The sequence below is a fragment of the Camellia sinensis genome, chromosome 5 (genome assembly GCF_055761805.1).
Source record: "Camellia sinensis isolate YWXY chromosome 5, ASM5576180v1, whole genome shotgun sequence".
Lineage (NCBI taxonomy): Eukaryota > Viridiplantae > Streptophyta > Magnoliopsida > Ericales > Theaceae > Camellia > Camellia sinensis.
Window position 1 is genome coordinate 18,084,244 of NC_138965.1, and position 72,089 is coordinate 18,156,332.

Genomic DNA, 72,089 nt, shown 5'->3' on the forward strand with positions numbered 1-72,089 from the left:
TACGGGACCTCTCCCTTCCCTCAGGAAAAGAAACCGAGAAAATCGAGCCTGGTTCGCAAACCGAGGCAAGGTACAAAAGAGGGTTCGGAAGTCCGGAGGCAGGGCTCACGGCCGCGACTCTGAACTTCTGAACGAGCACATTATGCAACATCACCAAGCGCTCAATCAGTGACATCTGAGTCTTAAGGTCGGTCAAAAATGGGGTGTCTACAGTTGCCCCTCTTTGACAGAACTCGAAAGTCACAAGTGACGGGAGTGAATGTCAAAGCCCAGAAACGACCCATTTTTGACAAGGCCGAAGACTTAGACAAACGTACAAGATAAACAGAGATGTGCCCGCAGGCATGCCCGCAGGCAGGGGCAAAATGCAAATGATATGCAAGAAGCCGAACATAACTCAATGATCATGCAAATGCAGCAAGCTGTAATGAAGCAAGTATTCGCAAATAGATGCAACAGTTTTAAGCAAGAATGCAAAGCAACAACTACATTTCATGCAGTTAAGAATGCGGAGGATTATTCCATCCCCGCCACGTCTCACACGGAGAAGATACGATACCTGCGCGATTCGTCTGGTCGCACCAGCCTCAATTGAACCGTACATACAATATCGTGCCTGCAAAAGAGAGAAATTGTAGCAAGTACAGTATGCTACCAACATATATTCATTGTGATTCTGGAAGTTTGACACACGCAGTGACGGTGAGTGAATGCATCGCAATGCAAGAGTGGAACATGCGTGACAACGCATGCTCAAGCATAGAGGTATGCCAATATCAAGAAATGTGCATAAAAATGTGAGTATGCTCATGAGAATGCAAGTTATGTGCATGATAGTGCAAAGCGAGCATAAGTCAACGTGCCCGTTTGTCATGAAATAACGAGTACGGAAACGCGTGTTTCGGCGAAGGCAACTTGATCACGGCCTCCGATCCGTTTCCCGGAAAGGCTGCAACTCATTCAAAAAAGATACACTTCGATTTCGATGAATGATGATGAGACATATGTCAGAACTTGAAGCTGAAGTTCCGGCGGAGCAATTTCGCGACAGAAAGTGCACTTTTCTTGAACTTTTTCAGGTCCCGGGAACTCCAATCTTCCTCAAAATTTGCAGAGAGCTAGGTGGGCATGTGGGGGACATGGCCGGCCGGTTTTATGGGAACGGAGAGGTGGCCAACCGGTTTTCCAAAAATCAAATGGCTGGCCGGCCGGTTTTCCAAAAAGGGAATGGCTGGCCGGCTAGAAAAGGTGGCCGGCCGGCCATATGCCCAAATCCGAGGGCATTTTGGTCTTTTCACCTCCCTTCTTTATGCTCCTTCATCCCATGACTTGGAGCCTATATAATGCAGCCGAGATCTTCTCCTCTCTTGCCTCCTACAACACTTTCTTCTCCAGATCTGAGTTCCATACGCGTTTTCCAACGCCCCACGCAAATTGTTTTCGCAAAAATATTCAGTTTCAAGCACTTTGAAGTGATTAAATTTCAGTTTCGGAGCTTCTTTTCTCATTTTCACCACTTGAGGTAAGTTTGTCTCAATATTTGGAAGATTTTCTCGGGAGTTGACTTTTGTTGACTTTTCATTTCCCGAGAGTTGACTTTTGTTGACTTTTTCCAATTTTGGCTCATTTTCGCTCGTTTTTGCTCCTTTTGCAGATTCTTTGAAAATGGCGGGTAATTCTCCCCACGGCGGAGGCTTTCCGGGTGCCGGGGACGATTTTGATCCCATGACCCTACCCCCGAGGACCCGACCTTTTATTCCTGGGAGGTACAATCCTCCAGCACATGTCCTTCCGCGTGCCGTTTTCCGTCACTTCACTAGCTTTGACGAGCGAGCACCTGGGGATCTGCTTCTTCAAGAGCCGGAGCATCACCTCTCTCATGAGGCCCGAGAGGTATTTACTTCATTTTCTGCATTTTTTTTTCGTACATTTCGCACCTTTGCCATGCTTGAACACGCAGTTTACCTTATGACATAGTACTTTGCTTGCATCCTGAACATGTAGTTTAAACACTCGAATTTCTGAACACTTGGCTCATTAATTAATTGCGAACACACAGCCCACATTAGTTAAGAGGTGAACACACGGTTCAAACACCGCTTTGTCGAACACACGGCCCGAATTCGAAAGTGAACACACAGCCCACACTTTAAATTTTCTAAACACACAGCCCAGATTAGAATAGTGAACACGTAGCCCACACTGATTGAAAGTTGAACACGCAGCCCAAACTTTAAATTTTCTGAACACGCAGCCCAGATTAGAATGGTGAACACGCAGCCCACACTGATTGAAAGTTGAACACGCAGCCCAAACTTTAAATTTTCTGAACACGCAGCCCAGATTAGAATAGTGAACACGCAGCCCACACTGATTGAAATTTGAACACGCAGCCCAAACTTTAAATTTTCTGAACACGCAGCCCAGATTAGAATGGTGAACACGCAGCCCACACTGATTGAAAGTTGAACACGCAGCCCAAACTTTAAATTTTCTGAACACGCAGCCCAGATTAGAATAGTGAACACGCAGCCCACACTTTAAATTTTCTGAACACGCAGCCCAGATTAGAATAGTGAACACGCAGCCCACACTTTAAATTTTCTGAACACGTAGCCCAAACTTTAAATTTTCTGAACACGCAGCCCAGATTAGAATAGTGAACACGCAGCCCACACTGATTGAAAATTGAACACGCAGCCCAGATTAGAATGGTGAACACGCAGCCCACACTGATTGAAAGTTGAACACGCAGCCCAAACTTTAAATTTTCTGAACACACAGCCCAGATTAGAATAGTGAACACGCAGCCCACACTGATTGAAAGTTGAACACGTAGCCCAAACTTTAAATTTTCTGAACACGCAGCCCAGATTAGAATAGTGAACACGCAGCCCACACTGATTGAAAGTTGAACACGCAGCCCAAACTTTAAATTTTCTGAACACGCAGCCCAGATTAGAATAGTGAACACGCAGCCCACACTTTAAATTTTCTGAACATGCAGCCTAGATTAGAATAGTGAACACGCAGCCCACACTGATTGAAAGTTGCTTATACTGAACACACAGTTCGTACACTTCACTTCTGAACACACGGCTACTTCATTTTATTTGCATACAGCTTATTTCACTTCATCGGCACGCAGCCCAGTTCATTTCATTGGCACGCAGCCCATTTCATTTCATTGGCACACAGCCCATTCATTTCATTATTGACACATGTATTCATTCTGAATGCAAGTTGGTTCTCGCAGTGTGCGGGGGTATGGCTTCACCGCCGCGCGGGACTGGTACGCTGAGCTCCCGGAGGGTGTCCGGGATTTAGTAGACTTGGCAGGGTTCGGGGCTTTCTGCGTTGGGTTGTCACGTTGTTCCGCCAGGAGGACACTGATGGCAGCCTTGGTAGAGAGATGGTGGGACACCACCAACTCCTTTCATTTCTCTGCCACTGGAGACATGACCATGACGCCTCTAGATTTTGCCGTACTGACCGGCCTAGACATAGGAGGCTGGCCCATCCCCTATGATGAGGACATGGGTGAGTGGGAGGCTGCTTGGACATATCTATTGGGGGCTCGCCCGCCTATTGACAGGGTTTCTGGGAGAGTCCGATACACTTGGTTCTCTTCCCACTTCCAGCGGGCGGAGATGGTGCCCGAGACTCCTGAGGAGACGGAGCAGTACGCCCGTGGTTTCCTTATGTTCCTCTTCGGGACTACCCTGTTCGCCGATAGAGGGAACACAGTTGGGTTATATCTGCTGAGCACTCTGGTTGACCTATCACAGGTCAGTAGATATGACTGGGGTGGCGCCGGCCTGGCTACCCTTTACTTTTATATGAGCGCGACACCCCGCGGGTGGGGCAATTTACTTGGCGGCTACTGGAGAGCCTGGGAGGTACTTTTCTGTCCCCTTGATTTACATTTCTGCTTTTCATTACTTGTACATTGCACACACAGCGCACTTTTACAGTCTGTATTTTGCTCTCAACATTTCGTACTTACATTCTGCACTGCTTTTCTCAGCTATGGGTCTATGTATACTTCCCAGCATTAGCCCCAGAGTTGGAGGTGGCAGGGCTTCCCATGACCCCATATTCACTGGTGTTCGAGGGCCCGCACCGGCCGAGACCTTGAGAGACTCTCATCTACCTGCGACAGTACTTTGACACTGTGCGGCATTCGGAGGTACTTCAGAACTTTCAGTTCCTTTCATTTTCATCTTTGACTTGCTCTGTATATTCCCGATTTCTGATTGGTTTATGCATTCATCATCCGCAGATCTCATGGCAGCCTTGGGCGCCCCTGGGTGATGGTCTCCGACTTCAGTATACCGGAGGGTCAGACACCTCCCAGTATAGGGTCCTGCTTGAAGGGCCGGTTGGCAGGGCATGGTTCCTGGGGGAACGCTTTCTGCATCAGGTATGGGGGTATCTTTCTCAGGATCCTCCTGCAGTACCCCCAGTCAGTATGCGGACTGCTGACAGGCTCTCTTTCTCGGAGGTAGTCGGTGCCATGTTGGGTAGTGATGCTTTACTATATCTTGAGGAGGGGGACTATGCCACTTACCGTCACGTATATTTGATGCCTCCATTGACGGGAGCTCGTACCCCGATGACGAGGCCTGCTGGTATGTCATCCTCAGGCCAGGCTCGGGCTCGGGCTGCAGACGCCCCTTCCGCCAGCGGGGCTGGTGCATCTAGAGGTGGGGGTAGACCGGTTCCTCCGATTCCGTCGACCTATCCTTATCCTGGATAGCCAGATATGCCCACTGAGTTGATGGCGTGGCAGTATGGGGCTATTTTCCCGACTCCGATCCCGCTAGAGCCTCCGATGCCCAGTGATCGATATGCCATTGATCCTGACTCACCGCTGGTATGCTCCACTGTTTTTCATTCATCATTCAGATGTTTAGACATTCTTTTATTCACTGATGATCATGAACTCATTTTTGCAGCCACCGTGAGGGTACATGGAGGAGGTGGTTGGACTGGTGGCCACACTCGAGGGCATGGTCCTGCGGAGGGAGGCACAGTTGTCTGTCGCGGGCATTCAGGTACCCTTCAGTTTTCTGGCATTTATCATACTTCTGATGACATGCTGATTTCTACTGCATCAATAGACTACTTGTGTAGAGCACATCTGACACACACCCCACTTGTACACTGTATTTACATGCACCCACTTCACGTAGCCTTTGCTTGTATCTGCATCTGATGTATATATTTGGACTGATGTATTTGAATTGAACTCTTTGTTTTCAGATGCCGTCATGGTCCGGTCAGCTGCAGGCTAGGCCACCCGGGCCTCCTTGGGGAGCTGGGCTATCTGGGCCTTTTCATGGAGTTGGGTCATCTGGGCCTTTTCAGGGGGCTGGGCCATCCCGACCTTCCCGAGGAGCCGGGCCATCTAGGCCTTTTCGAGGAGCTCGAGGAGGGCCTGTCCGCAGACACAGGGCTCACGTTGTAGAGGTGGAGCCTGATGAGGAGGAGGAGGAGGATGATGAGGGGGAGGAGGAGGCTACCGACCGTCAGTCAGAGACATCTGCTGAGGAGGGGGGCTCCGGTCTTGGTTCGGGGAATAGAGGCGAGGCTGAGGGGGATCCTGAGGATGACAGCTCTGACCCAGATGATGATGATGGTGCAGAGGTTGTCCCGCAGAAGAGGATGAGGAGTGCTTCTCATTCCCACTCCCGAGGACATTGATGCTGCTGTTTCCTGCTTTATTTTTCTTTTTGCTAGTAGTTTGTAGCACTTTGCACATTGTTAGGTAGTTTTATTTTTTGTAAAACTTGTACCTTTGTTCGTTGTAAAGCATGATTGAATGAAATAGCTTTTGAAAAGGTGTTTGTATTTTAAACTTTTAGCATCGTATCGCATCATTTTATTTCGCACAAAAAAGAATTTGAATGGGAATGTGCATTGTGTAATCACCAAGTCAGGTAGTGAACCGACGCAACAAACTAAGCAACTCAACCTACTAAGATATAACAGAACCTTAGGAAGTTTACAACTCGATAAGCAAAATGCAACAACGTTGACAACGCAAATAAACAAGACTTTAAACAAAGATTGTTTAAACAGAGAACAATGACTCGAAAACACGAAACACGTCCGCTCGATAAACAACTCGATAAGCAAAACAACAACTCGATAATCAAAACAACAACTCGATAAACAAAACTCAGCAATAACAGAGTGTACTTCGGACGATCTGGGCACCGGAACGCATCCGAAACGGAGGGAGATGAAGGCCTTTGACTCTCCCGTTGCATGGAAATGCTTGAAACTTTCCCTCGAAGAGTAAAACAGGGCCAAGGAGATACACTGCAGCATTGCCGGCCACCTTTGGGAGCCGGCCGGCCAATTTTGTGGAGAGAGACAGCTGACCGGCCAGTTTTGTAAAAAGTAAATGGCTGGCCAGCCAGAAAAGGTGGCCGGCCAGCCACTTATTCCTGCAGCCACCTGGTTTTTGACACGTGTCCCCGTGAAGAGTGTTTTTCCCTCTATAAAAGCCTCAACTTCGGAACATTCATTTCATCTTAGTTTTACACAAAGATGGAGGCGTTTCTCGCGAAAAATCTCACATCTTGGATCTCTTCTCTAGATGGCTCGGAAAAGCTGAACTTCCGGGGTTTCGACTTGAATGCACTATTCACGCTGAGCCGTACTCCGCTACAGCTCCCTTTTCTCCATGCCGCGGTAAGGTTCTGGAACCCAGTGACGCACGTTTTTAGCTTCGGCGGCCAAGAGGTATGTCCCACTTTCGAAGATTTTCAGGTTTTGATGGAGTCAAAATGTTCTGAAGTGATCTTGCCCCAGCTCCGTTTTGGCCATGCCCAGGCTTTAGGGCGGATGTGTGGGCTCATGGCGCATGACGCTCGATCTCTGATCTACAGTGGGGAACTGGACATCCTCGGCTTGATCCATCGTTTTTCCGACGCCGGTGACCGCAACAACCATTATTGGCAGGGTTTCCGGCAACATGCCCTCTGCTTATGTTTGTTGTCTCACTTTCTGCTTTCCTCGGGCTTCGGCGGGGCTAGCATTCGCCTGATTGAAGTCGCCCAAGGCTTGAGAGAAGGAAAGAGCTGTATTGCCATGACCTTGGCCGAGACACTGATGGGCTTAGATTCTGTCTATCGCCGGGACGCGACTAGGTTTGCTGGAAGTCCACTGCTGCTGCAGGTAATGTTTCCCACCCGACCTCACATATATATTTGCTCACATCACTCGACCCTCAGGCTCGATTTTTCTCACAAAACCCTTGTCTTACTTTTCTCTCATCGTACATCTCTCTGTTCTTTATTCTCTCATTTTCCATCCCTCCCCTAGGTATGGTTAATGGACAAGTTGCAGGTTGTGGACTCTTGCCCGGCCTATTCAGCTCGAGGCTATTTCTTTCGGCAGCGCCTAGTCAATGCTCTTGACGAAAAGTGGTGGTTCGATTGGATGTGCAATTTGTCCGCAGACCACATCGCTTGGCGTTGTCCTTAGCTCAACCTCCCGGCAATGAGCTATAGTATGTCTCGGCTGATTGGGATCCAATTGATTGGTCTAACCCACTGCGTATTTTATTTTCCGTTCCGGTTCCTGCGTCAGTTTGGTCATGATCAGACCTGCCCACCGGAGGGGATTGAGTACCCAGCCGCTTTCCCGGTCCGGGGTGCACAGCTTGCCCGATATGCCACAACATGGAGGACTAGAGAGCTCCTGGCCCCTGCTTCTACTTTCAGTTGCACTTTGTCCGATGAGTGCTTGGATTGGCTCAATGAGGAGGCACAGGTTGGGCCTAGCTTGGCATCAGATGCTTCGTCCAGCTCTGGGAGGGGACGTAGAGATACTTGATTCAACTATGCCCCAAATTTATTGCTTTATTAGTATTTTCAAGTTTTCTTTATGAATGTACTAAAAAGCAACCTCGATTGTATGCAAGAGCAGGAGAACTCTATTTTGAAATCAATGAAATTGAAGGTTGTGGTACTGAAAATTTTCCGCTTTGGTCCAAAAATGGTCTTAGTTGTAAAAAGATTAATTTGAACAAAGTCGACTTTTATCAAAACTTTTCAAAACTATTTTCGATGTGGATCAGAACTGGACACGCCGAAGATCTATCACTGAGATGCACAACCCCAGATCCCTGCAACTGGAAAGTTGCCCCTAGTCTGAAGAACAATGCGGCACTGTCGCGGCAACGGAAAGTTGCCCCTAGTTTGAACAGCACTATACCGGAGATCGCGATGAATGCTGATGGATAAAGATGACTGAGATGATCGAAATGGACAGAGTTGATCGGGGAAAAGTTTATGGCTGAACTTCAAGGTGAAGTTGCCTACGTATCCCAAAGATGGGAATCAAGCCTTACGTAGTTCAGGCCAAGGTTCACTCGAGTATTTTCACTCTCCTTTTGCGCTCTAACTTTTGCCAAAGCCGCCCTTTGCGGGTTTTCAACCTTGCGAGCTCAGTTTTTATATTTTCTAATTTTTTGTGCTCTGACTTTTGCCTAGGTCGCCCTTTCGGGTTTTCGGCCTAGCGAGCCTCTCAAGGATAGTATTTCTTCAACTTGTCCATATTGATCGGTTGTGAGAACTCCAAGCCATCTAGATCCATCAGAACCACAGCTCCACCTGACCAGATAGCTTTGATGATGTAAGGACCAGTCCAATTGGGTTTGAACTTGCCCCTTGGGTCGTGGATGAGAGCTCGGTTGTCTTTGAGCACCAAATCTCCTTCTTTCAGATTCCTGGACTTAACCTTCTTGTTGAAAGCCCGGGCAATTCTGCGTTGATAGCCTTGGATGCGGTACAGTGCTTTCAGTCTTCTTTCATCAAAGAGCATGAGTTCTTCGAATCTGCCTTGCTGCCAATCTGCTTCGGCTATTTGGCACTCAGCCAATACTCGTAACGACGGAACCTCAATCTCGATGGGTAGAACAGCCTCCATTCCATAGACCAATGAATATGGAGTCGCCCCAGTAGAAGTTCTGATTGAAGTCCTGTAGCCCCACAGAGCAAATGGCAGCTTGTCTGGCCAATCCCGATAGGTTCCCACCATCTTCTGCAGTATATGCTTGATATTCTTGTTGGCGGCCTCAACCGCTCCGTTGGTTTGCGGCCGGTATGTAGATGACTTATGGAAAGCCACATTGTATTTTTCCAACAAGTCTATCACTTCTTTCTTGAAGTGGGAACCATTATCTGAAATTATCTCATTTGGCACCCCGTAGTGACTGATGATGTTGTTTCTGATGAACTTTGCGACGTGCGACGCCTTCAACACCGCGTATGATTGGGCCTCGACCCACTTTGTAAAATAATCTATCGCTACCAGGATAAACTCATGCCCGTTTGACCCTTTCAGGGTAATAGCTCCGATCACATCAATTCCCCAAACCGAAAAAGGCCATGGTGAAGTCATGTTGTACAGCTTTGACGGCAGGATGTTCATGCGATTTGCATGAATTTGACACTTGTGGCATCGCCGAACAAAACTAATACAATCCTCCTCCATGGTTGACCAGTAGTAGCCCTGTCTGAGGATCTTTCTGGCCAGCATTACTCCATTCATGTGTGCACCGCACTCTCCCCCATGGATGGCCTCCATCAGGCGCTTTGACTCTTCAGCTTCTACACAGAGCTTATGCATTCCCAGATGACCCCTTTTGTACAGCTTACCCCCGCAGATGATAAACTGAGCAGCCATTCTTCTGATGGCCCTCTTATCCTTAGCATTTGCCCCTAGTGGATAGGTCTCCTTTTCCAAGAAGTTCCAGATGTCGTAATACCAAGGGTTGCCGTCTTGAACCTCATCTATGGCGGAAATCGACTCGTATGCTGGCACAAACTTCTGATCAATAATGACTGGACGCATCCGGACTCCGGACGGGATGTCTATCATAGAAGATAGAGTTGCTAATGAATCTGCGAACCTGTTGTTCTCTCTTATGAGGTGGGTGAAATTTAGCTTCTCAAACCGAGGAATTAACAAATCCAAGGTTTGGTGGTAAATTATCATCCTTTCCTCCTTGACTTTCCAATCTCCTTTTGCTTGAGATACAACTAGGTTTGAGTCCCCAATGACGTCCAACTGTCTTGCCCCTAGTTCTAGGGCTGCTTCCAGGCCAGCAATACATGCCTCATACTCTGCCTCATTGTTCGAGACTTTGAACCGGAGCTTGAATGCTAAAGGGATACGGGAATCGTCAGGCGCTATCAGCAACACCCCTATCCCATACCCATACTGGTTTGGCGCCCCGTCAAAGTACATCGTCCAAGTTTCATCTTCGACGTGCAGAATGGCATCATCTGGGAATAGATACTCAACCGCTTCATCCCCCTCAACCGGGTGGTCGGCAAGGAACTCCGCTACCGCTCTCCCTTTTACTGACTTGCGCATTACATACTTCAAATCAAATTCGGAGAGCAACAGCAGCCAACGAGCTAGCCTACCCGTAAGTGCTGGTTTCTCGAAAAGATATTTGATGGGATCCAAACGCGAAACCAACATTACAGAGTGAGCTAACAGGTAGTGTCGCAGCTTCCTGGTAGCCCATACCAAGGCCAAACAAGCCTTCTCCAGCGGTGTATAGCGGGTCTCGTAATCCAGCATCTTTTTGCTCAGATAGTAAATGGCTCTTTCCACTTTGTCTTCTGACTCCTGCGCGAGCATGCAGCCCATGGTAGTCTCAGTTACCGAAAGGTACAATATCAACGGTCTCCCCGGCTCTGGTGGTGACAACACGGGTGGGTTCTGTAGATACTCTTTGATCTGTTCGAAAGCTGCTTGACATCGGCCGTCCCATTGGAATTTCTTTCCTTTCTTCAGGAGACCAAAAAGTGGTTCACAAGTCAAGGTTAATTTAGAAATAAACCGTCTTATGAATTGCACTTTACCCAGAAAGCCTCGCACCTCCTTTTCAGTCCTTGGTGGTGGCATTTCTAAGATGGCCTTGATTTTGGAAGGGTCGACCTCGATGCCCCTTTGTGTAATCAGAAACCCTAGCATCTTTCCTGCTGTAACACCAAACGTGCACTTCTGGGGATTCAATCGCAGCCGAAACTCTTTGATCCTTTGAAAGAATTTCTGTAAGGCGGTGTAGTGGCCCTCTCTATCTTTGGACTTGACAATCATGTCGTCCATATACACCTCGACCTCTTTATGGATCATATCATGCAATATTGTAGTTGCTGCCCGTTGATACGTAGCTCCAGCATTTTTCAACCCGAATGACATCACTCTATAACAATATGTACCCCACGGGGTAGTGAACGCAGTCTTCTCCCGGTCTTCGAGTGCCATTACTATCTGATTATAGCCTGAGAAACCATCCATAAATGAAAGCAAAGCGTGTCCTGCCGTGAAATCCACCAATTCATCAATGTGTGGCAAGGGAAAGTCGTCCTTCGGACTAGCCCTGTTCAAATCTCTGAAGTCTACACAGACCCGAATTCTGCCATCCTTCTTTGGCACCGGAACAATGTTGGCCAACCAAGTTGGGTATTCAGATACCAGCAGGAACCCTGCGTCAATTTGCTTGGTGACCTCTTCCTTAATTTTGAGAGCCCAGTCCGGGCGGATCCTTCTGAGTTTTTGTTTGACAGGTCGGGCCTCGGGGTCAAGAGGGATCCGGTGCTGTACTATCTCAGGATCGATTCCAGGCATGTCTTCGTAGGACCACGCGAAAACATCTTTGAAATCTTTTAATAAAGCGACTAAGCGCTCGCGCTCCTCCGAAGACAACGTGGACCCGATCTGGACCAGCCGCGGGTCCTTCTCAGTACCAACATTCACAGTAGTGATTTCATCCATTAAAGGTTTAACAAATCTTTCCTGCTCTTGATCAATTAACCGTTGCAAAACTGGGGGAATTTCTCCCTCGTTGTTTTCATCAAAATTTTGAAAATCCTGATTTAAGCAATAAATAAAAGGCACAGAAAAATACTCAGAAACCACATCCACATCATTCTCATTAAATATTTCCAAGCCGTCAGATTCCTCTGTTACAACAGACTCAAAAGAAAATGAAAAAGACGACCTAGACAGGACTGTGGCATCCGGGTTATCACCCCCAGGAATACCGGACTCAGACTCAGTCGAGCTGGAATCTGATTCCGACGCACAAGATTCGGTGGAATCAGATTCCGGCTCACTACCTGACCCGGAGCTGCTAGATAAAAAGCCTTCTTCATATTGCCAGATGAGAGAAGGTGCGATAGATGCATCCAAGATCGACGCTGGAAAGCCCGCAGCTATTTCATCACCAATCATAGAAACCGAAGAGTTATCCCCCAAGCACTCTTGGCCGATCGGAGGATCTGATAGTAGACACGCCAGTGCTACCCCCATTTCAAGCTCTGTGCTCTCAGGATCCACTGCTTCACACTGCTCAATCTCAGTTGGTGGGTCTGTCTGCGCTTCGGCAACGTCATCCCCAGATAGTTGTATGTCGAAGAAGATTTCAAAGCCAGGCACGCGCTTCCTCTCCGCGTTCAGCCATGGCTCCGGGAAGCCGCAGAATGGAAAATCTTCCCCTCCCGGACGAAGCGTCCGTTTAGGGTACCCCATATGGGCCTATGCATTAACTCAAATGGCTTCCCGGCTTTCTTTGCCCTGGCTCTTCCGGCCATTTCCTTTCCTTTCCTCACCCAGTCCTCTTTGGTGGGTAGATAACCCAGTCCAAAGGTGTGAGGGTTGTGTGGCACTTCGGCCAACACTGAGACGCCCTTCCGGCCGCTTCTCCCTAATCCCATCCCGGGGGTATGTTTTAGCTTGTTCATGAGGTAGATAGATTGAGCACTAACGTACATACCCTCATTCACAGCCATGACATTCTGCACCACTTGAGCCTCGGCCAAAGTGAACCCCGACAAAAACACATCCTCCGTGCCGTGCTCGATCTCCAAGACAGGTGTGGACACTTCCGGCGGCGGATGGATGGATGAATTCCCAAAAACGATCGCTACCTCTTTCCCGTGAGGGTACTTTAGCATCTGATGTAGAGTGGAAGAGACTACCTTGACCTGGTGCAACCACGGTCGCCCCAAAAGTAGATTAAAGGTTGCGGGAACGTCCAAGATGTGAAATTCAATGTTGTGTTGTCCTGGACCAACCTTGGTTTGAATTTTAACAGTCCCCATCACTTCTCTGCTGGTATTGTCGTATGCTCTGATTACCTGAGTGGTCGGGACAAAGTCTGCAGGTTTCAAACCGATTGCATACGTCGTTCTGGTCGGGTAGACATTAATAGCAGACCCGGTATCAACAAGTACCACCGGTATCCACTTATCTCTACATTCCACAGAAATATAGAGAGGTTTGTTATGGCTTGTGCCCTCAGGCGGTAGCTCCTTGTCCGAAAAGGTTAATACCGGGGAACCTCCTCCCGGAAAAACCAGCCCAACCAGCTGTTCAGGCGTGGTGTCTATGGAGAGTTTGGACTTGTCCATAGCAGAGAAGACAGCTTCCCTATGTACTCGTGATGCCATTAGCAGTCCCCAGATGGAGATGTCTGCCTGTATCTTTTTTAACTGTTTCAGCACAGCTTCCTCTTCAATCTGCTTCTCCTTCTGTTTCTCCGCTTCTCTATCCTTCCCGGATGCCTCGGGTTGGTCCAGGTGTGGGGGTTTGAAGTACCGTCCACTTCTCGTCATATGGTCAACCTCATCGAGGTACCAAGTGTCATCTGGTTGATTATTTCCCCAGTCTTCATCCGTGTGGGCAAGACATAAGTCATCGTCTTCCCACCACATTCCATCGGCAGCCAACAGACACCTGTCTGGCTCCGGTTTAGTTGCACTCGCAGTACTCCCTGTCCACATGCTCACAGCATTCTCTATCTTCGTGCACACAGCACTTTCAGTCCCCTCAGGGCCTTTAGCTTTCCTAATTCTCTCAGCCTCCTCAAACTTTTCTCGTTCCAGCTGCATTAGTATAGCTGTTTGTTCAACAATTCCCGTATCCATAATGCCCAAGTCTCGAGCGGAATTCTTAGCACCGGCGCTCTCCGGCGATACAACTTGACTTTCGGCCATCCCGGCCACAGCTGATATCTCTGCCCCTGCCGGGCTCTGTTCTGGTTGGGCTTCCCCCACTATATCTGGTTGATCCTTGAGCCATCCAGTGGCCTCTGCCGATTCCTCATGGTCGAACCAGTTGATTGACGCATCCCCCGGTTCCTGGTCATCGAAAAATTGCAGGTTGGCAAAGTCCTCCTCTACGGCTGTCAGATCATCTGCCCATAGCCCAGATCTATCCCCTCGGATCATGCATAGCTCTCTTGTCTCTGGCAATTCTATACCTAGCCCAATCCGGCTCGTTGATAGGATATACTCGCTTGGATCATAGGCTCCCCCAGCAAAACTCTGTCCAGTCCCAGATTCAACAATCTCATTCTCTTCCAAAATCTGCCCTGCCCTATCTTCGACGGTCACCACCATCGGTTCTGGTTGGGTTTTGGAGATGTCCACCATGCACAAGAAGTCAGTGCAGTCGGGGAGGAACACCTCCGGCTTGGGTAGGTGGGTGGGCGTAATATAGATGCTAGGATCGTAAGATGCGACCCCAGTCTGGATAAAATTGATTCTATTGGGGGGAGGAGCTTGGTTATGTGGTGGGAGAGGGTTGGTTGTGACATTGGGTTTATCGGGAGGCGCGATCACCTGTTTGTCGATAAGATCTTGGATCTCATGACGCAATCTGAAACAACGGTCTGTGTCGTGACCGTGTTGTTGGTGATACGCGCAGTACTTTGACGGGTCATGAGAGGGAGGGAGTGGATTTGGTAGTGGCTTTGACTCCAGAGGTTTCAAATGCTTCTTTCTGATCAATACCCCTAGAGCCTTGGTCAGGGGCATGTATAGTGGGGTAAAGGTTCTTTGGCCTCGTGGTTGGAATCTGTTGGTTTGTGTGTTGCTTCCGGACGCGCCGGAGAAGGGTGTGGCAGCCATGGGCCTTAGAGGGGGAGGGGGAGTGGTGGTGACCATACTGACTTCCGAGGCTCTTGTATTTGCAGCGCCACTCGGGCCCGCATTGTTATTACGGTTGAAAGTCCTCCTCGGTTGTTCCCTGTCGTGGTCAAACAGACCTTGTTTCATTGCGTCTTCGATTTGCACCCCCATCTCGTGTAAATCTGCGAAAGTAGGAAAGGGGACTACAATCATTCTCTGCATCAACTTTGGGTGGAGATTGCGCACAATCATCCGGATTTGATCTTTGTCCGTGGGCCTTAAAGTCATCATTGACGCCTTTGCCCTCCATCGGATTACAAAGTCCGAGAAAGTTTCCTTGGGCTCTTGCCTTGTCGTTTCGAGATCACGAGTTGTAATCTCGATCTGAGTGTTGTACGAATATTGCGTGACAAAGGCCTCAGCCATTTCATCCCAATTCTTCTTCACTTCATCTTGTAACTTTGCGTACCAGTGGGCGGCCACACCCGACAGGGTTCGACCGAATAGTGAAAGCTTCTGTGGTCGTGTTAGGCCCATTGGCCGCAAGATGTCTGCAAACAGTCGGAGATGGACCATGGGGTCGCCGGTCCCGTCAAAGCGGTCGATTTGTGGCATTTTGAACCTATCGGGGAGTGTTACGGCCTCCTCGGTATATCCGTCTTCGATATCCGGCATAGCCTTGACCCCTTGGGATTTCTTGAAGAGTTTCTCAAGTTTGCTCAATTTCAGAGCTGTATGATCAACCTCGAACTCGAAGGGAGAGTCGGGGCGATTGGGTGCATGGACCTTGGACAGTTGTGGTGGAAGCGGGGGCGGAGCTGGCCCCGTTGGAAGACTCGTGTCCTCTTGTAAGTTTTGGATATTTGGCAGGGTATTCTGGGCATTTGGTGGGGCGTTCTGAACAGTAGGTGCCTGCTCAAGTAATGGAGCCCCTGCTGGAGGAGGGATTTGTTGTGAAGCAGACGCTGTATTCTGTTGTTGCAGTCTGGTAATCAGCTCAGCCTGCTGGGTCATAATCTCGGATTGTTGCTTGGCGAGTTCATCCCAGCGAACGGCATCCTGTTGCATGGCCCGCATGGTTTCTTGCATTTGGCGCATCATCTCCTCAACTCCTGTTGGTGCCGTCATACTGTTTCGATTTGTCTGAACTACTGGCAGATCTGTCTCAATGGGGATCTCAATCCGACTGTCCACTGGTGGGGGAAACCACTGTTCTGGTGATCTCTGTTCAGATACACTGCGCTTTTTCTGCTTTCTTCTGGTAACAGGGGGTAGAGAATGGAACACTGGCTGTCCGTCGATTAGATCCTCAGATCAATGGAGTCGACGACCTCGTGTCCAAAGTGCTTGGGGAATGCCTGCTGGGTTGGAAGCAATTGTGCTAGAACTGACCTAGCAAAAGATAAATAAAGCGAAAAGGAAATAAATAAACAGATAAACGGACAGCATAACAGCTTAAAAAATAAAATGCATGACACACAGCCGGGCATAACAACAGTTGATAAGCTGAATACACACCGTCCTCAAACACTGATTATTATCCCTGTATTGCTGTCCCCTAAAATAGAATCTGATACCCGCAGATAACCAATTCTCAAATACTGGCTGATGCCCGTAGGCCTGATACCCATAATACTGAACTGACGCCCGCAGGCCTGATGCCCAAACTCATGTACTGAACTGATGCCCGCAGGCCTGATATTGACAATACTGAACTGATGCCCGCAGGCCTGATGCCCAAACTCATATACTGATACATGCATTCCTGTAGAGACGCACTCTAAAGCACATAACAGATAAGTGAGAGCCAAAACACCCCTATGTTGGGGTAGGGTTTCCCTGTCCTATTTTGTCAGGAACTAGGGTTTCACTACGCACACAGCGGTTTCAAACAACCTATAAACGGGTAAGCAACCTGTCCTAATTTGGAATGGTCACTATGGATCCGAATATGCACTAGGTCGAAAGGTCAAAGAGGTTGCCCCGGTAAAACCGGGGTTTGTGTTCCCATACTGGCAGAGCCCACAACCGGTCAGCCTTATGGTCATGCCTTGACAAGACAAGCCTCCGGCAAACCGTTCAGGAATAGCAGATGGCAAACACGGTGTCCTAGGCGCACCAATGCAAATACAATGCAAAGAAACACACAAGTGTAGTCAAAAACAGATATCATGAGTTCGAGTCAAGTTCTCTAAATCCCCAACAGAGTCGCCAGAAACTGTAACAAGCCCGCGGGGGGACCTCGCTACAGCTCGGACTCGATTTCGTAGTCACGGTTCTAAGTCTGAACCAAAGAGTCCAAATCCGGCAAATCGTTTTGAGAAAACAGATTTTTTGAAAGAAGTGCCAAACATGGACTGCTTTGCCAGATACAGAGTCGCCACCTAAATATTTTATTTTGGGAAATTTAGGAAACCCTGACTCGGTGCCAAAAGGCCACGTGTCCGTCATCACCAAAGTTGACTCGGCTCGGGAACTTGGGTACGATTGGGGAAGGTCACTTCGTGAGCACCCCCGCTCGCCCAATCAAAGATCGGCCTCTACTAACCATGATATCTATTTTTGAAAACATTGTGAGTTCTTATTCCGGTTATTAGCCTAGGTTACTATGTGATGCGCACAGCATACAAGTATAGACTGGATCGCCTGAATTGGAACAAAATATTTCATGTTCGCTTTTTGAAAATGGTTTGCTACTCGCAGGTAGGCTTGAAGCATTTGATAATTTATTCCAATTTAAGTAACCCAACCTTCACCCACAGGCATTCAGGCAGTTATATCACATAAGCACATAGCCTCATGGTAAGCATGCTATTATGGCAGTCACTCACACGCATGCAAGGATGCTAAAGCATAAAGCTTACCGAGTACTCCAAGCCAAAACAAAAACTGTATTAGAAATCATGCATGATCCTAGGTATACAGAAATGCCTAATGCAACACATGCAAAGATGCAACTATAGCAGGCTCGGCTATTCTAAACATGGCGTATGGAATGCTACAGCTAACATGTATTCAATTTGGAATTGAAAATACAATGCAGTTAGTATGGTGCGCCGAGCCCGGTGCATGCAAGACGGATGAATGATGCAAACATGCTGTCATACTGTATGCTAATTGAAATATGCCCTAATCTAACCATCAAAAGCGGATAAATAAAAGGGAGAAAGACGTGGGGTTGGAAGACATACAACACACTCACGCACACTTATTACAGTTGTGCCCTCGCGCAGAGGGTCCGAATAAATATACAGTCCCAAATGAAAGAATATTACAGTCCAAATATTACAATCCAAATAATATACAAATTCCTAATTAATTAACAAATTAACTAAGAAAGCTGTAAAACTGGCGTGCAAGCCAGGGACCGCCTTGCTTCTGATGGATGATGCATGTCCGGGTTGCCTTGCGCGGAAATCCACCGGGATGCCCCAATTAGCCTCTGTTTAGCAGTTATTCTTGGAAAGCGTGCCGAGCTCCGAAAAGTTGCTGATTCTTCATTTTGCTGCAACAGAGAGCAGGAAAGGGGCATAGCAATGTATTTCACAAATATATGCATGCCTCGATCCTCGTGCCACCAATCACGCATACCGAGGCATGATGGCCGAGGAGTCGAAATGCACAACTCAATATAGAATGAATGCACGTATAAACCCAATAAAATCTAACTCCATCATGGATAATCCGGAGTGTCGGTGATTGGGGAATTGAGATACATTCCGTCACTCGGAGTACGAAATGCACCTCGTTTCCCGTGCCCGGGCTAACTCCTATCCCGGACACGATGCAATATGTATGAATATGCATGAATGCAACTAGGATACAGCCTAGCATGCACAATCTGTAAAAATGAGATGCCTCGAAATGCATGCACACATGCACGCAAACCGAGAAAACGACAGAATGCGATCTAAGATACAACCTAGCATGCACAATGCTGTAAAAATGAGATGCCTCGAAATGCGTGCACACGGGCACGCAAACCGAGAAAATGACAGAATGCGATCTAAGATACAACCTAGCATGCACTATGCTGTAAAAAAGAGATGCCTCGAAATGCGTGAACACGGGCACGCAAACTGAGGAAATGACAGAATGCGATCTAAGATACAACCTAGTATGCACTATGCTGTAAAAATGAGATGCCTCGAAATGCGTGCACACGGGCACGCAAACCGAGAAAATGATATACGCAATGCAAATGACATGGAAATGTAACACGGACTTATACTAACATGAGAGAGCCTCAGCCACACTCACATAAGAAGCCGATGGATGAAAAAGAAGTGCCTCGAAATGCGTGCACACGGGCACGCAAACTGAGGCAACGGTATACGCAATGCAATGGCATGGAAATGGCATATAGAATGCAACATGGACTTATACTAACATGAGTGAGCCTCAGCCACACTCACATAAGAGGCCGATGGATGAAAAAGAAGTGCCTCGAAATACGTGCACACGGGCACGCAAACCGAGGCAACGGTATATGCAATGCAAATGACATAGAAATGGCATATAGAATGCAACATGGACTTATACTAACATGATAGAGCCTCAGCCACACTCACATAAGAGGCCGATGGATGAAAATGAAGTGCCTCGAAATGCGTGCACACGGGCACACAAACCGAGGCGACGACATACGCAATGCAAATGACATGAAAACATGATATGGGCTTATACCAACATGAGTGAGCCTCAGCCACACTCACATAGGATGCCGGCGGACGAAAATGAAGTGCCTCGAAATGCGTGCACGCGGTCACGCAAACCGAGGCGATGACATACGCAATGCAAATGACATGAAAACATGATATGGGCTTATACCAACATGAGTGAGCCTCAGCCACACTCACGCAAATGACATGAAAACATGATATGGGCTTATAGCAACATGAGTGAGCCTCAGCCACACTCACACAGGATGCCGGCGGATAAAAATAAAGTGCCTCGAAATGCGTGCACACGGGCACGCAAACCGAGGCGATGACATACACAATGCAAATGACATGAAAACATGATATGGGCTTATACCAACATGAGTGAGCCTCAGCCACACTCACACAGGATGCCGGCGGATGAAAATGAAGTGTCTCGAAATGCGTGCACACGGGCACGCAAACCGAGGCGATGACATACGCAATGCAAATGACATGAAAAAATGATATGGGCTTATACCAACATAAGTGAGCCTCAGCCACACTCACACAGGATGCCGGCGGATGAAAATGAAGTGCCTCGAAATGCGTGCACACGGGCACGCAAACCGAGGCGATGACATACGCAATGCAAATGACATGAAAACATGATATGGGCTTATACCAACATGAGTGAGCCTCAGCCACACTCACACAGGATGCCGGCGGATGAAAATGAAGTGCCTCGAAATGCGTGCACACGGGCACGCAAACCGAGGCGATGACAGAATGCGATGCAATGACATAGAAATGGAAAGCAATCATTCTAATGGAATTTCAGCACTAAAATATGGGGGAGAACAGTCCCGAAATGAGGCGAAATGACACCAAATCCATGAAATAGTTCCGAAATGCGAATTTAGGCACCCGAAATGGCCTATAGCTATGCAATGCGTGCACAATATGGACATGTAATGCAAAGAAAGAAGCTAGGAAGTCCCAAAAAATGCACTTTCACAGTTATAAACATGGCCAAACAGCAAGCATAGGTATGGCAAAAATGGCATGCAAGAGTAGGGGCCAAGAGAGGGGTAATGAAGCAAGTGATATAAGCAAAATCCAAACTGAAAAATTTCCTTCTACAACATTTAAGAGGGACCAAAAATATGAATGTTTACAGTATATGGAAAGCCTCAAATCAATATACAAACATGCTAAAAAAACGGCACAAGATTGAGGCTCAAAAGGTGCTATAACATGAAGTATACAAAATAATCACCAAACAGAAAAAAGATGTTAATGAAACATGAAGTATAGGCCAAAATAAGGCCACTTTCAGTTCTGTGGAAAAGCCAAAAACAGAAGCAAAGGGAGCTGCCAATTTATGCAAAAATGGGGCCAAATAAGGGATATAACTACAAGTGGCACATGGAGGCATCAAATGGTGAGGAGCCCTTCAACAATGTTGAAGAAGGGCCCAAAATAAGCATATTCACAGATTACATCATGCTCAAAAACAGATTAATCATGGGCCAAAAATAGCATGCAAGATTATGACATATAAGAGGATCAATGAAGCAAGTGCATCATGGAGGGCTCAAACAGGGTTGAGCCCTTAATGAAAAGTGAAAATGAGCTCAAAATAAGGCCACTTTCAGTTAGGGCCGGAGCTTGAAACAAAAAGCATATAGGGCTTACAAATGGATCAAGAAAAAGGGTCAAAAGAGGAGAAATGTCACTCACCCTTGAAGACTAAAGCTTTTGTTGCTTCTTGGACCAATTTGCAGCTCCTTTAGCCTTTGAGAAGCCCTCCTTGTTTCTGGAAATGAAGTGGTGATGGTAGAGCTTGGTGGTGATGAAGAAAACAAGGTGTAGGACTTAAGGATTTTTAGGAAAATGAGAAGGATGGAGGGAGATATGGATCTTGAGGCTTCAAGACAATTTTTCTCACCCCTAAAATGTGATAAGGCTTGCTGGTTATATGGCTCAAAAAGGGGGTGTAAAGGTGGGGGAAAAGGAGGCCAACTTTCCCCCACAAAATATCCCCCGGATATTGATATTTTCTGGAGGATAAAGCCATACAGTTGTAAAGTGAACAGTGTAAGGATCTCGGCCAGCCAGTTATTTTGGTTGCAGGTGGCCGGCCGGCCACACCCCCTAGCCGGCCGGCTAGGGGTCAAAAGGGTCAAGCTGATTTAGTGGCCGGCCACCACATGATGGTGTCCTCCCATGTGTGTACATCCCAAATATGTGGTTGAAAGTTCAAGAATGTGACCCTAAGGTGTTCAACATTAGCCCGGAAGGAGGGGTTCAAAAGGGTCAGGTGGAATTACTGACCGGCCACCAACTTTTAGGATCCTCCCAAGTGTGTACATCACAAATATGTGGTTAAAAGTTCAAGAATGTGACCCCAAGGTGTTCAACATTAGCCTGGAAGGAGGGGTTCAAAAGGGTCAGGTGGAATTACTGGCCGGCCACCAACTTTTAGGATCCTCCCAAGTGTGTACATCACAAATATGTGGTTCAAAGTTCAAGAATGTGACCCCAAGGTGTTCAACATTAGCCCGGAAGTGTGAAAAACGGGCGCCGGAGGGCGTCGGAGGATGTATAACTGGTTGCTGCGACAATTACAGGCCTCTCACCCTTCAGTGACCTCCCCGGTGATAAAACAGAGGTACCTGCCAAAAATGAACGAAAACCGTTGCAAAACGAATGTTCGGGGGCCAAAACACGCAGTTCGAGGTCCCGAAAATGGGTTGTTAAGCACCGAAAGTGGCATTCGGCCACGAAGTGGGTTTCTCAGCCCCCAGTGTCCCTCAAAAGGGAGTATAAAGGAAGTATGCCAAAAATCAGAACAAACGGAGATGGTTAGGCGGTCCCGAACCGAGGCACACGGCCAACGATCCCGAAAAATCGGAAACAGACTCCGAAATGGGCAAAATGGCCTACGGCCCCCAAATGTAGCCTACGAACATTGAGATATGGTCTACGGGACCTCTCTCCCTTCCCTCAGGAAAATAAACCGAGAAAATCGAGCCTGGTTCGCAAACCGTGGCAAGGTACAAAAGAGGGATCGGAAGTCCGGAGGCAGGGCTCACGGCCGCGACTCTGAACTTCTGAACGAGCACATTATGCAACATCACCAAGCGCTCAATCAGTGACATCTGAGTCTTAAGGTCGGTCAAAAATGGGGTGTCTACACTTGCATAATTGGAAAAAAGACTTCTGGGGCTATAGTTTTGGCGCTAGAATGACTTGAAAAGGAGTCCAGATGAAGGAGTTAGGCTTTCTTCAAGTCGGAGACTAGGATTGATTTTTGCCATCGGCCTCTATGGAAGTGCATCGGCCAAAATTTGACCTCAGCAGCTATATGTCGGCCAAAAGTGAACCTTATTGGCCAAAAATGATGGCCGGTCGGCCAAAAGTGTCCAGAAAGCCCAGAATTGACAGATATTTCTTCTCCAGCCATTATACACTGCATCAAATATTTCCAATTGAGATATTTTCGACCAAACTTGATATTTTGCTATATAATGAAGCCTTATATCTCATTTTCAAGGGTTAGAACATTTAGAGAACATTTTTGGAAAAAGGTTTGGGAGCTTCTCACACTAGAACCTCTCTCTCTACAATCCTCTCTTGAGCATTTGTGCCAGAAGGCTTGCATACAACCATCTTCAACCCATCAACCCTTAAGAAGAGTTGATCACCATTGGCTTAAGGTCCCTTGGAACCTATTTTTGGGCTGATTGAAGGTTTTTTGGCTTAGATTTTGGCTGGTTTTGCTGCTATCCTTCAAGGTTCTTCAAGGGTAAACACTTGCTCCTTTAAACCTTCGCTTTGCATGCTTGTTTTACTGTAACGCCCTCAAAATAATACATAAAATCCATCACTTTAGACATACATTGATACAAAATAAATCAACCATTTCTATTCATCAGAGTAGTTCTTACAACAGTATTACATGTTAACAACAAAAGCAAATGCCCTACAGGCTTACAGCTTTCCAAGTCAACACTTGGTTACACAAAAGAAGAGTACTAACTCTATACAAAGTAAGCCCTTGGCTTGATATACATGTAATACAAAAAAAAAAAAAATTAATCAAAAAGAGTCTTCAACTCACATATCCATCCAAGCTATGTCCTTGGAGGTGGCATGCTATCTGTACCTGAAAATAATGTCCCATATAGGGTGAGCCAACACCCAGTAGAGATATACTAAACACAGTATGAGCAATAACTAAGATATTAGCAAATGATAAATGTTTAATTCCCATAAATCAATTCATAACCCATTTCCATTACATGACCACTATGTTCATGTTTCATTTCATTTTCCATTCCTATCCAATTTCCCATTTACAACAACGGCTCAGAACCTGGCCAACAATTTTCATGAGATAGTGACTCATATTAAACGTTTCTCATTACATAATAGATAAGCCTACTAGCTATATCAACATCTCAACAGATAAGCATACAAGCTGTATCCACACTTCAACAGATAAAGATAAGCATATGAGCTGTATCACCACATTATTTGACAAGCATATGAGCTGTATCAGTGGAGTCCATCCCCTATCTCCTCCCAAACAACATCCGGTTTAGAGGTCCATCCCCTATCTTCCCCTAAACCGTGGAGTACATCCCATATCTCCTCCCACACACACAACGTATATACACATAGGTCATATACACAATCAATCAATACATAACGTAAATGTATTCGATCAACCGCCATACTATATGACACATTCAATTGATTAGTTTTAGTTTGCCTAATCATCATGCATTGCCTACAACAATCATAACTACCCTCCACCGGTAGCCCAAAGCAATTATTTCTAAACAGATAATAAAAGCTCCAACAAATAAAATATCAATGTTTCCAAAAGTGAGCGATTTATAAATCCAACTCCACCATTTCACAACATAATGAGCCAATTTCATTATTTCCAACTCAATTTCATAAGTCCACAATTTTCCCAAGTTAATTATACCAATTAATTTATACAACAAATTAGGGTTTTCTACCCCATTTCCCAATATTGACCCATTGGCCTATATATCAACAACCAACAACAATATCATTATTTTGAAACCCAAAATACATATTTTTGAATCAAAATAACAAAACCCCCTTTCAACATTTTCAAACCCTAACTTCCCAAAATCAACCATTTAACAAAATACCCAAATATCTAGGTTAAAACCCATAGTAGTGAGTAGGAATCCCTACCTCAAAAGATGACACTCAACGAAGAAGATGACGAAAATGAAGTTGCTCCAAATCACAAGTTTCTCGGATCAAAATGTAGCCCTCGACGATCAACCCAACTTTTACAAAGGCCAAAGGTGAGGAAACATATCCTACTAGATCAATACTTAGAGAGAAGTTTGAGTTTTAGAGTGAGGTGCTCTCTAATGGCTTTTTCAGAAAAGTAAGGGAGAGAAAGAATGAGAAAGAGTGATTTAAAAATGCCCCACAGCCAACTGATATACGACATTCCCGCTCGAGCGGAAAAAACAACGCTCGAGCGTCAAGAACAAAAACCAGGTCCGTTCGAGCACAAGAAGGACCGCTCGAGCGCCAAGACACAAGAATAAAGTACATCTGCTAGAGCGAGAAAACCAGTCCGCTCGAGCGCAAATTTCCTTCTCCCAGAACTTTCACCAAGACAGTACTACCCGCTCGAACGCCAACAAACCCGCTCGAACGCGACCCACTCGAGCGCAGGAAACCCACTCAAGCGTAGAAATCACACCAGCAAAAGTTTTGCAGGGACACGAAATACTGGGAGTGTGCAATCTCCGCTCGAGCACCAGAACACCCGCTCGAGCGGACAACCAAAAACCAGACTCCGCTCGAGCGCAGAATGACCCGCTCGAGCGTAACACCAAAAACCTGGGCAATAACACTAGAGACCAAAACTCATCCTACCTGTTCGAAACATGCCCAACACATCCTAAAACTCAAACATAAGGAATTTAAAGGATGACAATAAGGTATACAACCACCAACTCCACGGAACCAAAGTCCGGAACACAACAATTACAGAAAGGGAAAACCGGGATCGCTATATTTACCACCTTTGTAAAATGTTTTTGGCTTGGTTTTGAATTAAAAAAAAACTATATTTTTCAGTCCTAAAAGTGATGGTTTAGTCCTATTTTGTGTTAGGGGGTTGTCTCTCCCTTTGCTCTTTGGCTTGTAAACCCTTTTGAGCCAACTTCCTAAGCTTTTGAAACAACTTCTTTTTGGCCTTAAAACCACTGAAATCCAAAGGATTTTCAGTGGTAAAAACCCTATTTTGAGGGCCCAAATAGGAGAGGGTGGTCCCCTCTCCTCTTGTCTTGCTTGCTAGTGTTGATGGCTAACCAAATGAGCATGTGTTTTTACTTCTTTATGGCTTTGTTTAGGCTCATTTTTGTGGCTTATCAGACCTTCCATAACTCTATTTTTGGCTGTCTTGGTCACCTCTTGCATGCTTATTGCACTTGTAGTATAAATCTTCTTTGCTAGCCTTGTTAGCCTTACAAAGTAGCATGCTTTTATGGCTTGTGTTAGCTCTTTTCAAGAATGTTTTTGTGACTTTTAGGACATTTTATAACTTTGATTTTGATTGGTGGGCTCACTCCTTGCATGGTTTATACACTTGTAGTGTATTTCTCACAAACTAGTCTTGTATGCTTCATGAAGTAGCATGCCTTTCTAGCATGATTTGATTCTATTTCAGAATGTTTTTGGTGATGTTTTTCCATGTCATACCTCTGTTAAGGTTTGGTTTGGTTGGCCCTTGCATGCTTCATGCACTTGTAGTGCAATTCCATGAATTAGCCCAATGTGTATCATGCTTTAACATGTCATTCTAGCATGATTTTCGCTTAACTCTAAGAAGCTTTTGGTCATGTTTTAGCATGCTTAAGCTATGATTTTTGTTGTTTTGGTCATGCATGCCATGATTTGTATAGCTATGGTTCATCCTAACTTGTTAGCTTTGTGCATCAAGTCCACTAGCATGCATTGCTTGACCTATTTGAATGATTTGGCATCATTTGTTATGTAATTTCAAAGCATGTTTCATTGCCATGCCTTTATATTTGTCACTCTTTCAATGCTTTGAAGAGTTGGTGTTTAATGCCTTAAGAATGGGTCATTGTGCATGCCATCATATCTAGGACTTTGGGGCCACCATTTCAGTGTGTGTTTGGTCCTATTTTTCCATGGTATAGTTCTATTTTTGTTTGGTTAGAGCATCCCCCATTTGCTTCTTACACTTGTAGTGTAAGTCCTCTTTGATAGCCTTGCATGCCTAATGAGTGAGCTTATTGTTTTAGCATGTTTTGACTTGGTTTTAGCCCATTTTTGGTATTTTTTTTGCATGCCATAGCTCTGATTTTTATTGGTTCATGCCATGCTTGGTCCTGGTAGGTGTAGTGTAACCCTCTTTATTGGCCTTGCATGCATCATGCCTTATGCCTTTCATGTTGACTTGTTTTGGCTTTGGTCCATGCATGTTTTAGACTCACTTTGGTATGCTTTAGGACTATTTTGGTTTGCTTAGGCCATTTGCTTCATGTTTTGCATAGCCTTAGTACAAGTACCTATGCTAGCTCCAAGCTTTGAGTTTCCTTGCATGCCATACTTGTATTGTTTGGTTGATTTGGCATCATTCCATGCATGATTTCAGAGCTTATAGTGTTGTTACACTTCCACTTTTGTCACTCTTTGAGCACTCTTGAGAGTTGTGTTCTTGTGCCTAAGTGATAGGCCAATTGACATGCTTGTTTGTATATGCTTTCATGCTCCATTTCCATAGCATTTTGGCCACTGTTTTTGGCATGGCTGAGGTCTATCCATTTTCGGTATAAGTCCATAGATCATGCGGTTTGTGTGTTGTTGCATGCTTACTGCATTGCATGTTGTTGCATGCTTGTTGTTGGTATTGTTGTTGCATGCCTATTACATTGCATGTTTGCATTTTTTTAGGTGGCCTTGCATTTTGCATGCTTGAGTTACATTGCATTTAGCATGCTTATATTGCATTGCATAACATCTCCATGTTGCATGCATTGCATTGTGTTTGGTTTGGGTGTTAAGCCAAACACAAGGGGCGAGGCACATTTCATACTTGAAGTGATGAAATCTACCTCAATCCTCAGTCGTCGACACTCTTGATCCATCATGATAGAGTGTGAGGCATTTGTGTGTTTTTGTGCATTCATTCCATATTGATTTGTGCAATTCGGCCTCTTTGGCCATCATGCATCGAAGTGCGTGATTGATGGTCCGAGGGTCGAACACTACACTCCTTTGAGTTCTAAACATGATAAGGGGTGTAGTTGCACAATATTTTCTTGCAAATGTATTGCCATGCCCTTGTTTGTCCTCTGCTGCAGCAAAAGGAGTAATCTATAGGAAAAGATAGCCGATCGGCTATCTTCAGTGCCAATCGGCTAACAATATGTGGCCGATATCATAAAATTTGGCCGATGGACATTGTTCTCTGGCCGATTGCCTCATCTTTTGGCTGATGGCCTCTCAGCATGACCATGAGGTGGTTCAGAAGCATCACAGAGTTTTTTACGATTTTCAGAGGTGCAAAACAGTGCAAACAAAGGCAACATGAGGCATGGCAATGGATTTCCGAGCAAAGCCGATCGAGCATGCATCATTCATCATTCCGAGGCGGAGCTGTGGCAGCCCCTTTAATTTCTTACTTAGTCTATTTTGTAACTTAATTAATTTGTTTAATTAGTTAAGAGTTTTGTAATAATTAATTAGCTTGGGCAGTTGATTAATAAGTTAGCCTGTATTATTCATTCGGACCCTCCGTCGAGAGGGCGAATTTTGTAATAAGTGTACGTGAGTGTGTGAATGTCTTCCAACCCCATGTCTTTCTCCCTTTTACTTACCTGCTTTCGATGGTTAGTTCTAGGTCATATTTCAATTAGCATACTTATGATAGCATGTTTCCATACATTCATTCGTATTGCATGCACCGGGCTCGACGCATCATACTAACTGCATCGTATTTCAATTCCTACTTGAATAGATGTTATCAAGTGTTGCATTTCATATGCCATTTTAGAATAGCCGAGCATATTTCTAGTTGCATTTTGCATGTGTTGCATTAGCCATCTTAACATAGCTAGGATCATGCATGATTTCTAACTAGCTATTGTTTTGGCTCGGAGTACTAGGTAAGCTTTTATGCTTTAGCATCTTGCATGAGTGTGAGTGTTGCCATGATAGCATGCTTGCCATGAGGCTATCTTCTTAAGTGACATAAACTGTCTGAAAGCCTGTGGGTGAAGGTTGGATTACTTGAATTGGAACAATTCGTCGAAATGCGAGTTTCCAGCCCACTTGAGAGTGGCAAAATCGTGTTTTCTTAAGCCCACTCGAGGGTGGCAAATCCACGTCTTAGCCTACTTATGAGTAGCACCTTCAAATCATTTTCAAACAAACATGAGATGTTTTGTTCCAACTTAGGCGATCTGGTCTATAATTGTGTGTTGTGTGCATCAGACAATAATTCTAGGCTAATAACCGGAATAAGAACGCATGTGTTTTCAAAAACAAGATATCATGTTAGTAAAGGCCGATCTTTGATCGGGCGAGCGGGGGTGCTCATTGCATGACCTTCCCCTCTCGTACCCAAGTTCCCGAGATGAGGCGACTTTGGTGATGACGGACACGTGGCCTTAGGCAATGAGTCAGGGTTTCCTAAATTTTCCCAAAAATAAAACATTTAGGTGACGACTCTGTATCTGGCAAAGCAGTCCATGTTTGGCACTTCTTTAGAAAAATCAGTTTTTCAAAACGATTTGCCGGATTTGGACTATCTGGGGATTTATCGATCTTGCATTGCACTTTGCAGGATTAGATTCAGAACCGTGACTTTGAGTCCGAACTGTAACAGCTAATGAACAAAACGGGATTTTCCAGGGACGTTCGGGCACGTCTACATGTAGCAACACTAAGTGCACTAAAATTAGACAAGAAATGGTGCCAAATCACTTAATCAACACAAGCATGGCATGCAATGGTCCTTAAAGCTTAAGACAAGCAAAGAGGACTACACATGACGCATGAAATACATGGCATAAATACATGAACTAACCATGGACAGAGCTTAATTAGGTCAAAACAAGGACCTAAACATGCTAAGCTGGGAACTCAAAGGCCTAGGCATGCAAGCATACAAGCTAAGGCATAAGCTAGGCAACAATGCATAACACTCAAAGGCACTTAAAGCATGATTGAGGTAGGAACATGGCAATGCTAAATGCTCTGAAATGTCATGTTAAGTGATACCAAATCATGTACAAAACACAAATGAAGCATGCAATGGTGCTCAAAGCTTGAGGCAAACAAGAACATTTGTACTATAAGTATACAAAACATGAAGCATGTGACCAAGGCAACCAAAAACAGTTCTAGAACATGTTAAAATGAGTCTAAAACGTGTATGGAAGGAAGCCAAAATGTACCAGCATAAAGGGCATATGACATGGAATATGCAAGGCAAATAGGGTGGATTACACTACATCTACTAAGACCAAGCATGGAATGACTTAACCAATAAAAATCAGAGTTATATCATGGCATAATAACCCTAAATAAGCACTGAAATGAGAGCTCGCAAGCTATGGCATGAAGGCATACGCAATGGTTCATGTTAAGGCATAAAACACAAACTATCCAAAGCATGGAATAGGTGATAAATGCAAGCATGTGACCATGAAACATGGACTGAAATCACATAATAAATGATGCCAAATCATTGAAATAGTCCAAGTAATGCATGCTAGAGGACTCAACACACAAAGCTAACAAGCTAGGTTGAACCATAGCTATACAAAGCAAGTCATGCATGGCCAAGACAACACAAATCCGACCTTAAACATGCTAAAACATGAACAAAGTCTTCTCAGAGCTAAGCCAAAAGCATGCTAAAATGACATGTTACAACATGATGCATGTTAGGCTATGTCATGGAACTACACTGCAAGTGTATGGAGCATGCAAGGGCCAACCAAACCAAACCAAAACAGAGTCATGACATGGCAAAACATCACCAAAAACATGCTGAAATAGAAAGAAAACAAGCTAGAATGACATGCTACCTCATGAAGCACATAAAGCTAGTTTGTGTGATTTACACTACAAGTGTATTGACCATGCATGGAATGAGCAAAGCAAGAAAAAATAGTGGTATGCCTCAGCAAAATAACCAAAAATAAATGCTAAGAAGAAGCCAACACAAGCTTAACAAAGGTGCTCAAACATGAGGCATATGAAGCTAGTATACACAATACAAGGAGAGGGGATGACCCTCTCCTATTTAGGACACCAAAACCACCTTTCCACCATTGAAAATCCTCTCGATTTCAGTGGTAGAAAGGTCATGCAAAGGCTTCACCAAGAGCCTAAAGGGATGGCTCAAAACAAGGCCTAACAAGGCCTAAGAGGGGGTAAATCACCCCAAATGAAAAAGTGACCTAAAACAATTATTTTAAGCACTTAAAAATAGAACTTTTTCTAGTTAAGAGTTAATCTTAAAAATAGATGCAAGAAGGGCTAAAAGCTTAAGCAAGAATGGGGGATTTAAGGGCTAAAGACTCAACCTTGAAGACCTCCTTTATAACTGCAACTCCAGCAGCCTCTTTAAGCTTAAACTAGTCCAAGAACACCAAAAACAACCCCTTAGCACCTCAGCAACCAAAGGAATGTGTTTGAGTGTGTGTTTGTGTGTTAAACTAAGACAAATCTACACTTTTGAAGCACAAAAATAAAGAACCAAGCAAGACAGATACAAACTATATGTATCTCTCTAAGGGCAATTTTTTGAACCTGGAGGAGGGAGGAGGAGCTTCCCTCTTATAGAAGAGGAAAGGCAAAGCTTCTAGGAGAAGCTAAGCACCAAGGCAATCCCTCCATACGCGTGTACGGAGGATGGCCCTAATGTCCTCTAGATGTGCCAACTGGAGGAAAATATCTCCAAAAAGTTGTCAAAAAACAACCGACCACTTGAAGTGGTCGGCCTGCTACTTAAAGTGGTTGGTTGACCACTTCAAGTGGTCTCTGAGAGCAAAAACTGGTCGGCCATGGTGGGAGAGAGTCCAGGGCATGAAAACAATGCAGTGGTGTGGTGGTCGACTAGAAAAGATGCCCCAAAGACCAAGAAAGCCAGTTGTCTGACCAGAAAACTGGCTGGCAGAGGAAGAAGTGGTCGGCTAGGAGAAATACTGGTCTCCCACCCTTGTACCACCTTCCAAACCAAGAAAACAAGGTTCGTACCAAAAACAAACCAAAACGGATGCAAGACGAGAGATCGGGAGGCAAAGCACGTGGCCGAAAGCCCCGAAAACTAGCTGACGATCACCAAAAGTGGTATGCAACCACAAAAGTGGTCTCCTGGACCAATGTGTTCCTCTAGGCAGAGGCAACAAGGTGTGGTTCAAAAAGCACGCCAAACGGAGAACGTTAAGCGGTCCTGAGACAAGGCGCGCGACCAAAGGCTCCAAAAACCGGAAACTAGTCTCCAAATGGGAAAAGTGGTCTACAACCACAAAGAGATGGTCTACAAGACCTCTCCCTTCCTCCGGGGAAGAGAGACAAAGTTTGGTCCACAAACCGAGCCGAAGCACAAAAGAGTTCAGAGGCCCGGAGGCAAGGCTCTCAGCCAAAACTCCGAAACCTCTAAATGAGCACAACATACACCATCACCGAGCACTCAATTGATGACGTGTGAGTCCTAAGGTCGGTAAAAAATGGGGTGTCTACAGTTGCCCCTCTTTGACAGAACTCGAAAGTCACAAGTGACGGGAGTTAATGTTAAAGCCCAAAGATGACCCATTTTTGACAAGGCGGAAGACTTAGACAAACATGCAAGATAATAAAGAGATGTGCCCGCAGGCAGGGGCAAGGTACAAATGATATGCACAAAGCCGAGCATAACTTATGATCATGCAAAGAAAGCTGTAATGAAGCAAATATACACAATAAATGCAACAGTTTAAGCAAGCGAATATGAACCAAACTACATTACATGCAGAAAGGATGTAAGAGAATTAAACAATTCTCGATACGTCTCACGCGGAGAATACAATACCGTTGGGTTCGTCTGGTCGTGCCAGTCGAATGAATCGTACATACAATATCGTGCCTGCAAAAGAAAGAAACTCAACAGGTACAATATCGTTAGAAACATGCATAGCAATGCAAGTGAAAAGTGAGTGACAACGCAAGTGGAGGGGTGCATGACAATGCAACCTAAGTGTGACGCATAACAATGTGGAAGGGATGCAAAACAATGCAACCTAGGTATGACGCATAACAATACGGGAGGGATGCAAGACAATGCAACCTAAGTGTGACGCATAACAATGCGGAAGGGATGCAAAACAATGCAACTTAAGTGTGACGCATAACAATGCGGATAAAACAAGCATAACAATGCAAGTGAAGTGTGCATGCATAACAAAGCAACAGGAGTACGTATAATGATGTAAGTAAAATGACCGTGACAACAAAAGTAATTAGTGCATAACAATGCAACAAGTGGTGTGCATAACAATGTAGGTGAAACGTGCGCGACAACACGTGTGGAAAGTGCAAGGTAATGCAAAAGAAATGCGCAACTTTAAATGTGTGTTTGAAAGGAAATGCCGAAAGAGAAGAGTGTAGTTCAAACGTAACCCGTGATTTACCTCTCGGAGGGGTCACAACATACTCAAAAAGGATACACCTTGCTCTTGACGAGTAACAATGAGCTACGCATCGAAGACTTGAATTGAAGTTCCCGCGGGGACATTCTTAAGCCGAAAAGTGTACTTTTCTTGTATTTTCCTGAGGGCCGAGGACTCAAATCATCATCAAAATGCATAGGGAGAACAATGGAGCCCTGAGGATCATCCAGGAGGGTGGCCGACCAGTTATATCAGTGGCCGACCAGTTGCTGCCCATAAAAGTGGTCGGTCGACCAGAAAAACTGGCTGGCCGACCAGTTTGCAGAATTTCGAGGCAGTTTGGTCTTTTAGCTTCGGTTTTTTAAGTACACAACTCCAAATCAATTTGTATTACACCTCCAAGGCCGAAATACATTCTCCTTTGCTCCCAGACCCTTTTCTGTTTCAGATCTGCACTTTATATGCGTTTTCCAACGCCCCACGCAAAGTTGTTTTAGCAAAAATTTTCAATTCTCTTCGTTTTGAACCGATTAGAATTTGTTTTCAGAGCTTCTTTCTCCATTTTCACCACTTGAGGTATGTTTTTCTCAAAGTACAACACCTTTTCTCAGGCGTTGACTTTTGTTGACTTTTTCTCTTCCCGAGAGTTGACTTTTGTTGACTTTTCGCTATTTTGGCTCATTTTGCTCGTTTTTGCTCATTTTTGCATACTTTGTAGATTTCTTTAGATGGCCGACGATATCCCGTATGGCAGAGGTCCTCCATATGCAGAGGACGAGCCTGATATCATACCGTTGCCACCGTGGATATGGCCATTCGTCCCAAAGGAGTACGACCCGGAGGAGCACATCCTTCCTCCTAGCACCTTCAACCACTTCACGGAATTCTCGCGGTGTGCACCTGTAGACTTGCTGCTACGAGAGCCGGAGTCCCATCTATCTCATCACGCGCATTAGTTACGTACTTTACTTTTGCATTTCTTGCACATTCCATGTTTTTGCTATGTATCACATTTGCTCATTTTGAACATATTCACATACACAGCACTCCGCTAGTTTGGCACACAACTCATTTGGGCATACAACACATAACACTGCTCAATCTGAACACGCAGTTCATAACACAGCATTCGGTTTAGATGGCACACAACTCATAACACTGCTCAATCTGAACACGCAGTTCATAACACAACATTTGGTTTAGATGGCACACAGCTCATAACACTACTCAATCTGAACACACAGTTCATAACACAGTATTCGGTTTAGAAGGCACATAGCTCATAACACTGCTAAATCCGAACACGCAGTTCATAACACAATATTCGGTTTAGATGGCACACATCTCATAACACTGCTAAATCTGAACACGCAGTTCATAACACAGTATTCGGTTTAGATGGCACACAGCTCATAACACTGCTCAATCTGAACACGCAGTCCATAACACAGTATTCAATTTATCATCATAACATAGCACACTGCTCAATCTGAACCCACATGTCCATAACGCGGTATTCAATTTATAGCACACTTCTCAATCTGAACCCATTTGTCCATAACGCAGTACACTTTTTAGTAACATAACACACCGCTCAATCTGAACCCAACATTCATAACACGGTATTCGGTTTATAGCATACTGCTCAATCTGAACCCAACGTCCATAACACAGTACACTTTTAGTTAATATAACACACCGCTCAATCTGGACCCATTTTTCTATAACACGGTAGGTTTATAGCACATTGCTCAATCTGAACCCATTTGTCCATAACACAGTACACTTTTAATTAATATAACACACCGCTCAATCTGGACCCATTTGTCCATAACACGGTAGGTTTATAGCACACTGCTCAATCTGAACCCATTTGTCCATAACGCAGTACACTTTTAATTAATATAACACATCGCTCAATCTGGACCCATTTGTCCATAACACGGTAGGTTTATAGCACACTGCTCATTCTGAACCCATTTGTCGATAACGTAGTACACTTTTAATTAATATAACACATGGCTCAATCTGGACCCATTTGTCCACAACACGGTCGGTTTATAGCACACTGCTCAATCTGAACCCATTTGTCCATAACGTAGTACACTTTTAATTAATATAACACATGGCTCAATATGGACCCATTTGTCCACAACACGGTCGGTTTATAGCACACTGCTCAATCTGAACCCATTTGTCCATCACGCAGTACACTTTTAATTAATATAACACACCGCTCAATCTGGACCCATTTGTTCATAACACGGTAGGTTTGTAGCACACTGCTCAATCTGAACCCATTTGTCCATAACGCAATACACTTTTAATTAATATAACACACCACTCAATCTGGACCCATTGTCCATAACACGGTAGGTTTATAGCACACTTCTCAATCTGAACCCATTTGTCCATAACGCAATACACTTTTAATTAATATAACACACCGCTCAATCTGGACCCATTTGTCCATAACACGGTAGGTTTATAGCACAATGCTCATTCTAAACCCATTTGTCAATAACGCAGTACACTTTTAATTAATGTAATGCACCACTCAATCTGGACCCATTTGTCCATAACACGATAGGTTTATAGCACACTGCTCAATCTAAACCCATTTGTCCATAACACAGTACACTTTTAATTAATATAACATACCGCTCAATCTGGACCCATTTGTCCAAAACACGGTAGGTTTACAGCACACTGCTCAATCTGAACCCATTTGTCCATAACACAGTACACTTTTAATTTATATAGCACACCGCTCAATCTGGACCTATTTGTCCGTAACACAGTAGGTTTGTAGCACACTGCTCAATCTGAACCCATTTGTCCATAGCACAGTACACTTGTAATTTATATAGCACACCGCTGAATCTGGACCCATTTGTCCATAACACGGTAGGTTTATAGCACACTGCTGAATCGGAACCCATTTGTCCATAACGCAGTACACTTTTAATTTATATAACACACCGCTCAATCTGGACCTATTTGTCCATAACATGGTAGGTTTATAGCACACTGCTCAATCTGAACCCATTTGTTCATAACGCAGTGCACTTTTAATTAATGAACACGCAGCTGATACAGCACATTCTGAACACACCGCTCATTTTTCACTTTTGAACACGCAGCTCGTACATTTTATTCTAAACACGCAGCTCACACATTTGAATTTGAACACGCAACTCACACATTTGAATTTGAACATGCAGCTCACACATTTCATTATGAACACGCAGCTCACACATTTGAATTCTAAAACTGAATATATCTGTTCATTCTGAATGCAGGTATCTTCCCGTTTCACACAGGGTTATGGGTCCATCCTCGCGAGGGAGTGGTACATGGAGCTCCTAGACGCTGTCCGACATATAGTGGATGAGGCAGGGCTTGGCCTATTCTGTGCAAGATTGTCACGTCATCCAGCGAGTATGACCCTCATAGGTGCACTTGTAGAGAGGTGGTGGGACGCCACCAACTCCTTCCATTTTTGAGCTACTGGGGACATGACGATGACCCCATATGACTTCTCCATGTTGACGGGCCTTGACGTGACAGGCTGACCGATCCTATACGACGCAGATATGGGCGAATGGGAGGCCGTTTGGATTTATCTGCTCAGAGCCTGTCCGCCGATTGACAGATCATCGGGTAGGGTCAGGTACACCTGGTTTGCTGAGCAGTACAGGGGGACTTCGCCCCAGACCATTGAGACCGTACAACAGTACGCCCGGGGATTTTTGATGTTCTTCCTCGGGACCACATTGTTCTCCGACAGGGGGAACACAGCTGGGCTTTATCTGCTCAGTGCTCTAGTGGACCTATCATGGGTCCAGCTCTTTGATTGGGCTGGCGCTGCCCTCGCTACCCTTTACTGCTACATGAGCACAACCTCCCGTGAGTAGGGGACCATAGTTGGAGGCTACTGGCGAGCCTGGGAAGTACATTCTGACCTCTTGATTTACAGTTCTACTTTTCATTATATGTACACCGCACACTACATGTATCACATTCTGTATTCTACATTCTGCACTCAGCATTCTGCATTTCCTATATTTTCTGTATATTGTACACTGCACCCAGCATTTTGCGCTCAGCATTCTGCACTCAACATTCTGTATACTGTACACTGCACACAGCATTCTGTATTTTGACATTCTGCACTCATCATTCTGTATATTGTACACTGCACACATCATTCTGTATTCCATGTTCTGCACTCAGCCTTCTGTATACTATACACTACACACAGTATTCTGTACTCTAACATTCTGCACTCAGCATTCTGTATATTGTACATTGCACACAGCATTCTGTATACTGTACACTGCACACAGCATTCTATATTCTGACATTCTGCACTCAACATTCTGTATATTGTACACTGCACACAACATTCTGTATTCTGCGTTCTACACTCAACATTCTGCACTCAACATTCCGTATTCTGACAGTCGTTGTCTTGCCTTTCACAGCTGTGGGTTTATGCGTACTTCCCGACGCTAGCCCCTGAGCTAGAGGCCGAGACACCCCTTGAGATCCCTTACTCACGCAGATTTGAGGGTCGGTGTCGGCCCAAGCCCCGGGAGACTTTGCCCTCTCTCCGACAGTTTTTTGATACTGTATAGGCGACGGAGGTAATCCAGAACTCTCAGTTCTTCATGCTTTCCGCTTTGATTTATCTTGCATATTTATGACATCTAATCAATTTATGCACTTGCTACCCACAGGTGTCCTGGCAGCTTTGGATAGCCATGCCAGGGAATCCTCAATTTCTGTTTGCTGGGGCATGGGGCACTTCGTGATACAGGGTTCTGCTTAAGGGACAGGTCGGCAGAGCCTGGTTCCTCGAAGAGTGCTTCATGTGCCAGACGATGGGCAACTCTGATCAGGACGTTCCCTCATTGCCACCACCAGAGGTGCGGTCTGCAAGAGATCTTACGCTCTGAAAGACGGAGGACCTTATGCCCCGAAAGACGGAGGACCTTATGCTGGGTATTGATGCAGTCCTTTTTTTGGAGGAGAGGGATTATGCGACATATCGCCATACGTACCTGATGCCTCTGATGTCAGGTGTCCGTATCCCCAGGAGGAGAGCTGCTGACATGCCTTCCTCGAGTCACGCCCGAGCTGAAGGCGTTCCTTCGACCAGCGGGGCAGGCTCATCGAGGGGCAGGATCGGATAGATGCCCTCGACTCGCCAGTATGTTGGATGGCCAGATCTTCCGACCGAGCTGACGGGCTGGCAGTATGGGACTTCTTACCCGATTCCACTGGAGCCTCCGATGCCCGACCATCGATACGTCAGTGACCCTGACTCACCACTGGTATGTTTTATAATTTTCATTTATCACTCAGATATTTAGACATTCATTCATTCACTAATGACTTGAACTTGTGTGTGCAGCCTCCCCGGGAGTATACTGAGGGGTTACTCGGAGTGGTGGCTTCACTCGAGGGCATGGTTCTGCGGAGGGAGACAATGCTTTGTGCCTCTGGCATTCAGGTACTTTTCAATTTCCTCTCATTTATCATGTTTCTGATGACATATGGAAATTGAACATTTCACTGTATTGATTCATTCCATGTGTAGAGCACATCTGGCACATCGCATTTGCACACTATATCTGCATGCACCCACTCTATGTAATTTTTGCATTTGCATCTGATATACATACTGGTTGACGCATTCAAATTGTCATTTTTAGGTCCCGTCTCTGTGGACTGGGCCATTTAGGCCTTCTCAAGAAGCTAGGAGAGGAGTCTCAGCACGTGGCTGAGGTGGACGTAGAGCACCTGTCAGTCAGGATGACGAGGAGTCTAGCGAGGAGGAGGAGTCGACACATCCTCAGTCTAAGAGATCTGCAGATAGCGAGGATGACTCAGGTTCCGATTTGTAGGACAGAGGTGACACCAAGGAGGCTTCCGAGGACGGTGACCCCGATTCAGATGATGGTACCGGTGCTGGTGGCGTGGAGACTGCTCAGTCGAAGAGGGTGAAGAGGGCCTCTCGGTCTTAAGCTTGATGGCACTGATGCAGATGTTGCTGCTTTATTTTTCTTTTCACATGTAGTTGTAGCACATTGTACAGCTTAGGCAGTTTTATTTTTCTTCCAAAACTTGTACCCTTTTGTAAAATGTTGTAAAAAGAAACTATGATGGAATGAAAATGGCTTTTCATTCAAAGAGTGTTGTATTTGTATTCTGAGTATCGCATCGCACCATTTTGCACAAAAATGAAATTTGAATGAAAATAGAACAACGTGTATTGCCAAGTCAGGTAGTGAACCGACGCAACAAACTAAACAACTGAACTCAAAAACAATTTGTTAAACAAATTAACAACTCGATAAACAAATAAGCAACAACTCGACAAACAAATGAGCAACAACTCGATAAACAAAGCGACGGAATGCATCTGAAATAGAGGTAAACTCGAACCTTCAGCACTCCCAGCACACGGGGAAGTTAGAGACTTACTCATGGAGGCAAGAAACAAGTGTAAACTAGTTTCATACTCATGGCCGACCACCAAAGGAGCCTGCCGACCAGTTTTTCTGTCTGCAGCCCAAAAAAGTAGCTGGCCGACCAGAAAAAGTTGTCGGTCGACCACTTGATCTGGGAACCTTCAATTTTCTGACACTTGTCCTCTAAACAGTGTCTTATCCTTTATAAAGGTTCCAACTTCGTGGTTCCCTCATTCCAACTCAGTTTTGCACCAAAATGGAGGCGTTTCTCATCCAAAATCTCACGAATTGGATTGCTTCCTTGGATGGCTCGGAAAATGTGAATTTCCGGGGCTTTGGCATAAATGCACTATTCACGCTGAGCCACACCCCGCTGCGTTTTTCGTTTCTTCATGCCGTGGCAAGGTTTTGGAACCTGGTAACACACGTCTTTAGCTTTGGCAGACAAGAGATGTGTCCGACATTTGAAGACTTCCAAGCTTTAATGGAATTCGAGTGCAAGGAGGAAATTTTGCCACAATTCCGCTTTGGCCACGTCCAAGCCTTAGGATGGATGTGTGGGCTCACTTTGCATGACGCTCGGTCATTGATTCGCGATGGAGCGCTGGATATCCCCAGCTTGATTCGTCGATTTTCTGATGCCGGTGACTGCGGCGATCATGACTGGCAAGGTTATCGGCAACATGCACTTTGCTTGTGCGTGTTGTCTCATTTCTTGCTTGCCCCAGGCTCTGGTGGGTTTAGCACTCGTTTAATTGAAGTCGCGCAAGGCTTAAGAGAAGGCAGGAGCTGCATCGCCATGACATTAGCTGAGACATTGATAGGTTTGGACGCTTTTCACCACCGGGAGACGGCTAGCTTGGTAGGGAGTCCACTACTGTTGCAGGTAATGTTTCCCACCCTATCTCACATATAATTCTCACATCACTCGGCCCTTAGGCTCGGTTTTTCTCTCAAAACCCTTTTCTCACTTTTTCTCTCAACGTACACCGCTTTATTCTTTAATCTCCCATTTTTAATCCCTCCCCAGATATGGTTGATGGACAAATTGAAGATTGAGGACTCCTGCCCCGCGTACTCAGCTCGGAGCAATTTCTTCCAATGACATCTAGTCGATGCCTCTGACGAGGGATGGTGGTGCAACTGGATGCGTAGTTTATCTGCAGACCGCATTGCTTGGCGTTGTCCTTGGCTCAATCTGCCGGCAATGAGCTATAGTATGACTCGCCAGCCAGGGATTCAGTTGATTGGCATGACACACGGTGTGTTCTATTTTCCTTTCCGGTTACGGCGTCAGTTCGGACATGATCAGACTTGCCCAATAGAAGAGATAGAGTACCCCGCTGCATTTCCAGTCCGAGGCACTCAGCTAGCTCGATATGCCATGGCATGGAGGACTAGAGAGCTTCTGGCACCCGTTCCCACTTTCAGTTGTACTCTCTCTGATGAGTGTATAGCTTGGCTTTTTAAGGAGGCACAGACTGGGCCTACTTTAGCATCAGAGGCTTCGACCAGCTTTGGGAGGGGGTGCAGGAACACCTGACTTATTTATGCCCTGAATTTATTACTTTATCAGTACTTTCAAGTTTCTTTATGAATGTAATAAAAAGCAACTTCAATTTGTATTCAAAAGTAGGAGAACTCTGTGCTGAAATCAATGAAATTGAAGGTTGTGGGTACTGAAAATTTCCCGCTTGGTCCAAAAATGGTCTAAGTTGTAAAAAGGTTAATTTGAACAAAATCAACTTTTATTAAAACTTTTCAAAACCATTTTCGATATGTATCAAAACTGGACACGCCTGAGATCTGTCACTGAGATGCATAATCCCGGATCCCAGCAACTGGAAAGTTGCCCCTAGTCTGAATAGCACTGCACCAGAGATCACAACCTAGCTCTTGAACGCAGAGTAGACAGAGATGACCAAACATGATCACATGGACAAAGTTGATCGGGGAAGTGTTTATCGCTAGACTTCAGAATGAAGTTGCCTATGTATCCCAAAGATGGGAATCAAGCCTTACGTAGCTCGGCTCAGGTTCACTCGTGTATTAACACTCTCCTTTTGTGCTCTAACTTTTGCCAAGGCCACCCTTTGTGGGTTTTCAACCTTGCGAGCTTAGTTTTTATAGTTTCAAATTTTCTGTACTCTAACTTTTGCCTAGGTCGCCCTTTCGGGTTTTCAACCTAACGAGCCACTCAAGGATTATATTTCTTCAACTTGTCCATGTTGATCGGTTGGGTGAACTCTAGGCCATCTAGGTCCATCAGAACGATAGCTCTGCTTGACCAGATAGACTTGATGATGTAAGGACCACTCCAATTGGGTCTGAACTTGCCCCTAGGGTCATGGATGGGAGCTCGGTTGTCTTTGAGCACTAGATCCCCTTCCTTCAAATTCCTGGACTTAACCTTCTTGTTGAAAGCCCTGGCGATTCTCCATTGATAACCCTAAACATGGTACAGTGCTTTCAGCCTTATTTCATCAAACAGCATGAGTTCTTTGACGTCCAACCGTTTTGCCCTTAGTTCTAGGGCGGCTTCTAAACCAGCAATGCATGCCTCATACTCTGCTTCATTGTTCGAGACTTTGAACCGGAGTTTAAATGCTAGAGGTATACGGGAATTGTCGGGTGCTATTAATAACATCTCTATCCCATACCCATATTGATTTGACGCTCCGTCAAAGTACATCATCCAGGTTTCATCTTCGATATACAGAATGGCCTCATCTGGGAATAGGTACTCAACTGCTTGATCCCCTTCAACTGGGTGATCGACTAGGAACTCCGCTACTGCTCTCCCTTTTACTCACTTGCGCGTCACATACTTCAGATCGAATTCAGAAAGCAAAAGCAACCAACGGGCTAGCCTACCCGTAAGTGCTGGTTTCTCGAAGAGATATTTGATGGGATCCAATCTCGAAACCAGTATTACGGAGTGAGCTAGCAGGTAGTGTCGCAGCTTCCTGGTAGCCCATACCAAGGCTTGACAAGCCTTCTCCAGCGGAGTGTAGCAGGTCTCATACTCCAGCATTTTCTTGCTCAGATAGTGGATAGCCCTCTCCACTTTGTCCTCAGACTCTTGCGCGAGCATATAGCCCATTGTAGTTTCAGTCACTGAAAGGTACAGAATCAACGGTTTCCCCGGCTCAGGCGGTGAGAACACAAGTGGGTTCTGTAAATATTGTTTGATCTGTTCAAAAGCAGCTTGGCATCAGCTGTCCCATTGGAATTGCTTTCCTTTCTTCAGGAGATCAAAGAGTGGTTCACAAGTCAAGGTTAATTTTGAAATAAACCGTCTTATGAATTGCACTTTACCCAGAAAGGCTCGCACCACCTTTTCAGTCCTTGGTGGTGGCATTTCTAAGATGACCTTGATTTTGGAAGGATCGACCTCGATACGTCTCTATGGGATCAAGAACCCCAGCATTTTCCCTACTGTGACACCGAATGTACACTTCTGAGGATTCAGCCGCAGCCTATACTCTCTAATCCGTTGAAAGAATTTTTGCAAGGCGTTGTAGTGGCCCTCTCTTTCTTTGGACTTGACAATCATGTCGTCCACGTACACCTCAACCTCCTTGTGGATCATGTCGTGCAATATTGTGGTCGCAGCCCGTTGATATGTAGCTCCAGCATTCTTCAGCCCAAACGGCATCACCCTATAACAATAGGTTCCCCACGGGGTGGTAAAAGCGGTCTTCTCCCGGTCTTCGGGTGCCATCAATATCTGATTGTAGCCTAAAAACCCATCCATGAACGAGAGCAACGAATGCCCGGCAGTAAAATCCACTAACTCATTGATATGCGGCAGAGGAAAGTCGTCCTTCAGACTAGCTTTGTTCAAATCCCTAAAATCTACACATACCCGAATTCTACCGTCTTTCTTCGGCACTGGAACAATGTTGGCCAACCAAGTTGGGTATTCGGATACCAGCAGGAACCTTGCGTCAATTTACTTGGTGACCTCTTCTTTGATTTTGAGAGCCCAGTCTGGGCGGATCCTTCTGAGCTTTTGCTTAACAGGTCGGGCCTCTAGGTCAAGAGGGATCCAGTGCTGTACAACCTCAGGATCAATTCCAGGCATGTCTTCGTAGGACCACGCGAAAATATCTTTGAAATCTTTTAATAAAGCGACTAAGCGCTCGCGCTCCTTCGAAGACAACGTGAACTCGATCTGGACCAGCCGCGGGTCCTTCTTAGTACCAACATTAATTTGGGTGATTTCATCAACCAAGGGTTTAACAAACCTATCCTGCTCTTGATCAAGAAAATATTGCCAAATCGGAGGAATTTCTTCCTCATCGTTTTCATCAAAATTTTGAAAATCCTAATTCATGCAATAAATTAAGGGCACAAAAAAGTAATCGAAGGCCACAGCCGCACAATTCTCATTAAGTACTTCCAAGTTGCCTGGTTCCTCTGTTACAACAGACTCAAAGGAAAAAGAAAAAGATGACCTGGACAGGACTGTGGCATCCGGGTTGTCACCCCTAGGAATACCGGACTCAGACTCAGACGAGCTGGAACCTGATTCCGACTCACAAGACTTAGTTGAATCAGATTCTGGCTCACTACCTGACCTGGTGCTGCTCAATATGAAGCCTTCCTCATATTGCCAAACGAGGGAGGGTGCAATGGATGCATCCAAAATGTTTGAAGGTGGGCTCGCAGCCATTTCATTCCCAATCATGGACACTGAGAGGTCATCCCCCAAGCACTCATGTACGATCGGAGGATCCGAGAGTAGACAAGCTAGTGCTACCCCCATTTCAATCTCTGTGCCCTCGGAAACCTCCTCTTTGTACTATTTAGCCTCAGCTAATGGTTCTGTCTGCTCCTCGGCAACATCATCCCCAGACAATTGCAAGCCAAAGAAGATCTCGAACCCCAGCAAGCGTCTCCTTTCTGCATTCAACCATGGCTCTGGGAAGTCGCAGAATGAGAAATCCTCCCCCTCCTGGACAAAGTGTCCGTTCAAAGTACCCTGAATAGGTCGGTGCATTAACTCAAAATACTTTCCCACCTGCTTAGCTCTAGCCCTTCCGGCCATTTCTTTGCCTTTCCTCACCTAGTCCTCTTTGGTAGGCAGGGAACCTAAACCAAAGGTATGTGGGTTATGCGGCACTTCGGCCGATGCTGCAATGCCTTTCCGGCCGTTTTTCCCCAATCCCATCCCGGGGATGTGCTGGAGTTTGTTCATGAGGTACACCGATTGTGCGCTGACATGTAACCCCTCGTCGATAGCTAAGATACTTTCTACAACCTGAGCCTCGGCTAAGGTAAATCCTGATAGGAACACATCTTCCGCACCATGTTCAATTTCCAGGACTAGTGTAGAAACCTCTGGCGGGGGGTGGATTGACGAATTCCCAAAAACTATGGCCACCCCCTTCCCGTGGGGGTACTTCAACATCTGATGGATAGTGGAAGAGACCGTCTTTACCTGGTGCAGCCACAGCCACCCTAGGATTAGATTGAAAGTCGCAGGAACGTTCAAGGCATGAAAGTCAATATCGTGTTGTCTTGGACCGACCTTAGTCCGAATCTGCACAGTCCCCATCACTTCTCCGCTAGTATTGTCATATGCCCGAATCACCTGGGCAGTGGGTTTGAAGTCCACGGGCTTCAACCCGATTGCATACGCCGTCCTCGATGGACATACGTTGATGACAGATCTTGTATCGACAAGAACTACTGGTACTCACTTGTCTCTACACTCCACAGAGATGTAGAGTGGTTTGTTATGGTTTATGCCCTCAGGCGGCAATTCCTTATCAGTAAAGGTCAACGTTGAGGAAGCTCCTCCCAGAAAAACCAATCCTACCAGCTGCTCAGGCGTGGTGTCGATTGAAAGTTTAGCCCTGTCCATTGCAGAGAGGACAGCTTGTCTGTGTACTCTTGAAGCCATAAGCAGTCCCCAGATAGAGATGTCTGCTTGTATCTTCTTAAGCTGCTTCAGCACAGCCTCATCTTCGAGTAACTTTTCTTACTGCTTTTCCGCTTCCTTGTCCTTTTCGGATGCCTCTAGTTGATCTAGGTGTGGGGGCTTGAAATGCCGCCCACTTCTAGCCATGTGGTCAACTTTTCCAATATACCAGGTATCATCCGGTCAGTTGTTCCCCCAATCCTCGTCTGTGTGGGCAAGACATAGGTCATCATCTTCCCACCACATCCCATCGGCCATCGACAAACAACTATCTGGTTCTGTTATAACTGTTCCTATGCCTACAACACATTCAGTTCTCGTGCTCAAAGCACCTTCCGTCCCCTCGGGAGCTTTGGCCTTCCTAACCCTTTCCAGATCTTCGATCTTTTCTCGCTCAAACTGCTTCAGCGCAGCTTGCTGTTCAATATTCTCTGTACTCAAACTGTTCTGATCCTGAGCAAAATTTTTAACACCGGTGCTCTCCAGCGGTTGCTCTTGATTCCTGGCCATTCTGGCCATTGTTGATGATATTCCAATCCCTGATTGCCCCTGATTGTCCCTGGTCTGGCTGAAGTTGTTCAATAGCATCCGGCTCGTCACCGAGCCACCCGATGGCTTCTGCTGACCCATCTAAATCAAACCAGTTGATAGTTACATCTCCCGGATATTGTTCATCGAAGAATTGAAGGTTGGCTATGTCCTCTTCCAATTCCGCTAGGTCATCTAGCCCCTGATTAGGTTCATCCTCTCGAACGACACAGATCTTTGCCCCGGTCGGTAGTTCCACCCTTGACTTAATCTGCCCTGTTGGTGTGATGTAACCGCTTGGGTCGTACACATATCTCGCAGACCCCTCAGGCTTTGAATAATCATTTTCATCTGCTCCCGCAATCATCCCAGTTCTATCTTCGATAGTCAGCACCATCAGCTTAGGTTGGGTTTGGAAGATGTCTAGCATATACAAATCAGTGCTTTCTGGAATGAACACCTTCGGCTTGGGTAGATGAGAAGGGGTGATATATATGTTGGGGTCATATGACACAACCCCAGTTTGGATTAGGTTAATGCGTTTGGGAGGTGGAGCTTGGTTATGTGGTGGGAGTGGGTTGGTTGTGACATTTGGTTTTTCTGACGGTGCGATCACCTTATTGTCAACGAGATCTTGGATATCGTGAGGCAGTCTAAAGTACTGGTCGGTGTCGTGACCATGCTGTTGGTTATAGGCACAGTACTTAGCTGGGTTATGGGAGGGAGAAAGTTTTTCTGGCAAGGGCCGCGGCTCTAGGGGCTTCAAGTGCCCTTTCTTGATCAAAACCCCTAAAGCCTTGGATAGGGGCATGTATAGTGGGGTAAAGGTTCTTTGGCCTCTGGGCGCATATCTAGCTGTTTGTGAGCTACTACAGGACGCATCAGTGAATGGGGTAGCTGTGAGGGTTTTTGGAGTGGTGGTGGTGACCATTCCGACATCTGAAGTTCTGCCAGCTGCAGCACTGCTTGTGCCTGCATTTGTACCGCGATTGAATGCCCTCTTAGGCTGTTCTCTCTCATTATCAATGAGGCCATGTTTCATGGCGTCCTCTATTTGCACCCTAATCTCATGTAGATCTGGAAAGGTGGGTAGGGGGAGGATGATCATCTTATGCATGAGCTTGGGCTGGGGGTTGCGCACAACCACCCATATCTGGTCTTTGTCCACAGGCCTGATGGTCATCATCGAGGCTTTAGCCCTCCAACAGGTTACGAAGTCAAAGAAGCTCTCCTTTGGTTCTTGCCTGATTGTCTCAAGATCACGAGTTATGACCTCGATCTGCGTGTTATAGGAGTATTGAGCAATGAAGGCCTCAGCCATCTCCTCCTAGTTCCTCTTAACAGAGTCCTCCAATTTTGCATACCAAATAGCCGCTACACCCGACAGGGTTCGGCCAAACAGAGAAAGCTTATGTAATCTGGAGAGGCCCATCGGCCTTAACATGTCTGAAAACAGCCGTAGGTGCACTATAGGATCCCCAGACCCATCAAAGCGGTCTATGTGCGGCATTTTAAATTGGTCTGGCAGAGTCACGGCCGAGTCGGTGTATCCATCCTCAATATCCGGAATGGATTTCACGCCTTGAGACTTTTTAAAAAGCTTTTCAAGCTTGCTTGCTTTTAGCGCCGTTGGATCCACCTCGAACTCAAACGGTGAATCCACTAGGTTAGTGGGCGTTTTGGATAGCTGAGGTAGGATTGGGGGCGGGGCCGGCCCTGTGGGGATGTCCGTATCTTCCTAGACATTAGCTGTCTCCCCAGGTATTGGAACTCTTGGTGGGGGAGGAGCTTGATGTGAAGCAGATGCTCCAGCCTGCTGCTGTATCCTGGTAATTACCTTTGCCTGTTGCGCCATAACCTCGGCATGGCATGTAGCAAATTTTGTCTGACGGGCAGCATCCTGCTGCATGGTTTTCATACTTTCCTGGAGTTGACGCATCATTTCTTCCAGACTTGCCATATTGTGCTAATCTAACTGAATAACCGGTATATCTACTTCTGCAATAGAAACTGAGACCTCAGCCTAACTATTCAAGGACCACTGATCTAGCGACCTCTGTACTGATACACTACGCCTTTTTGACCTCCGTCTAGTAACTGGGGGTAAAGAAAGAAACACTATTTGTCCGTCTATCAGATCCCTAGATCGATTGAGTCTTCGGCCTCTAACCCAGAGTGCTCGGGGGATATCTACCTGGTCGGATGCAATTGTGCTAAACTACCTTGCAAAAAGATAAATAAAGCATAATAAGGAAATAAACAACCGAAACGTGCAGTGTGCTATGTTATGAGCGGAATAAATTAAAGAAAACACACAGTTGGCCTGACAACACACAGTCGACATAACAACACACAACCAGTATCTGTAAGGTGAACACACTGTCATTAACTCTGATCACTGTGCCCCAAATTACTGCCCCAAAACTGAATCTGATACCCTCAGGTAAAACTGATTCTCCAAATATTGATGCCCGTAGGCCTAATACCCAGACTTACAAACTGATACACGCAATCTTGTAGAGACACACTCTGACAGCAAATAGGAAGCAAGTGAGAGCCAAAACACTACTATGTTGGGGTAGGGTTTCCCTATCCTATTTTGTCAGGAGCTAGGGTTTCACTATGCACACAGTGGTTTCAAACATCTTACAATCGGGTAAGCAACATGTCCTAGTTTAGAATAGTCACTATGGATTCTGATATGCACTAGGTCGAATGGTCAAAAAGGGTGCCTCAATAAAAATCAAGGTTTGTGTTCCCATCGTGGCAGAGCCAGCAACTGGTCAGCCTTATGGCACGCTTCTCAAAGCGAGCCTTCGGCAAACCGTTCAGGAATAGCATACGGCAAACACGATGTCCTAGGCGCACCAATGCAAATGCAATGTAAAGAGACACATAAGTGTAATCAAAACAAGATATCATGAGTTCGAGTCAAGTTCTCTAACTCCCCAGCAAAGTCGCCAGAAACTGTGGACGCGCCCGAACGTCCCGGGAGAATCCCGTTTCGTTCATTTGGGCTTACCACAGTTCGGACTCAAATGTCACGGTTCTAAATCTAATCTCACAATGTGCGATGTGAGACCGATAGACCACCAAAGAGTCAAAATTCGGCAAATCGTTTTGGAAAATTGATTTTTAATAAAGAAGTGTCAAACATGGACTGCTTTGCCAGATATAGAGTTGCCACCTAAATATTTTATTTTGAGGGAATTTAGAAAACCCTGACTCGTGCCTAAGGCCACGTGTCCATCATCACCAAAGTTGTCTCGGCTCGGGAACTTGGGTACGATTGGGAAATGTCATTTAATGAGCACCCCCGCTCGCCCAATCAAAGATCGGCCTGTACTAAGCACGATATCTTGTTTTTGAAAACACATGCGCTCTTATTTCGATTAATTAGCTAATCTTACTGTGTGAAGCACACAGCAAACAAGTATAGACTAGATTGCCTAATTTGGAATGAAGCATCGCATATCCGTTTGTTTGGAAAATGGTTTGAAGTTTGCTACTCATAAGTAGGCTAAAATGCGGATTTCAATGAATTGTTCCAATTCAAGTAATCCAACCTTCACCCACAGGCATTCAGGCAGTTAATCACATAAGCAATTAGCCTCATGGTAAGCATGCTTTCATGGCAACATTAGCACACATGCAGTATGCTAAAGCGTAAACACTCAGAGTGTACTCCGAGCCAAAACAAAGAACTAGCTAGAAATCATACATGATCCTAGTTCATGTTAAGATGGCTAATGCAACACATGCAAAAATACAACTAAGATAGGCTCGGCTATCCTAAGAGTGTCATTTGAGATGCAACTTGATACATGTATTCAAATTGGAATTGAAATATAATGCAGTTAGTATGATGCGCCGAGCCCGGTGCACGCAATACAGATGAATGGATGCAATCATGCGAGCATAAGGTATGCTAAATAAAATATGCCTTAAAACTAACCATCGTAAGCGGTTAAGTAAAAGGGAGAAAGAAATAGAGGTTGGAAGACATGCATCACATACACGCACGCTTATTACAATAATGCGCCCTCTTGAAAGAGGGATCAAATAAGAAGATAACTAGCTAATCTAAGCTAATTAAACTAATTATTACACAACAAATTAATTAACTAATCATAGTTAACTAATTATTACAAAACGAATTGAATAGCTAACGCATTAACTATTAAGAGTACAAACCAAAGTATAAACTAGCTATCTAAGCATGACAGTGAAGTGAAGTAGTAAAACAGGAAGTTCTCGGAGGGAGAAGACTGGATGCATGCTTGGTCGCCTCGTTCAGAAATCCAATGCGATGCCCCGATTTGCCTCTGTTTTCATCTATTCTCAGAAACTTGCACCAAGCTCCAGAAAGCTAAAACTTCACCTTGGGAATCCTGTGGGAGGGTGGCCGACCGCTTTTGGTCTCTCTTGACACCTGCCGACCACTTTTGGTTGTTGAAAAACCAGAAAAGTGGTCGGCCAGCTAATTTTTCTGGCTGGTCGACCAGTTGTTGCTGCTGAACTGTAATTTGCTGCAACAGAGAGCAAGAAAGGGCATGGCAATGTATTTGCAAGATATGTGTGCACAACCACCCTCCCTATCATGTCATGAACTCAAGGGGGTGTGGTTCTCGACCCTCGGGCCACCAATCGTGCATTTCAATGCATGATGGCCGACAGGTGAAGGTGCACAATTCAATATGAAATGAATGCACAAGTAAACACCTAAAGCCTAAAACTCTATCATGTATGATCAAGAGCGTCGGTGACCGGGAATTAAGGTACGATTCATCACTCTAAGTATGAAACGTCCCTCGTTTCCTGTGTTTGGACTAACACCTATTCCAAACACGATGCAAGCAAGAAACATGGCATGCACAATGTTGTGTAATGCTACCTTAGCATGCGAACATGCAACTACATGGCATACTCAATGCAACTAGCAACCTAGCATACACAATGCAAGGCATAACATGGCATACACATTGCTAAATGCTAAGAAGTAGATGGCATACTCAATGCAAGGCAATCATAAGGGTTCTTAACACAGTGTAAAGCATGTGTGCACAATGCATTGCAACAAGGGCAACAATGTGTAATGCACCAAACATGCTACAACATGCAAACCACATACTCAATGGACTTAAACTGAAATGGACAGACCTCAGTCATGCCAAAACAGTGGCCATAATGCTAAAATGAAGGCACCGAAAACACGTACAAGCATGCATGCCAATTGGCTCACCAACTAAGGCACTAAGGTGCAACTCTCAAGAACACTTAAAGAGTGAAAAGCATGGAAGTGTAACAACACTAAGTGCACTGAAATTAGACAAAAAATGATGCCAAATCACTTAATCAACACAAGCATTGCATGCAATGGTCCTTAAAGCTTAAGACAAGCAAAGAGGACTACACATGAGGCATGCAATACATGGCATAAATGCATGAACTAACCATGGACAGAGCTTAATTAGGTCAAAACAAGGATCTAAACATGCTAAGCTGGGGGCTCAAAGCCCTAGGCATGCAAGCATACAAGCTAAGGCATAAGCTAGGCAACAATGCATAACACTCAAAGGCACTTAAAGCATGATTGAGGTAGGAACATGGCAATGCTAAATGCTCTGAAATGTCATATTAAGTGATGCCAATCATGTACACAACACAAATGAAGCATGCAATGTTGCTCAAAGCTTGAGGCAAACAAGGGCATTTGTACTACAAGTATACAAAACATGAAGCATGTGACCAAGGCAACCCAAAACAGTCCTAGAACATGTTAAAATGAGTCTAAAACATGTATGGAAGGAAGCCAAAATGTGGTAGCATGAAGGGCATAAGACATGGAATATGCAAGGCAAACAGGGTGAATTACACTACACCTACTAAGACCAAGCATGGAATGACTTAACCAATAAAAATCAGAGTTATATCATGGCATAATAACCCTACATAAGCACTGAAATGAGAGCTCGCAAGCTATGGCATGAAGGCATACGCAATGGTTCATGTTAAGGCATAAAACACAAACTATCCAAAGCATGGAATAGGTGATAAATGCAAGTGTGTGACCATAAAACATGGACTGAAATCACATAATAAATGATGTCAAATCATTGAAATAGTCCAAGTAATGCATGCTAGAGGACTCAACACACAAAGCTAACAAGCTAAGTTGAACCATAGCTATACAAAGCAAGTCATGCATGGCCAAGAAAACACAAATCAGACCTTAAACATGCTAAAACATGAACAAAGTCTTCTCAGAGCTAAGCCAAAAGCATGCTAAAATGACATGTTACAACATGATGCATGTTAGGCTATTTCATGGAACTACACTACAAGTGTATGGAACATGCAAGGGCCAACCAAACCAAATCAAAATAGTCATGACATGGCAAAAAATCACCAAAAACATGTTGAAATGGAAAGAAAACAAGCTAGAATGACATGCTACCTCATGAAGCACATAAAGCTAGTTTGTGTGATTTACACTACAAGTGTATTGACCATGCTTGGAATGACCAAAGCAAGAAAAAATAGTGGTATGCCTTAGCAAAATAACCAAAAATAAATGCTAAGCAGAAGACAACACAAGCTTAACAAAGGTGCTCAAACATGAGGCATATGAAGTTAGTATACACAATACAAGGAGAGGGGATGACCCTCTCCTATTTACGACACCAAAACCACCTTTCCACCACTAAAAATCCTCTAGATTTCAGTGGTAGAAAGGTCATGCAAAGGCGTCACCAAGAGCCTAAAGGGATGGCTCAAAACAAGGCCAAACAAGGCCTAAGAGGGGGTAAATCACCCCAAACGAAAAAGTGACATAAAACAACTATTTTAAGCACTTAAAAATAGAACTTTTTCTAGTTAAGAGTTAAGCTTAAAAATAGATGCAAGATGGGCTAAAAGCTTAAGCAAGAATGGGGGATTTGAGGGCTAAAGACTCACCCTTGAAGACCTCCTTTATAACTGCATATCCAGCAGCCTCTTTAAGCTTAAACCAGTCCAAGAACACCAAAAACAACCCCTTAGCACCTCAGCAACCAAAGGAATGTGTTTGAGTGTGTGTTTGTGTGTTAAACTAAGACAAATCTACACTTTTGAAGCACAAAAATGAAGAACCAAGCAAGATAGATACAAACTATATGTATCTCTCTAAGGGAAATTTTTTGAACCTGGAGGAGGGAGGAGGAGCTTCCCTCTTAAGAGGAAAGGCAAAGCTTCTAGCAGAAGCTAAGCACCAAGGCAATCCCTCCATACGCGTGTACGGAGGATGGCCCTAATGTCCTCCAGATGTGCCAGCTGGAGGAAAATATCTCCAAAAAGGCCTACTACTTAAAGTGGTCGGTTGACCACTTCAAGTGGTCTCTGAGAGCAAAAACTGGTCGGCCATGGTGGGAGAGAGTCCAGGGCATGAAAATAATGCAGTGGTGTGGTGGTCGACCAGAAAAGATGCGCCAAAGACCAAGAAAGCCAGTTGTCCAACCAAAAAACTGGCTGGTAGAGGAAGAAGTGGTCGGCCAAGAGAAACACTGGTCTCCCACCCTTGTACCACCTTCCAAACAAAGAAAACAAGGTTTGTACCAAAAACAAACCAAAACGGAAGCAAGATGAGAGATCGGGAGGCAAATCATGCGGCCGAAAGCCCCGAAAACTAACTGACGAGCACCAAAAGTGGTATGCAACCACAAGAGTGGTCTCCCGGACCACAGTGTTCCTCTAGGCAAAGGCAACAAGGTGTGGTTCAAAAACCATGCCAAACGGAGAACATTAAGCGGTCCCGGGACAAGGCGCGCGACCAAAGGCTCCAAAAACTGGAAACTAGTCTCCAAACGGGAAAAGTGGTCTACGACCACAAAGAGATGGTCTACAAGACCTCTTTCTCCCTCCGGGGAGGAGAAACAAGGTTTGGTCCACAAACCGAACCGAAGCACAAAAGAGTTCAGAGCCCGAAGGCAAGGCTCTCAGCCAAAACTCCGAAACCTCTAAATGAGCACGACATGCACCATCATCGAGCGCTCAATCATTGATGTCTGAATCTTAAGATCGGTCAAAAATGGGGTGTCTACACGGACCTATGAATGTAAAGGCATGCCATGCCGCTTCTTATTTTCTAACATTTATTAATGATTATTCGTGATTCAATTATGTTAATTTGATCTCACTTCGCTTTGAGGCATTGGATTGCTTCAAGCGCTTTGTTGAATTGGTTGAGAATTAAATAAACAGAAAATTGAAAATCCTTCAAACAGATCAAGGGCATGAGTGTTTATCACATCAGTTCTAGGGACTGTGTGAGGAAAATCAGATACGCAGGCAGTTAACGATTCCAGGCACTTCGCAAAAAAATGGTGTAGTGAAGAGACAAAATCGCATTTTGCTTGTAATGATTAGATCGATGATAGCGCAAGTCAACCTCCCTATATCTTTTTTGGGGGGGATGCTCTTTTGACTGCTTACTGCATCCTTAATCGTGTATCTTCAAAGTCAGTTCCAACGACTTCGTATGAATTATGAAAATACACAAAAACTAATTTAAAGCAATTGTGGCCTTGGAGTTGTGCTGTTTTTGTTCACAGTACTTCTCATAAGCATGGGAAGTTAGGCCCTAGAGCAAATAAACTAGTGTTTGTTAGATACTCAGAATGCTCAAATGGTTATGTAAAACATAGTGAACATCCTGATAGTGAAATGACTGAAAGAAAGTCACGAGATGTCAAGTTCATTACGAGTGAATTTTCTTGTATTGGTGAAGTAAAGAAAGATCTTGTGCCATTTGAGTTGCAAGAGTCTGAGGAAGTTGCACTATCTTTTGACGAGAGTGAAGAATTAGGGACTCATCCTTAAATCGCCAAGATAGTAGGAGTGATTTACCTTCTAGTGGGAGTGTTTCACTAGAAAATGACTCAATAAGGATCCTAGTTATGTAGAGGTGAATGTGAAATCATTCCCCGTTGTCTTATGAGATTGAGGGAAAATCTTTCATGTATGCTCCGTTGGATCTTGATGAGCCTGCTTCCTATGAGGAAGCGTTAGTTTCACCGAATGCTATTAAGTGGATGACTGCTATGAAGGATGAGATAAGTTCTACGGCTCGGAACCAAGTTTGGGAGTTTGTTGACTTTCTACCTTGGCGCAAGGCTATTGGCAACAAGTGGGTCTTAAAAGTTAAGCGCAAGGCTGATGGGTCAAAAGTCTGCCTCATGGCGAAGGGCTATACCCAAAGAAATGGTATAGATATTGTTTCCAGTGGTGAGATGTCACACCCTAAACTTGCCCCTAACAGTCTGGGCATGACCTATTCGGAAACAGACACTTAACCTATAGCATATAACCTAAGGGGCCTGATTGGAAGCGTTAGATGGTCAAAAATGACCTCAAAATGTATCCATTCAAGTACTATCATCATGCCAGGATCACACAACAACCAATAATTAAACACACAAAAGATATGCATCTGAGACTGAGTTATTTACATACAGTTTTTACAGTACCGATTCTAAGATTGGGCAACTAGCAAAATAGTAAGTACATTCCAACTTCAGTCGGTAGTTGGTACGGGTATAAGCCAAAATCCACAAAACTCTAATAAGTGCACAGCTTCCCCAAATGCCTGGGTATACTTAAGTTGACAAAAGGTAGATGATATCGATGCTAGGACTGACCTCCAAGTGGGTTACCTACAGAATTAAACAAGATTATAGAGTGAGACAAGCTGAGTGAATAATAGTACTTATACAGTTTAATACCCAATTTAAATCGTAATACATCATACTGTATTCATAAAAACAGAATCCATATAGTTAATCTGATGCGGTATCACTTTCAGAACGGCCTTAGGCCCAGTTATAATAGAATGGCCTATTGGCCCAGAAAAACAAAACAGCCTTTCGGCCCAGAAATATACAGATGTACAAATTTCCTTCAATGTTCACATTTCTATCGAGTTCACTCTATACACATGTTAATGTAGTAACTTATGGAAAACCGAATCATAATAGCATTAGGTATTAATAGTAGACAGATGTACATTTAATGTACTATTACTCACAGTGTCGAGGCGGAGCACTCGTTTCTCCCGAAGTGTGTCCTACACACATAGAAGATCACAAATTAGTTCTCTTTTCTTTATTCAATCATTCTCTGATTCGCTTAACTTTGACTGAATTTATATATATCAAAATGGTATTAAATAGAGATTCCGATAATATTAGAGGGTCCAACACGCAAAACGGAGCATCTCGAAATTTCCAGCCTGGGCCGCACGTGCGGCTGTGAGCCCCGCACGTGCGGCAAACTCTCCCGCACGTGTGGCAGAGTGGTCCCACACGTGCCTTTTAAGTAGAACCAAAACTCTAAATTTTCCCCTTTCCCCGCACGTGTGGCAGTTGTTCCCGTACGTACAGCCATGACTCTCGCACGTGCGGCGATTCTGCATATTTTCAATCCGAAATTTCCATTAAAACCCCATTTTGTAGATGATCAGAAGGCTTCCAATAGGTCTAAAACTTATAGAAATAAAATTGCATTCACATACATCAATCTGAAGTAAATAAGATCATTAACTTTAAGTTCAACAATATAAGTTAATTCCATATTATTCCATCTTCACATACATATACCCACACACATGATCATAAAGGTGGATGTAACTTGATAATTGAGAGAACAAGATGTATCTTCTCACTAGATCACTCAAATTAAAGAAAAAGAAATGAAGGATGAGATTATCATGTTAATTCTTCAATCTCTGCACTTAAAACTTCCATTACAACTCTAAATTACATAACACCAAAGGGATTTCTACCCAAAGCACAAAAAGGTTGAAATCAGATGGATTACTCTCACCTTGGACTTCAATCTCAGAGGAGCTTCTCAATTTTCCTAAATTCTCTTCCTTGTTGATCTTCTCCAACCCTCTCTTCTAACCCTTCTCTTGGGAGATATTTTAACAAAGTTCTTGACTCAATATGTAAAGAACACAAGTATATATATGTATACTTGAAGGCATATAAAGACAAAATTCAATCATTTAAACATCCCAAATTGAAATTTGACAGAAAATCTCATTATAGCTTAAAAATCATGCCAAGTTTAAATCTTAAATCAATTTCAGACAACTAAGCCTCTAAGGCTTCCAATTTCAGATTTAAGCATTCTAAATGTGATAGATAATGTTCTTATCAAACAGATAGGAATCCATATTTCCAAGTTTCACTTAGTTCAACGAAATTTCACATAGCATTTCTCAATAAACATTCAAAAGCACAGAATAGAGGACTGAAAAGATACCAAAATCGTATACGAGGGTCGGGTTGTTACATGAGATTTTCCCTTATTCTCTTAAATTCTGGCTTTTCAAATGCATGTTATGACTACATCAATGAAGAACTGGATGAGGAGATCTATAGGGATCAACCAATAAGCTTTGAGGTTAATGGACAAGAGCACAAAGCATGCTTCTCAAATGTTCCATTTATGGCCTAAACCAATCGTCTAGATAATGGTATTTAAGATTCCATAAAAACCATCATTTCGAAGGGGTTTGAGATAATGAAGGAAGACCATTGTATTGTTGTATGTTGATGACGTATTGTTAGCTGGAAATGACATGGAGATGATTGTCGCCACTCAGAAATGGTTGTCCTCTACTTTTGAAATGAAGGACATGGTAGAGTCAAATTATGTGCTCAAATCCAGATAGATCGCTGTAAGAGACTTCTCTGTTTGTCTCAAGAGACTTACATTAAGCAGATCTTAGAATGGTCCTAGATGCACTATTCCAAACCCATTGACAGTCTAATTGAGAAGGGACGTAATTTGAGCATTGACTCTTGCCTTAAGAACAGATGAGGAAAAGAAACAAATGGCAAAGGTTCCTTATGCAAGTGTAGTTGGTAATCTGATGTACGCTATGGTGTGTACTCGACCAGACATATGCTTTGCATTGGGTGTGGTAAGTCATTACTAGAGTAACACAGGACTTGTTCTATAGCATTTTTGCTTTGCACCTGACCTATTTGATGTTTTGGATCCGGGTTTCATTGTCATATATAGTTATCCATATCCTGTTCTCTCTTATATCTGTGACGACCAACCTTCTTTTTTCCCTTTCCTTTTTCTTTCTTCGCTTCGTTCTCTTTTTATTTTCGTTGGGTTGAAATGTCCGGGAATGGTTTCCTAGTTCTTATTTTGTTCGGTGTTGAATTTCAGTTGTTGCAGAGGGTGCGCGGGTGAGTCCGGGGTGCCTGGGGGCGAAGTTCAATTTTTGGGTTGTAGGGCCCTAGGCCGCACGTGCAGGGCCCTAGGCTGCACGTGCGAAATTGGGCCACTCGTGTGGTGGGAGAGGCCACACGTGCGGAATTAGGCCACTCATGTGGTGGAGGGGCCGCACGAGCAGAGGAGGCTGCCACCCAGAATTTGCATACTATCTAAGAGCGGTCAAGCGGAGGAAGGTGGGCCACACGAGCAGTGGAGGTGGGTGCTCAAGCAGTGAAGGAGGCCGCACGAGCGACCAACTGGGCGGTCCGTGCCCTGTTTTCTTATAACGTTTTGGTCCAAATTTAGCACCCATAATACACATCTCTCCCTCACTCTAAACCCTATATTTCTCCTCGTTCTCTCAGAAAACTTCCTCAAACATCACAACTCTTTGATTTTGCAAGTTCTTGGGCCAAAATCTTCATCATCTCTCTTAAGATCTTGAACTCTTCCATGTATTTCGAAAATGGGGACTTGGGCTCAAGACATTGTTGATTTTATTTGAAGAAAAACTTATTTTGCATTCTTTTGAAAGATTTTGTGAAATGTTGAGCCACATGGGTTGAAATGGAGCTATATTGTGGGTTTTTTTTTTTTTTTTAAAGAAAGGAAAATTGTTAGGGTTTGATGAAAACCTAGAAATTTTGGGGCTTTTCTTAAATAACAAGGGTTGAGGACCTATATTAAGATTACATACATATATAATTATGCATGTTTGCTTGTGTATTGTTGGGCGTCATGTTAGGCAAGAGAATGAGAATTGTTTGCATCACACTATTGTGAATATAGAAGTTGATGAGAAATTTTCTTGATGTTGTAAGTTGTTGAAATTGGGGGTGAAACCTTTACGTGATGAAATGGCTTAAATAGATTTAAATGTTGGAAGAGCATGAAGTTGGCTATATTTTATCATGATTAAATAAATGACAAATTCTTGGTTTGATGGAATAGTATGGAAAGGGCAAAATGGAGGTTTTGAACCTCTATAGAAGGTAAATTTTGGTTTAATCTATATAGAGAAACATGAAGTATTATAGTTGATTATTGCATTGACATCATGGATATTATGCATATCATGGAAATTAGCTTCGAAAAAGAAATTGGAACTTCTCTTGTGAATGTAATATTGTGATTTAAACGTTGGAAATGTGATGGGGTAAATACGATGGTAAGACTGGCTAGGGGTGTAGATGAATTTGATAAGTTGGCCTGAGTGTCCATGGTGAAATACCAGAAACCCGCATGGATAGGTGTCGAGCCTTTCGGTTAATATCGGTAAAAATGACAATTTGGTAGCACTTATAGAGTCTACTTGCAGACACCAACCTAGAGATTACCAGTGTTGTATTTACCGCCCCTCCTTATGATTTAAAATTGGAAGTTTGGAAATTGCAGAGATTGTAAAATGTTTATTAAAAGCATGGTAATTTTCAAGAAATGCTTGACATGAAATATTCTTCAAATGGCAGGGCATAACATATGCATTTACATTAATTGTTATGAATCTTGTATAAATGTACATACTTTGTTAAGGTTTTTGTCTACTGGGCTTTATGCTCACCCCTATGGATTTTGGTGCAGGTAAAGATATGGTGATCTCGCCGAAATTGAAGGCGCAGAATTGTTGGGAAAAGTAATACTCTTTTTGTTGTGGTGATTAAATTGCTAGCCAAGGGCTATTTTTGTATGGGTCCGAGAGACCACTTTTGTGTAACTAGGCTTAAGCCTTGGAAGTTGTAGCCCATAAGGGCATTTTATTTATTTTAGAACTTTATGCTTCACATGCTATAGATTCATGTGTAAACTTACCTATGAATGTGTAAATTGCATGTGGAACCTTTTGTATAAACCTTGGAGATTAAGATGTAAAGGTTGGAGAATGGTTATATCTATTTGATGAATGTGGCTTGATGTATTAGATATGTTGGGATTATTTTGGGACGCTACAACTTGGTATCAGAGCTACCGGTTTTGAACACTTGGGGCTTGCGGGAAGTGGTTGTTATACCACAATGGGTTCATTTCGCATGACTAGGAAATGTTTTGTTTTCGTGATTACGTGACAACATGTTTATGTGACAATGTGGGTATGGGATTAGACTTTCGGGATGTTATTTGCGCCTATTAGATTCCTTGAGGTCTTATTAGAAGAGTACTTGATCAATACTCATTCTACTAAGAATTCTTGGTTTCTCATGGGACAAATCTCATCACTAAAGGATAATTCATATGTGTTTATGTGACTAAAGTGCTTATGTGGAGTGAATTAAATTGTTTGTGTAGTAGGATGCATGTAGTTGCTTTAGTCCAACGTGTGAAGCAAGTGGCGAGCACATTTGGAATTTATGTGCTAAATTATTTATCTTGTCCCTCAATTAAGATGTCAGGAAGAGTTCGAACTCGAGGAGGTAGGGGTGGAAGGCGAGGTCGAGGTCGCCGAGGTGTATATGAGGTACCGGTCCAAGAGGACCTGGTACAAGAAGAGGGTCTAGGCCAAGCTGATATGGCCGAACAAGTAAGACAAGCGGAGGTGCCGGGGCATTGAGGGAGTCCATAAACATTTTGAGGGCGGAAACCCAAGCAAGGGAGAATGTTGCGGAAACTAGAGCTAGCTTCCTCACGAGGGAGTTTTTAAAGGCCAAGCCGGATGAATTCCACGGCGGCCCCGAGCCAAAGAAGGCGGATGAATGGCTTAAACAAACCGTGAAGACTTTCGAGATGCTTCATATAGAGGATAGTGAATTGAGGGTGACCCTTGCTAGCTACTATCTCAAGGGTGATGCAGACCAATGGTGGAAGTACGCCAAAGGCCGAATCGAACCAACATGGGACGCGTTTGTGGTGGCCTTCCAAGACAAGTACCTACCTCCTACGACTACGGAGAGATTGATGCAGGAATTCAAGGACCTTAAGCGACTTACTCTGTCTGTGGCCGAGTTTGAAGCGGCCTTCTCCAGTTTGTCCCGGTTTGCACCGAAATTAGTAGCGACAGAGGAATGCCGTTGCATTGAGTTTGAGCAAAGGTTGAGGATGAAGATCTTGTTCAAGGTCGTCGAGAACATGATCCTGAGTTATGATCGTCTTGTGGAGGCGGCCGCACATGTAGAGATTATGATGGAAGCCGAAGAGGTGAGACTTTGGAATTTGAGGTCTAGGGGCCATGGATCACAGGGAGATTTCAGGCCCAATAAGAATAATAAGAGCATCTTTTCATCCCAGTCGAGGTACACTTTCCCTTTGCCTAGTGTGGGCTCAGGGAAGGGTGCATCAAGTGGGTTTTCTTGCTTCAAATGTGGCGAACCGGGTCACAAGACCTTTACTTGTCCACAGAAAAGAGGAGGACAGTAGATGTTGCCACCACCACCACCTAACCGATCCCAGAGTCAGACTCAGAGTAGGGGGCAGGGGCCTACTTGTTATCAGTGCGGTCAGTCAGGGCATATGAAGAGAGCTTGCTCGTAGTTGGGAGGCGTATCTGGCGCATCAGGGTCGAGGCAGACTCAGAGTCACCAGTAGACTCACTTAGTTCAGACTTCCAGAGTTCATAAAGGAGCCGCTTCGGCTCAGTCAGTACAGCAGGCCTACGCTCTGAGGGATGGGCAGGTTGATCAGAGGCCACAGGGGCGCGTGTATGCTGTTATCGTGCTAGAGTAGTTGCTAGGATCCTCGGTGGTGAGAGGTATTTTTATTGTGTACAATTCTTTGGCCAATGTGTTGATAGATATAGGTGCGTCTCATTCATTCATATCTACTACATTCGCATCTGCATTGGGGTTAGAGATGGTACAGTTAGCGTCTCCACTCAGAGTTGAGTCACCAGTCGAGGGTACAGTTGACTTAGATCGGGGCTGTCGTGATTGTGAGATAGAGGTTGCCGGGCGTAGACTCTCGTTTGCTTTTGTATTGTTAGACATGTCTAGTTTTGATATTATCCTAGGCATCGATTGGTTGTCCTCATATTGGGCTGTGATTGATTGTTTTCGTCGGAGGGTCACTGTATGCACCTCAGGTGGGGATTGTTTTTATTTCCTAGGAGACAAAGTTGATCGGATCCTATCGCCGGTATTTGATCCTCGTAGTAGGAATGAGCTTAGTGGTCTTCTTGTTACTCTTCTGGATAACGAGAGTGGCGGAACTCGAGTTGAGTCGCCAAGGGTAGTGTGTGAATATCCGGACGTGTTTCCCGAGGACCTTACTAGTTTGCCACCCCACCGGGAGATTGAGTTCACTATCGACTTAGTGCTTGGAACAGCACCAATCTCTATGGTGCCGTATAGATTTGCACCCGCGGAGTTACATGAATTGAAGATTCAACTCCAAGAACTTTTAGACAAGGGCTTCATTCGCCCTAGCACGTCACCTTGGGGAGCTTCGACTCTCTTTACGAAGAAGAATGATGGGTCGTTGCAGTTGTGCATCGACTATCGCAAGTTGAATCGAGTTACCGTTAAGAACAAATACCCTTTACCTAGAATAGATGACTTATTTGATAACCTTAGAGGGTCTTGTTGCTTTTCAAAGATAGATTTGAGGTTAGGGTACCATCAGTTAAGAGTCCAGGAGGAGGACATCTAGAAAGCGGCCTTTCGTACGCGTTATGGCCACTATGAGTTTCTTGTAATGCCATTTGGGTTGACTAATGCACTGACTTCTTGGATTTATTGAACTGAATATTTAGAGAGTACTTGGATCGTTTTGTGGTCGTCTTTGTGGACGACATTCTAATCTATTCGACTTCCGAGGAAGAACATGTGACTCACTTGAGGATAGTGCTTGACTTGCTTAGGGAGCATCAGTTGTATGCCAAATTTGAGAAGTGTGAGTTTTGGCTCACCAAGGTGAAGTTTTGGGGTCCTGTGGTATCAAGTAAAGGGGTAACCGTAGATTCTTCAAAGATAGATTATGTACAAGATTGAGACCAACCTAAGAATGTCTTTGAGATCCGAAGTTTCTTGGGATTGGTGGGGTACTACCAGCGTTTTGTGAGGAATTTCTCTAGATTAGCCGCGCCGTTGACTAGGTTAACTAGAAAGGGGGCTAAGTTTGTATGGAGTGAAGCTTGTGAAAACTCCTTCCAAGAACTTAAAACTAGATTGACTACGGCACCAGTGTTGATCATTCCGGAGAGGGGCTTGGGTTACACTGTCTATTGTGATACATCTCGGGATGGGCTTGGTTGTGTTTTGATGCAAGAGGGAAAGGTTGTAGCGTATGGTTCACGTCAGTTGAAAATTCATGAGAAGAATTACCCCACCCACGACCTTGAACTAGCGGCGGTAGTGTTTACCTTGAAAATTTGGAGGCATTACTTATATGGTGAGAAGTTTGAGGTTTTCTCCGACCATAAGAGCTTGAAATATTTGTTTTCCCAAAAATATTTGAATCTACATCAACGGAGATGGATGGAATTTTTAGAAGATTATGATTTTGAATTACACTATCATCCCAGGAAGGCCAATGTAGTGGCCGACGCCTTAAGTCGAAAAATCGTGAGTAGTTTGGCGAGTGTGGCCATTTGGGAGTGGGGTATGTTGGGTGAAGTCGGCAAGTTTGAATTGCAACTGGGTGATTCTGAAGAAGGTGCAACATTGTTTAGTTTGAGTGCGCAACCTATCTTGATTAGCAAAGTTGTGGAGGCACAACAAGGAGATCGGGAAGTAGAGTTAATTCGGGATAGGATCTCCAATGGGAAGGAAGAGAAGGGCTTGAACATTTACTCGGATCAGAGTGTACGTTACCTAGACTGTTGGTTCGTGCCGGAATCTTGTAGAGAGGAAGTGCTTCGGGAGTTCCACTTATTTGGTTTTTGGCGTCTTTGGGTTTCCTCTCTCTCTCTCTCTCTCTCTCTCTCTCTCTCGTGTTCTAGCTTGAGGTAGGGATACTTTCCACACTTTTTATGAGTTTTAACTTAGTTATTTGTCATTTCTCAACCATATTACGAATTTGGAAGGTTTGGAACAATTCTAGGGTTTTGGATAAAAATCAAAAAAGGGGTTTTTCAAACAAGTTCTTGGAAATGATTTGGATGTTGGAAACAATGTTGAGTTGGATGGAAATGATTGATTTTGGATACTTAGGGTTGATTTTGAAAAGAGTAAGATTTTTTCCATAGATGCCTCAAATGTTGATTTTGTATAAATAATGAAATTAATGTTGAAATTATAAAATTGGATTGGTATTGATGAGGATGGTAGAGTTGGATATGTATTATCACTCACCTCTTGAAATTTGGAAAGTTATCCTTATGGAATATAAATTATTGGTTTAGAAATATCTGTTTGGGGCTATCGGTGGAGGATAGCTATGATTGTTGTGGAAATTACATTTGAATTAGGAGAATTGAATCTATTTCCTCATTCATTTGCATTGAGCATTATCCCACACTTATATATTGCAAATGTTACTATTTTGAGAAAATTGGTGAATCTCGGAAAGGAATTATTGTTTCATTAAACAAGTTAGCTTGTGTGTCTTGGGTGAAAGTCCCGAAAATTGCACGTATACATGGGTGCCGATCCCGTGGATGAAATTCTCGTGACATGGAAATAGTAGTTCTTGTATAGCCTATGTTTACATGGGTCCCGGCTTACGGTTTCCTTCGGACGAAATTTCCGAGAAAAGTTATATTATTTTGAAATTCCCAGAGTGTGATTCACTGCCCCATTTTCTATTGTAATGGAAATGATTTATGGATCAATATATATATATACACTTGGTATTGCATGGTTTTGGAAAGAGGTATAAAAGTGTTTTGGCACAAGCATTGCATATGCATTCACCTTATAGCTTTGTTAAGATTCTTATACTGTGTTGGATTACTTCTACTGGGCTTTGACTCACCTTACGTAGGAAAAACATTTCAGCTGCTGATGATATGCCTCCGCCAAGCCAATAGCTTGGGAGGACTTGGAGAGAGAGCTTCTTTTTGTGTATATATTGTATTTATTTTGTACAAGCCAAAGGCTTTAACTGTATTGGACTTAAGTCTACTTTTGTTGTAACCAAGCATCGTCTTGGAAAGCTGTAAGCCCTTAGGGCATTTCTTGTTTAACTTACATTCTTTTTCTTTTGTTCGTAACATATGCTATAGATTTAGGGCCAAGCATTATCAATGTATACTGGATATGGTTCCCTTTTGTAAACTCAATTGGATTTAATGGAAGATAATTAATTTATCAGTGTTGTCATTTATTGATATTGTGGATGGATTATTGTATTCACTTTAGGGCATTACATGTTCGCTGACAAGTGGAGAGGATTTTTTCGCCATCTTTGTCCACGATAAAGTTAGAGTACATGGTTTGTTCAGTAGCAGTATTGGAGGTTATTTGATTGAGAAGATTCCTATAGTGCCTTGGGATCACGACTCTTGCAGATGAAGCCGTTATGATCCATATTGATAGTATGGCAGCTTTAGCATATTCTATGGATCCTATGTGTCTTGGTAGAACCAAACACATCAATATTCGATTTCACTTTATTTAAGGTTTGATTGCATGAGGGGAGGTAGTCCTACAGTATATCTCCGTTAGCTGGATGGTGGCTAATCCACTGCTAGAGATACTTTCCAAACTCATATTAGGAGTTTGAGACTTCGTAGGATTTGATGTTTTTTTTTTTATTATTGATACCTCATTGACTTTGTTGGATATTTTTATGAGTATCTTATGCATATTTACTTATTTATTTATGTGGCTTTATGGCATAATTGATACTATTGGCACACATTGTATATGATGTCACAAGGCTTAGATTGGCCTTCTCACACTGGCAATCACCCTCTCGCTTGTAGAGCGAGCGAAATGAGACATTAATTATTTTGGTGCTTAGAGAGCGAGCAATGTAAATGCTTTATGGCTTGAGAAGTGAACAAAACTGATTTATTATTAGATGTCACCTTGGCATTGGCTAAGATGAGACTTTAAAAATTCGAACATGAAGTTATCTATAGCTTCATGAAGCCTGAATATAGCTGAATGTGAGATCCTAGATAAGCACTTGATGAGCGAATATGCTAAGAAACTCAGGTTAGGCGCTTGTATAGCGACTAGACTAAGATTCGTATGGCTAGAGAGTGATAACCCAATCTAGTGGGAGCTCCGCCATAGCATACATATCATATTGTATGTGCTACCATCAACCATTTAAGGGATTGGCTAGATGGATCCCTACTCTAGCACTGTGTGAGCCCTGTTAGGCCAATAATAGGCCTACACTATGCTCTTAAACCTGGAACTATTTCATGAAATGATGACTTGATGTAGCTACTTTAGCATGTCATCCAAGGGTCACAATAAATATGATCCAGAGGACCATGTCTAGAAAGCGGTCAAGTTTGAGTGAATTAACATGAGTGTCTAGGGATGATTGTTGGAAATCATACCCTTATATTGTAGCTTATTGCCTGGGCGATTGTGTCGGATTTGAGATCACGATATAATCATGAGTACAGACACAATGTTGAGGTCAAGCATGTTTACAAGCTGTAATTCGAGAGGGGTTTTAAAATGTTTGATCTGGTGTGATCCAATGAATCTGGGGTATAGACGAGATATTTCAAGCGATATACTATGTTAGTTTATGGTGGCTTAATATAGCACTCCTACCTTTATACCTTCTCGTCAGGTCGCACGCTTCATTTTTCCGTATGATGAGTGGTTTGAATAAGAGATAGAGAAATGATGGTTGTGAATGTAACCAATGATGTGGACGAGTGGAAGATGTTGGAAATTGGGTCATATTTGACCCAGCCCATAACCCATGGAGCGTCCACATGGGTTATAGATAATTACTATTTAATAAATAAGATAATTAAGAGATTATCTTTTAGGTGTTTGAGTTATTGTGGGAGACTACAACTCCACCTCTATCAGGAGAGAATCTCTATATTTGATATAGAGAAAAACAATAATACGTATTATTAATGGTGTGTAAGTTTACCAGAAAATCTCATGCAGAAAAAGATTTCTCTATATGTTCTACACTATTAGGTCACCATTATAGAACCTAGAGATTTGGAGGGTGGAAACTGTGGTAGCTTCTCAATTGACAAATGATTTTCCAGACGAGGCTCATAATTCAAGCATCTGATCCAAACCATTTCCGCTTTAGGTAATATAATTACCAGCATATTTTCCTTAAGTTACAATTTTTGGTACAAATTTACTTATATCCTCTTATCTTGTGTGCAATAATAGTTGGACTTTAAATGAGTTATCCCAACATGCCTCCCTGTTCAAATTCTCCACCAATTGGAACACCAATGATGCTATGGTGAAATAAATAAGTAAACCAATAACAAAGAAGAAAATACCATAATTGAGTTCATGTATGGTAAATACTAAAAAAATTAACATTTTTCAGATTTTTTTTTAAATAAATTTTTATCAAAATTTTTATTTTTAGGTTAAAAAAAAAAGGACCTAATTTAAAGTAAAATTCATTCATAAAAAATCTATGTACAAGATCAAGATAGAATGGTTTTATAGGGTAAGGAATTTCACTCTCCATTTATGCTAGTCCAAAAGGAAAAAAAAAAATAAAAATCAAGAGTGAAGAGCTAACAGTGGAGTGTAAATTTCATTATTATTTTTGTATGCAAAATGTGGACTGGCTTGTTGGACCATGTGTGAAGTAAAGTTCTACACCAGGTAAAAACAAAATGGTAGATCTCAATATATATATATATATATATATTTTGAACAGGGAAAAAAACTTTATTGATAATAGTCAAGAAAGATACATCAATAAAGAAAGGAGGGACAAAGCATCAATACTAACTCTATAACTCTAACTTGGTTGGCACCATAGAGCTTGCAAGATCATATGTGTGACGATTGAGTTCTTTTTCCCTTTTTCTTTCTTTCTTTTTCGCTTCCTTCCCCATTGATCTTCGTTGAAATTGAAATGACCAGAAATAGTTCTCTAAATAGAGTCCCTGTTTTTGTTTTGTTTAGTGTCAATTTTTCATTAGTTTCGTAGAGCGTCGGATCAGGTCCGGAGTGGCTGAGAGTCAAACAAAAAAAATTTTTGGACTGCTTGGTTGGCTGCATGTGCGGGGACCTAGGGCCACACGTGCGGGAGGTTGTGGCCGCACGTGCAAAATTCAGGGGATTGTTTGGCTTGCATACTATTATATATGCACGAGTAGAGTGAGGTGCAGGAGAGGTGCCTCGCACGTGCGGGGGTGAAGGCCGCACGTGCAGGAGGGACGCTTCGCACGTGTGGGGATGGGCGCTACACGTGCGGTCGGCCTGAGTTCGAAAATCTGTATTTTTGTATCATTTTGGCCGAGTTGTATCTCATTTTAGGGCTTCACACTCTCACTCTAAAGACCATTTTTCCTCCTCCTTCTCTCTAGAAACCCTCATCAAAACCCTCAAAACTCTTTAATTCTTGTAATCTATTGGGTCCAAATTCATCATCATCCTGCTCAAAGCTTTGGACATCCAAGCTAGAGTTCTTCTTGGGGTAGTGGAAGAGTGAAGGATCCTCCATTATAGCTAGGGTTTCATCATCTCCTTCATCAAGCTTGAGGTACGGATTTCTTGAGTTATATATGCATGTTTTTCTTTATTGTTGCTAATTTAAAAGCTCTCTTGGAGTTATTGTGATGATTTTGTTTTTTCTCCATATGTAAAGAAAGTTTTGAGGAGATGGGTTTTGATCTCACTCGTCCTTCTAGCTATGAGGTAGTTCTTTTAAAAACACATAAGAAAATATGATTTTTGTTGGGTTTCATCATTAAATAAGAGGTGTTTGTTTTTGTTGAAAAACCCTAGAAATTGGGGATTTTGGAAAATGATATGGAGACATCCATGGAATTCTTCCTCCTTTGATTTAAATGACAAATTAATGTAGAACTTGTAAGGGAGTTTGTATGAATGAAAATCTTATTGATGTGTCAATAATGGAGGATTTGTTTTATAAAACTATTGTTAGATATATGATGAGGTATGATTGTGAGATGACAACAGGTTATGCACTATGGCATTGTGAAAATTATAAACATTGAGAATTTGTGCTTGAAAATATTACATGTAAACTAGAAGAGGCTATCTTAGTGAAAGTTGGGCATGATGAGGATTGATTGTTGCTATGTGTTGATAGCATGGTTACCTTGTGAAATCGATATTGTTACAGAGATAGTTGGAAATAGAGTAGTACTATGAAGTATGGGAAAGATCATTGCATTGCACACTCTTTCATTCATTAATTATGCATTGTAAACTCTAAATTGAAGACATTTACTTTTGAAAGGGAATGATATTGTAATAATAACCTTGGAAATGTGTATGTGGCAAATACGATGGTAAGTCCGGATAGGGGGTGTAGATGATGTGATAAGTTGGCCTGAGTGTCCATGGTGAAAGACCAGAAAATCGCGGATAGGTGTGGAGCCTTCCAGTTAATACCGGTAAAAATGACAATTGGGTAGTACTTGTACAGTCTACTCGCAGACACCAGCCTAGGGATTACCAGTGTCATATTTATCGCCCCTATTGGTTAAAATTGAAAGTTTTGAAATGAGTTGCGATTGTAAGCTTGTATTGAAAATGGAAATCTTCAAGAAGAGTATGAAATGAATTTTCTTTAAAATAACATGTCATGTCATGGACATTTGCACTTTTATTGAGAATTGCATAACTGTATATACTTTGTGAGAATTCTCTACTGGGCTTTATGCTCACCCCTATGGGATTTGGTGCAGCTAAAGATGTGGTGATTCCGCCGAACTGAGGGCGTGGATATTTTCGAGATAAGTAAATAGCTCTTTTGTTTTTGTTGTAATTCTTTTTTGTAAGCCAAGGGCTAATGTGTATGGGTCCGATAGGCCATTTTGTGTAACCGGGCTATTGCCTTGGAAGATATAAGCCCTTAAGGGCATGTTGTTGTTTTGAGACCAGGTGCTTCACATGCTATATATTCATACGTATTTCTATCATTGAATGTATATCCGTATGTGAAATTTTTGTATAAACTCACTTATTAATTATGTAAGATGGGAAGTTTGTTGCCATGGTGTAGTGAATGTTGATTGTTGTGGGTAGTTCATGTTAAATTATTTTGAGCGTTACAGGGTTTGAATACTTGGGGCTCGCAGGAAGTGGTCGTTGTACCACACTGGGTTCATTTCGCATGATTAGGAAATGTTTAGCTTTGTGATTATGTGATAGCATGCTTATGTGACTATATGGGTATGGGATTGGACTTTGGGGATGTTGTTTACACCTATTAGATTCCTTGAGGTCTTATTAGAAGGGTACCTGATCAATACTCGTTCTACTAAGAATTCTTGGGTTATCATGGGATGAATCCCATCACTAAAGGATAATTCATATGTGTTTATGTAAGTAGGTGCTTATGTGGAGTGAATTAAATTATTTGTGTGATAAGGTGTATGGAATTGCTATAGTTTAACGTATGAGGCAAGTTGCGAGCACATTTGGAATTATAGGCTAAATTATCTATCTTGTTCTTCAATTAGGATGGTGGGAAGGATTCAAAACCGAGGTGGTAGCGGTGCAAGGCGAGGCCGAGGTCGCGGCGGTGTGCACGGAGCATCGGTTCATGAGATACTGGTGCAAGAAGAGGGTGTAGGCCAAGCTAACATGGCCGAACAAGTAGGGCAAGCGGAGGTGCCGAGGCAAGCCGGCCAAGCCACAATGGGGGCTTTAGCCTGGGAGATGGCAGGGGCATTAAGGGAGTCCATGAACATACTTAGGGTGGAGACCCAAGCTAGGGAGAATGTTGCGGAGACAAGGGCGAGCTTGCCCATGAGGGAGTTTTTGCGGGCCAAGCCGGATGAATTCCATGGCGGCCCCAAGCCAAAGAAAGTAGAGGAATGGCTTGAACGGACCGTGAAGACCTTCGAAATGCTTCACATTGAGGATGGTGAGTTGAGAGTGACCCTTGCTAGCTACTATCTCAAGGGTGACGCAGGCCAATGGTGGAAGTATGCCAAAGGCCGAATTGAACCAGCATGAGAGGCATTTGTGGCGGCCTTCCAAGACAAGTATCTACCTCCCACTGCTAGGGAGAGGTTGAGACAGGAATTTAAGGACCTTAAGCAACTAAATACGTCTGTGGCCGAATTTGAAGCGGCCTTTTCTAGTTTGTCCCGGCTTGCACCGGAATTGGTAGCGACGGAAGAGCGTCGTTGCTTTGAGTTCGAGCAAAGGTTGAGGACGAAGATTTTGCTCAAAGTTGCCGGCAACATGATCCGGAATTATGATCGCCTTGTGGAGGCAGCCGCTCATGTGGAAATTATTGTGGAGGCCAAGGAGGAGAGACTTCCGAATTCGAGGTCTAGGGACCAAGGGTCACATGGGGACTTTAGGCCCAACAAGAAGAGTAGAAGCACCTTTTTATCCCAGTCTCAGTCGCAACAGTCTAGATCTACTTTCCCCTTGCCTAGTGCGGGCTCGGGAAAGAGTGCACCGAGTGGGTTTTCTTGCTTCAAGTGTGGCCAACTGGGTCACAAGGCTTTTGAATGTCCACAGAAGGGCAGAGGACAACAAATGTTGCCGCCACCACCACCACCTAACCGATCTCAGAGCCAATCTCACAGTAGGAGTTAGGGGCCTACTTGCTATCAG